This window comes from Natrix helvetica, assembly GCF_964273705.1.
Source record: "Natrix helvetica genome assembly, chromosome: Z".
Lineage (NCBI taxonomy): Eukaryota > Metazoa > Chordata > Lepidosauria > Squamata > Natricidae > Natrix > Natrix helvetica.
In genome coordinates, this window is record NC_138554.1 from 23219023 (window position 1) to 23290806 (window position 71784).

Sequence of the window (71784 nt, forward strand, 5' to 3'; positions counted from 1 at the left end):
TTTATCCTTTAAGGGAAAAAAAGCTAGATAGTTTTTGGGACGATGGCTCATTTGTGGACTAATAGTTTATAACCGTGATGGCAAACTTATGGCACATGTGCCAGAAGTGGCACACAGAGCCCTCTCTGTGGGCACGCGCACCGTCGCCAACTGCTCTTCTGGTTTTTGGTGCACATGTCATGCGCGCTGGCCAGTTGGTCTTCATGGGCGCCAGAGCACAGCAAAATGGCCTGAAAAACAGCCAAAAAACCCAGGCCGTTTTGAGGGCATTTTCAGGCTGTTTTCTGGCCATTTTAGGCTATTTCGGGGCTTTTTTGGACCATTTTTCAGCCATTTCAAAAATGGCTCAAAACATTGGCCTGAAAATGCCCCCAAAACAGCCTGAAAACAGCCTGAAAAATGGCTTGAAAACTGCCCCAAAACAGACATGTGCGAGACGACTAGCTGGCCTTCAGGTTTCCTGCACTTTGGTGTGCATGCGTGCACTCGTACATATGCATGCACATGCGTTCCGCTTTGGGCACTTGGTGCCGAAAAGGTTTGCCATCGTGAGTCTATAACAATATGAAGACTTTCAGTTTCCCCATTTCTATTCAAGAGTTTAAGATTTTAGGAAAGGGTATTTTCTCAACAAAACAATTCAGAGCAGTATTTCTCAATGTTGGCAACTTTAAAATGTCTGGACTTCTATTTCCAGGATTCCCCAGCAAGCATGCCAACTGCAGAATTTAGGGTGTTGAAATGCAGATAGCTACTTAAACTGTTAAGGTCGAGAAACCTTAATGGTTCAGCCATTAGTTTCACATTCTGCCTTTCCTGTAAACAGTCAAGTCAACTCACGTACTGTAGGAAAGTCACCACAAAAATTGGATATCTTCATATCCATTCAGGGATGGTAGCTGTCCTTTAGAATCACCTATCCCTGGTGGAGGGTAATCTGGGACCCTGGGTCACCCAAGGTCTACTTCCAACATTACTGAATGTCTTCAACTTACAACCACAACTGGGACCAGATCCCCATTCTAAGCAAAGCAATTGTCAGGTGAATTGTGCCGAATTTTATAACCTTTTTTTCGCCATGGCTGTTAAGCAAATCACTGCCGTTGTTATGTGAATCATGCTGTTAAGTGACTCTGGATTCCCCCATCGACTTTGCTTGTTGGAAGCCAGCTGGGACAATCATAAATGATTATTATATGACTCCAGCAGCTGTTATAAGTATAAGTATAATCTTTTTTCGCCATTGTACTTAAATACAACTGATGCAAAATTATAACAGAAATGAAAAAAGAAAGAAAAAGAAAAAAAAACTAGAGTGTGCATGGAGTGATTGTGGCTGTATTTAAAAGTCTGACAGCCCAAGGACAGAAATTATTTTTAAACCTATTGTTCGGCTGGCTATACTTTGATGTCTTCTGCCCGATGGTAGAAGTGCAAAGAGACACTGACCAGGGTGTGAATCATCTCTGAGTATCTTCCTTACTCTGCTAAAGCAGAGAGACCTGGCGATGTCATCCAGTGGTGTCAGAGGGCAACCAATGGTTTCTTGTGCCGAATTGATCACTCTCTGTCGTGCCTTTCTGTCCGCAACTGTTAAACCAGCATACCATACTGTAATGCAATATGTGAGGACACTTTCTATGGTGGACCGATAGAAAGAGGTCATCAGCCGTTGTTCCACCTGATTTTTTCGTAGGACTCTAAGGAAATGAAGTCTCTGTTGGGCCTTTCCAATCACCAGAGACATTGTTGTTTTTCCAGGTGAGATCTTGACTAATAAGCACTCCCAATGTTATAAAAACATGCCAGTTTCCGAGACCCAAATTCTGATCACATGACTGTGGGGGCGCTTGCTGCGACAGTCTTAATACGCACAAGGACCAGTCATAAGTCATATTTTCAATGCTGTTGTGATTTTGAATGGTCGCTAAACAAAGTGATTGTACATTGAAAACTACCCATGCACATGATCCTACACTCAAATGCAATGAAATTAGTTAAGAAAATGAGATAGATTACTGAATGACATTATAGGTAGTCTTCGACTTACGATTACAATTGAGTCCAAAATTTCTGTTGCTAAGCGAGATGGTTGCTAAGAGAATTTTCCCCCACCTTACGATCTTTCTTGCCACAGTGGTTAGCTGAACCACTGCAGTTGTTAAGTGAATCTGGCTTCCCCCATTGATTCTGCTTGTCAGAAGGTCGCAACAGGGGATCGCATGACACCGGGACATGGCAACCGTCATAAATATAAGCCAGTTGCCAAGCATCTGGTCTCTTTTGATCACATGACCACAGGGATGCCGAAATAGTCACAATTCACTTTTTAAATTGCTGTTGTACCCTCGAATGGTCACTCAATGAACTGCTCTAAGTCGGGGACTTACTTGCTCAAGCAATAGCCAAGAAGTACTTTGGAGAAGTTACACTTGCTGTCCATTTGGCAGTCATGCATTTGGAGGGAAGATGCGCCTTTTCCTATGTGGTTTTGAATTTGCAGAAATATCTACTGACATTCTGCATCCACAAAAAGAAGCTTGCTTAGAAAACCCAACCTGGCATAGAAATCCTGTATCAGATTTCCTTTGCCCCTCGGCATCCCCCAGAGTTAAGATGGAAGTGCAGGGATAGCCCCTCCCATCTTGTTAAAATGAGAGGTCAAGCCTCCAGCCTGGTTTTTTTCTCCCTCCCCCCCCCCCCACCTTCACCCTTGCTTGCTTTGAGGTTTGTCCCATTAATTACAATTCTCCGCAGGCTACATTATTTGCTCACAAGGGAGGGCGATGCCTCCAATTTCCTTTGGCCACCAGGCTCCCAACAGGTGCTCTGCAATTTCAGACAAGCCCTGGACTTCCTGGATCGGTGCGTTGCATGGTCTGCGGAGTGCCTGGTTACAGGGACAAAGGAACGAGTAGCTGAAGGAGTTTCCCCTAACATGCCAAACTTTAATAGGGGAGGATAGAGAAGCTGAGAGACCCAAACCTTCCAATCCAGCCTCTGGATTCATCCCTTTGCCTCTCGTTTGAAACAACAGGTGAGCAGGTGAAACGAAAGAGGATCCATACCCGGAACTCTTAAGGAGGAAGGTATGTTTGCAAAAGGACAAGTGGAGTTGTAAGCCCTGCAGCGCAGAGGGGAAGAGCAGGTCTCCCACAAGCTTCCTCTTGAGCCAAAGAAAGGACTTCAAAGGTAGGGATTCGGAGTCAGGAAGGGTTTTCCGAGATGCTGCTAGGCTCCCTGAACTGGGGGAGATGAAACAGGCAGCATTGAGCAGGGCTTGCGAAGATGAATAAGAAGCAGGCAGCAGAGATGGTGAGAAGCTGACCTTCCTACTTGTCTCCCCCCCACCCCCGCCACATTTGATAAGGGAGATGCAAATGGTACATGGGGGAGGGGGAGATGATGTCTGGAGGGCACACAGTTGTGGGTAAAATGTGGCTAATTGTAAAGGTGATGGTGCCCAGGTGGAATTTATACAACTGGCTTCCAACTAGCAACTTTACAAACAACAGATGGGGCTGTAACTTCTGGTTTTATCTGGCCATCTTAATTGAGGTTTGTATGGATCAATAGTCACAATTTTTCATTCCTCCACTTTCACCGAAAGAGCTTTTGCACATTTAAGAGGAAGAAAGCATTCTCTGGAGAGCAAGTAAGATTTCTCCATTGTACCCCCCCCCCCTTTTTTTTACTCTCCTTTATTACACTCCTTTATTATTTTTATAAATAACCCAAGGCAGCAAACATACTTAATATTTCTTCTTCCTGCTCTTTTCCTCACAATAACAACAACCCTGGAAGGTTGGTTGGGGGGAGAGAGAGAGAGAGAGAGAGAGAGAGAGAGAGAGAGAGAGAGAGAGAGAGAGAGAGAGAGAGAGAGAGGTAGTCCTTGTCTTACAATAGTTCATTTAGTGACTGTTCAAAGTTACAACTGCACTTTAAAAAGTGATTTAGGATTATTTTTCATACTTATGTTGGTTGCAGCATCCCCATAGTCACATGACCAAAATTCAAATGCTTGGTAACTGACTCATATTTACAATGGTTGTGGTGTCCCGAAGTTATGTCATCTCCTTTTTGCGAACTTCTGAGAAGCAAAGTCAGTAGGAAAACTAGATTCACCTAACAATCAGGTTACTAACTTAACAACTGCAATAATTCTCCTAACAATTGTGGTAAGAAAGGTTGTAAAATGGGGCAAACTCAATGTTTCACATAGCAATATAAATTTTGGGCTCAATTGTGGTGGTAAGTCAAGGACTACCTGTAGCCCAAAGGCACCCAGACATTATTCATGCCTAAAGCAGGATTAGATTTTACTGTCTCCTAGGTTTTTAGTCTGATGAGTTAACCACTAGGCCAAACTGGCTTTTTAAAGGCACAGGACATTTTAAAGGAATGGGGTGTAAGGGTATTCCTGGAAAAGCATGAGTGAAATGGGGAGAAAGGTAGGCTTATAAATAAAACACTTCCTAATTCCCATAGTGTGTTCCTGGTCTTCTAGGAGAAATAGGGGCCATGACTTCTATCACCAAATCTTTCTCACTAGAGTTTCACAAAGCCTTCAAATCCACAGTCACAATAAAAGGTGAGCTAAGAACAAACAAACTAGGCCAAAATCTTACCTATGCCTGACTTGCTGCATTTACAGAAGAACTGAACAAAAAATGACCATTTCTCAAGATAATCACAACCTTGAAAAATAATATGTAATATTTGGCTCTCCAGATATTGAATTTCACTTCCCATTGTCTCCAGCCAGCATGGGCAGAGAAGATAATGAGAACTGTACTCTAGCAATATCTGGGGTGCCACAGTTGGTCCATCCCTCTTGCAAAGTACTATTTCGTGCGCTCCCCTTAAGAATACACCAAAATGAAAAAATCTTATTGAACTATTTTCTCTTCCTGAACACCACAGGAGCTGTGACCAGAAGAACGGATGCTTTTTCAAGCAAATGTATTTGCAGCTGTGCGAGACTATCCTTCCACAAACTGGTGATTTTTGCTTGCAGAGGTTTTTTTCCCCTTCTACTTCTATATAAATGAAGAGATGTAACATGTCCCCCAACCATTAGACTGGGACTGTATACTAATGGGACAGAGCATTGAACTAGCTTTCCTGAAACCATCTTAACATCCAAACGACAAGAGAATTAAAAGATAGTTGAAGAAGAAATTTTGATACACGAGAATCCAGATGTTACAGGTGTGAACCCTAACCCCTTGTTGCTAATCAGTTAAAAGAAGGAAAGATTGTGGAATGTGGATTAACCTGTCAAGACAAATATATAACAAATTCCCATAATCTGAAATTAGAACATTGTTTTGCTGGCTGATTGAAAAGCGGGATTTTTATGTCTGTCATTCACTGGCCCTTCTCTGAAGTTTTTGTGGCTTTTATTGGCTGGAAACTATGAGAATTTCTGAGTTTCACATGACTCAAGAAAGCAAGTTTGCTTTAGCTAAGAACTGAACATTGTTTATTTGCTTCAGGAAAGAAAACACGATAAATCTAGATATATTTCTCAATTGTTCATTCAACCACATAGTATAACAAATATCCCAGCAATTAATGAGTGTAGATTATTATTTTTTTGTTTGGTTGCAGGTAATTTCTGACTCTTTTCTAGCCCCATAGAAGATGCTTTTACAGAATCAATATTTGGGTCCAGAAAAAAATGTGCTTGTTTTTTAAATGTTTTTTTATGTATTTTCATGAATGTAAATGAGCAGCTATTTATTGCAAGCGTGGAAACATCTGAAAAGAAAAAACAGGGACTTCTTCTCAGGATAACCTATTAGGAGGAATGTTTGGACTTTATGGAAATATATGAAAGGGTTTTTTTTTTTTACATATGCACAAACACAGGCTGTTTTCAGATATTGTGGAATGGATGGGATAGAAGATCTAGTTAAAAAACAGAAAAATGTCCTCATGATGTCCATGTATGTCTAAGCAAAGCAAGATATTCTGATGTTCTGTTGTAGAATTCCATTGTGAAAACCTAACAAATTTCTGCTCTCAGGTGTCCTTCTCCTGACTCTTTAGATCCATTTTCTTATTTCCAAATTCTACGTTTTCTTATTTGCATGTTGTTCCTTTCAATCTAGGCTTCTGCCCCACGTGCCCGCCTCTTTCATTTTCTCTGCTTCTGCTCATCCAGAATCCAAACATCCTTCTTTCTCTGCGTAACTCAACCAGCTCTCTCAGTGGTGAAATTCAATTTTTTTTTCAATATCGGTTCTGTGGGCGTGGTTTGGTGGGTGTGGCCAGGGAAGGATACTACAAAATCCCCATTCCCTCCCCACTCTGAGACCAGCCAGAGGTGGTATTTGCCATTCTCCAAACTATTCAAATTTTCTGCTACCGGTTCTCCAGAACCTGTCAGAACCTGCTGCATTTCACCCCTGAGCTCTTTTAATATCATCATCTCATACGAAGCCTTTAGAGGTGAGGTGTCTAGAAGGAGATCAGTAACTTGAGGTTTGTGTAGCCAAATCCAGGGTTTAAACGAATTCCTCGATCACAGCCATCAACAAGAAGGAAGAGAAGTTGCAACAAAAGGGATTATAGGCATTATTGTTTAGAAAGTGCCACAGCTAAATTAACATATAAGTAGATATTGTGGTTTTGTCTTTCCCTTCTCCTAATATTTGTCTTTATTACAGTATTTATTTCATGTTTTAAAGCACTTGCTTCCACCATATTAGGCAATGATTGTTAGGAACACACCCTGATACCTTTATAGATATGTTCTAAGTCTCTATTAAAATAAGGGTTTAAGTTGTTAATTCTCTCTACTCTGGTACTGGAACTGAGATTTGAGATTAAAAGAGTACATTGTTTGATCCTGATGGGATAAAATAGGCCCCAAGGTCCCCTACCATCTACAATTTCTTATTTCCTATTTTGTTCCTTCTACTTTAGTTTTTCACCAAAAAAAGCCTGTTAAGATGGGGAGAAACAGCCATTACTAATGCTGTGATTAGTCCTTACCAGACTAGTCTGTATCCTTCTTTTCTTCTGGTCAGATGGCCAACTATCATCCTTTGAATCAAGGTGGAGGATTAAAGGATAGAACTATAATATAATCAAGGATATTGTTACTACTGTAAAGGAATATTAACAGGCACTTGGGGAACCAGTTTCCCTCTCGGGAGTTTAGAAAAATATTGGGAACAAGGAGTTATATTAAAGGAAATGTTTACGTTAATTTTCTAAGATTTGAAGGCTGGACCAGGAAGCGTTGCTCCTATCCAGCATCACAAACGTTGGCAGTAAGGACTGGGACTTGCTAAAATAGCAGAGGTATCTATAGACACTTTAGAATTGCATTGTTCTGTTGTCAAAGGCCATGGCTGGATCCCAGATCCACTGCCTGGAGAGCGAAGAGCCATACATTAAAGTAACTGAATCAAATCCTGAATTTTATTATTGTGAACGTCAGCGGTTGGCCCTTGAAGCTCTACTTGCCAATGGTGAGGAAGCCTTCAATCAGTGCCTCTCCCGTGAAAAGCTGCGCCCCTTTCTGTCGGAGGGTGAACTGCAGGAATTAAAGGCTGCAGCAACAGCAGAAGAATTTCAGGCTCCCCCTTCAGGCGGAGCAGGGACTTACAGCTTTGGAGCAAAGGGATCTAGTCTCAGCTACTGGCCTCAGCGTTCAGATGATCCACCCCCAGAACTGGAGCTAGGGTGGCCAGACAATGGGGCTTGGAAAGGAATTACCCGAGCGGAGGTCTATACCCACCCACCAGGAGAAGGAGCGCCACATATTAAGGAATTGGTACGCAGCTGTATCCAACAAGCCCACAAGGTATGAAGGAAAGGTAGCATTGGACATTTTCCTCCTTGAGATGGAAAAAAAAAGTGAGAAAAAATGTGGAGAGTTTTAGCAAAGCTATTCTGCAGAAAATAGCATATTCCCAAAACAGGCATTTTCATATTATTGTCACACAAAAATCTTTATCTAATTGTTTTCCCTTCCAAAAAGGCAATGCATTGTCAATTTCCATGTGCATCGTAAGCCAGCATATCGGTGAAATAATAGTTTAAAAGCATAAATATGTTTCTGTTTGAAGATACTCGGGTACATCATGTTTGATAGTATACCATGATAGTACATCACGCCTGCCAATTCCACTTTTGTAAAGCATAAATATTAGTGTGTTTTAATGTACTGGTCTGATAAGTGATGTGACTTCCGATTCATTAAAACTACATTTAATACATTAGTCTAGCTAGCAAAAGATATAACCATAATATACAGATAGTCCTTGAATTATGACTGTAATTTGAGCCTGCCTATAGCACTTATCACCTTACCCAGGAAAGTCAATTACAAAAATATCTATGGAGATTCTCAGTCATCCAGGTCATGGCTGTCCCAAATGTGCTTTTTCAAAAGGCAACTGGATTTTCTTGTTTTTCCTGGAAGATGTTTCATTTCTCATCCAAGAAGCTTCTTCCATTCCGAAGCTTCTTGGATGAGAAGCGAAACGCCTCCCAGGAAAAACAAAGAAAGTCCAGTTGCCTTTTGAAAAAGCACTTTTGGGTCAATTAGAATATTAGAATAGCCAAAACCCAAAGATGTCTGAGCCCACACAATAATATATAAATCAAGTAAAGTGTGTGCACCATGGGTGTTGGCAAAGAGGACGTATCAAAACAAATCAAAATGTTTGAATAAAAAATATTGACTTTTTAAAAACCTCCTCTATCAATATCCTGATATGCATACTCTTGCTTCATATAATTCTGCAAGCTGGATTTGGCACACTTTACTATTATTTTAAGGAGATTTAATTTGGAAAGCAAGGTTGCAAACTTTTTGCTGGTCTCACAAGCAAACTGTTTCTTTTCTAGGTGATTGCTATAGTCATGGACATTTTCACAGATCCTGATATTCTCTTAGATCTGTACGATGCAGCAATCAGGCGGCGGGTACCTGTTTATCTTGTGCTCAACCAGCAGCATCTTCGCTCCTTCCTCTCCATGGCTGAGAAAACATGCCTTAATGTCCGTCACACAGAGGTGAATAGGGGAAGGCTTCCGTTTCCAAGCAGCACCCATTGGAGAGCAGAATCTCAGCATGGAATGAGTTCAATTAATTATCATATGGTTTGCTTTTAAATGCCCTCTCCCCCAATACACGTACATTAATGTTGGCATTAACTGAACGTAGGATCAAGATTTTGTCAATCGGCGTCTTTAGAATTAGTTTTACTCAGCAAATAGTTTGAAACATTGAGGGTTCTCTGGTCAAAATAGATAGTGGGGTTGAGAATGGGATTTATATCATCTTCATCAAAATCATAGCTGTAACTTCCTTTAATTTTAAATGCAAAGTGCTTCTCATTGGATTTGCAAAGCTTGTTAATTGTATTTGTTTAATGTTGGTTAGATAATATATCATGCAGGGGTTAAAAATCTCCAAAATATTGGGTGAGACTCTGATTACAAATCCTGACTTGGCTACAAAATTGACTAGATATCCTTTGTGAAATCTACTTTATCATGTTATAGTGCTAATAAAACAATGAAGGTATCACAGCTAGATTGTTAAATCTGCCTACACAATGAGATCTAGTATGAAGGGCTTACTAGGGGTCTCACATTAGAAAGAATGATATATTTTGTTTTACTAGTCATAAGCCAGAGTCCTTGAGAATGGAGTGGCATATGAGCCATATAAATAAAGTCTTGAGTATCTTGAAGAAAGGTGGACATGCAAATAGAATAAAATAAGTATGATTAGCATATTTTAATTTTACATATGTGGTGCATGCCATTGGGGTACCTTCTTGTATCTCAGCCAATAAAAAATATAGTTGATTTCTTTTAAAGGTACAAATTTTTAAAGGTAAAATAATTCAAGATTATTGAGTTAAAATGCTCTCCTTTTGGGTATGTGAGCCAATATTTTTCAATGATTGCATTGAACTAATTTGATATCCCTTGAAATGTGGTTTGGGGTACAAAAAAAAGCCTGAAAAATCTTTAATTGTGGCCTTTGAACAGTGCTTTTGATACTGAATCGATCAGTTGGAGCAGCTTTTCAAAAGATGCTGTTTTCTAGATGAGCAGGATTGGTCAGTGATGTTTCTTCTAGATCAATGTTTGTAGGTCATTGGTTAGAAATCTTATCAATGGACTTGCTGGTGTTGAAAGAAATGTTCATCTGGGTTCAATTCCAAGTGGGAAGAAAGACATTGGAAACATGGAGACTGCTTGGAAAGATGGTTTAACAGTGGACAGGACCACATGGTTTGAGATCCTGGGCCAAGAAAAAGCACATGGGTGGGAGAGAGAGAGAGATTTATGCCCTCTCTTGGGCCACGCCCTTACAGCTTCCTCATCCTGTGTAAGAAATGTATTCTGATTGGTTGTCAGAATCCCATGGGGCCATGCAGGGGTAACCTTGAAGAGTCCCAAGCTTGGTTGAATCTTGCTGGGTGATGTAATCTCCCCAGGTGCCATGTGGTGAATTCTGTTGCTAGATGGGTAGAGGGCTAATCCTACCCTTTGTTGGATCTTGGGTGAAGGCATTTGCTTATGAATAGATCTAGCTATCTCCTTATATCTTAAGTGTGACATCTGCTGTGGGCTATTGAGGAGGGTGGGGGCTATTAAGAGTGAGTCTGCTTCCTGCCTAAAAAACATGTTTCTCCATTTCTCATCCAGGGAAATATAATATTCTGCCTTTTTAATATTTCCTAAAATATTTCATTCTTCTAGGAGAGAGGTGGGTGCTAACTTCCTACACTTGTTTTTCAATCCTGGAGGTCCCTATATCTGGAAATTAGCATTGTTAAAAAAATAATATTCTGGACAAATAGGAGTAACTGATTATCTAAGTGCAGTGTATATATTATACTGATTTATATATAGGCTTTTTTGTTACTGTACTCTTGCATAGAACCTGCGAGTCAGAATTCTTCATGGCTGTTCATTCCAAAGCAGAAGCCAGAAACAAATTACAGGAACCCTGAAGGAGAAATTTCTGCTGGTTGATGGAGAAATTGCAATCACCGGCAGCTATAGGTAAGACCCTTGCTTTTCTGTGCAATAAATGAAGTTGTTGTGGATCCTGGATCCAGAAAGTGGCAAAATCATGAATACTTTATAGCTGCAAGGTCTGCAAACTGCCTCTCTGGGGATGTCAGCTTTTGATCAAGAGCAGTCCTGTGCCCTTAAGAGTATTTGAAATCAGCTAGTGAAGCTTTTCTCTGCATGAATCCGATCACTCATTAAGCTCTGCGTAATATTCTCCTCTCTTGGGAAGGTATGTGACTCTCAATTAACAGGCAGAAGCTTAATTTGGTAACTTTCCAAAGTTTCTCAGAAACCAAAGTAAGTTTACTGCTTCACCGCAAAGCAAATTGTAGGGGATTAATTACAGGACACTAGAATTGCAAATGGAGATATTTACAGCTCGAAACAGAGGCTGGTTGTAGGAATTGATGAAGAATGATGTGTGATAGAAGGAAATGATAATTCGAAAGGACTTCTGCTCTCATGTTCATGTTGCATGGTTACGTTTTCCAAAAGAAGATTCCTTGCAGTGGTGGGATTAAATTTTTTTACTACCGGTTCTGTAGGCATGGCTTTCTGGGTGTGGCGTGGCTTGGTGGATGTGGCAGGGGAAAGATGCTGCAAAATCCCCATGCCCTCCCCTTTCCTGGGGGAAGGTTACTGCAAAATCCCCATTCCCTCCCCACCCCACTAACCTGCTTTCCAGCTCTGTTCTTCTGTTCAGGGCAACAAAAGATCAGCTGGGAGGCAGCAGGGGCAGGGCCAGCCTATTTGCCGGTTCTCCGGACTACTCAAAATTTCCACTACCGGTTCTCCAGAACCTGTCAGAACTGGCTGAATACCACCTCTGATTCCTTGGGTTGGTTGATCCATGCAGATAACTCTGGGAATTTACTTGGATCAAATTGCTTACAGGCTTGGATAAGCATGAGATGATTATAAATTCCTCTGCCTGCCATGAAGATGGTTATGGCCATGAAACCAAAGGGGACCTTGATGCTCTTCGTGGTACGGAAAGATAAACTGTGATGTAATGGAAAATAACACAAGACACTTGGGGAAGAACACATATTGTTAGTCAAAGACATAGCTAACCACCCTCTTCAATCTTCATCACTTCTGCTTTGGTTATGGTCTCCTCATCCTAACTCCTAGGATCAACCCAGTGAAGGGACTGTGTCTGGGGATAGATAATGTCAGAACGATGCACCAAGGGTTATTAGAGTAGATTTCTGGAGTCATGGGAGTTAGAATTCAGCCACATCTGAAGATGCAGAGAGATTCATCTGCCTTCTCTAAAAGTATTGGCTCAAAAGAAAGGACACCAGTTTTCCATTCTCAGTGGAAACATATATAATTGGATTTGTGTACATTCCCCATGTATAGATATGCTTATATAACTTTCTGTATGTTATTTCTTCTCTCCGTGATTTTGAGATGTTAAGTTTTTGGAGACAGGGAGATAGCAATGAGAGTACCACAGAAATATTTTGATACACCCAGGGTTCATTAATGGGTTAGAAATCACATAAAGAAATAGACCAGCCAGATGACAATCTTAGCATGTTTTTCTTTACCCAATGGCTGAGCTCCATCCTGCTTCAGGAACGAGATGAGCAAGTGTAGCTCTCCTTATCTTTTTAAGGCAAGGCAAATTCAGCCAGCATCAGATAGATATTAATGGACAGGTCCTTTTGCAGAAGTTAGGTGCCCATTTTTTCCTACAGGCCAAGCCAAAACTCATATAAAGCAATGCTCTGTGACTAGAGAAAGTGTGCCCACAGTAGCTACAAGTGGCCAATAGTAGATCCCAGCTCCAACTGTGTCAGCCACCGCATCATTGATAAAATATCCTAAATTGTGTCCATGGTAAAAATTAAGGAGAGGAAAACTATTATTTTGAAACCAGAAGGACCTTTAGGTCTCTCAACTGAGTTCTGGGGAAAAGACCAGGGCAATATCAGAGCATCTTTGTACCCTGATTAGGGGCTGCTCAATGACGTTGCAGAGGGTTGTGGAACATCAAGATATGTAATCAAGTATTAGTTATGGAGGGAAAATAATAAACACTATAAATGCTAAACAGCTCTAGGATGCTTGAATGAAGGTTTAAAACTTGACCCCTGTCAGTCTGTAGGGAGAAACAACCATCAGGACTCCGCATTCCAAAGATACAACAGAAGCTACGGGTGAAAGGAGAAGGTGCAGGATAATTCACAAAATTTAAGATTTGAGATAACGTGATTATCATGAGTCCATTAATGGCCACCTCCCTCCTAGTGACTTTAAGCATCTTCATAATATCACTCAGCCCTCACTGAAGTGATTTAAAAAAATCATTACCATTATTCTGGCCCAACAGTTGAGTGTTTCTATAGACCTAGATTTTTCAACCTTGGCAATTTCAAGACGTGTAGACTTCGGTTTCTAAAATTAAGGTTATCAGGGTTAAAAAAAATCACTAATACAGTTGCTTGCTAGTGGAAAAGGGACTTGTAACAAATAACAATACATTCAAAAATGGGCAAGCAGGCTCAAGCTACCTCTTCATTCACATTTCCAATGTTTTTTTTTCCCTATAAGAATTGCCCAGCTGGGTCAGTTCTACCCAAGGGGGGTGGTTTGATTTGACTTTTGGTTTTGCCTCTCCCACTGAGCATGTCTTGTCCTGGATCCTCTGAAACCTTGAATTAGGTATGAACTGTTGTGTGTGCACGCACACATACCCAGAGGAGTGATTGTCTCTCATTCTGTTTCCATGCTGGAAGCTCTGCTACTGATCCGTCTGTTCTCCATAACTACTCACAGTGAAGTCTGCCAAGTTGAGTGACAGATTATTTTGTCACTTTCCCAAAAGGCAGAATCTCTCTGCCTTTAATGAGATGCACAATGGGTTAGAAATACAGGAAGTTATGCTTTTGACAGCATGGCATTCAAGAAAATGCTGCCTGCCTTCCATTGCAGCCTGCCTTACACACATTAGGTGCCTCCAGGTATGCCCCCTCCAAAAAAGCGGGGAGGGAATGAGAACCCATATGTGAACTTAAAGCTCTGCTGTTTTAATCGGAAAACCTCCCTCATTGGGGAGTCATACAAGTCCTGGTGGAAGAAAAGTTTAACTGGTTTTGATGCAACTGATGAGGTCTTTCCTGGTTCGCTTTTCAGTTGTCTGCAGCAGAAATTAAATGGTTGATGAGTGATGCGAGATCAAATCTGGATTGGTCACCACAACCAGAGATTTATGCTTCTGAGTTTTCAGACTCTTGCTGAAGCCCATCTTCAGGGAACTTTTCTCTATCGGAATAGGTGCTCTTGAGTCGTGTTTATGTGGTGCCTTCCTATTGGCTGATGGGTGTGTTGATGGCTGGCAATTAACTGCCATTTCCTTGTGCTGCCAAGCCCTTGGATCCTAAGTGCTTGATAAGCTGGTGGTAAATCAGCACACCTTTCAACTGACAAGGGGCCCAATTCCCAGGCTTCAAAGACAGCTTTCCCTAGCTATCTTTTTGTACCTCCATAGCCAAATATCTTAGTAGCTGCGGAATTAAATGAGTGTCCTTATTCATTGCAATGCGAGGCTACCAATGAGTTCGGGTATCCTCGTCTGACCGCTCACTTGTGTTCTTCCAATCTGGTGCTGGAGTCTGATCCAAATTCGAGCATTGTTATCCTAGAACACGTATAGTATATTTGCCTTCATTAGTGGTTGATGGGTGAATATGGGCAGCAGAACTGGAGAGAACTCTGTGCTAAATGGATCATGATCTATTGAAATCACAAGATTAGTCCAAGTAACCCTGTGGTCAGTCGTTTCTTCAGTTTCGGGAAACCCAGTTTCACTTCCCAATTTCCCATCCACATTCTTCCTCTTGAGATCCCAAATACTACCATTTCTAAGAATTCAGGAATTGTTCACTCTCCTTTTCATCCTCCATCCACCAGGAAACTTCATCCAATCTTTTGCCTATGAGAATACTAGTATACCTTGTGCTGTTCCTTCTTTATATGATATCACGTAATTTGACATCACTCCTCTGTGACATCACTGGGTGATCTTATACTCCAAATACTAGCTTTTGGCACCTATTGTGATGTCATTGCTTAAGCAGTTATCAGATTCTAGGAGGCTGTTGCCAGAGATTCATTCTACTTTTTCAGCGGGTTAGAGTAGCAAGGCTAAAGACTGTGAAAGAGTGAAAGGAGCGGAAAGCCAAAAGCTGGGATCTGTAGCTTTACATAAAAAGTCAACCTCAAGAAAGACCAGTTGACATTAAGTGTCTGGAAAGTTCTTGTATATCAGCCAAAAAATTTCTTATGTGTCTGGTGGATTTTATAAATCATTACTAGAGGTTAGCCAAGGAGTGAAGTGGAAACTTACCTGAATTTCTGGAACCAGAGAGTGCATAAGTCTAGTTTTCTCCTTAAAAACAAAAACAAATACTACTCTTTGAGAAGTACAGATCAAGGCATCCTGGTTTATTTCTAAAGCCAAATACCTTCTGTTGATTAGATGCCATTATATGCTGGGCAGACTTCCTAGATATAAGCAACTGAGATTCAGAATATTAGAGATGAGTTACTGCAGTCTCCTGTTGAAGCCATAAGAAGAGAAGTTTTAAAAAGCAGAAACCTAATACCATCAACTGAATATTTTTCCTTTGGACATTGGGATTGAAAGCTGGAAAAGTTGATTTATTTCTGAAGTCTCTGAAGCCACAACCTTTAGCAAGCTGGTGAGGACGGCAGCATTGCAAAAAGGAAATAAGCTGGCACTTTTCGGTACCACTCTTAAGCGATAAAGGGTCCACCCTGCAAAAGCCCCATCTCCCCTGAGTTGCAATGAAGTGTTCTTTGCCATTTAGCCTGGTGTGCGTCTTGGTTTGCTTGCTGCCTTCCACTGTCTCCAAGGATTGCTTATTTTGTGAAATTACTTCCTCAACAACATGTCCTGGCCTCAGGATGAGCTGCGCTGAAGATGAAGACTGCTTTGTGGGCGAAGGGGTTGCCTTGGGGATTTCAGATGTCCAGAATAAGGGGTGCACCCGCTCCATTAATTGTGGAAAAGAGCAACCTGTTGCCTACATGGGTGTCACCTACAGCCTGGTCACCAACTGTTGTAAGGGGAATATGTGCAATGGGGCTCAGTCTCTGAGAGGCCCTTCCCTTTTCCTTCAGTTTGCCTTCATCGGCCTCCTGAGGGGGTTCCTCTGATTTAAAAAAAAGTTTCAAGCAATAAAATAATCAGGATATTTTTGGAATGTTAAATCTTTGCATCTGTGATGTGAAAAATGTCTATATCCTGGCACTGGACGAAGGATGAAGGTACTCCTCAACTTACAATGTTAACAGAGCCTGTCCATTACAATAGTTAAGTCATGATGGTTGTAAAGCGGGTCTTCATGTGATCGACCCGATTTTGCCACTTTTTTTAAGGCAATCATTAAGTGAATCAACATGATTATTAAGTGAATCCGCGGTCTTTAAGCAAATTCCACGGTCGTTAAGCAAACTCATTGTTTACTACGGGATGTTTTGGCTGAAAACTGGAAGTAAATGCTGACTTTTGCCCAAAACATCATAAATTGTGGCATACTGCCGTAAATGTGGGCTGCCTGCTAATTGCCCAAAAGGCTGTCACATGACTAGCTGCCATCGAAACTCCAGAACTGAGTCGTAAATACCATTTGGGGGGAGAGGGGATGTTGTACCTCTGAATGGTGTGCAAACAATCAGTCATAAATCAAGGACTACCTGTAATTCCATTTGTATCACAGCTTTTTTACACAGTTGTAGTTTTAAATAGCAATGCTATGATCAGATGATGAACAAGCAGGAGCAGGAGGCGGAGGAGAAAGGAAAAGCTGTGGATCTCTACCCAAAGGTTTCTTGCTCTTCACTCCTAACTTGGCCTCTAAACAGCAAGTGGCAAATCCACTGATAAAGGTTGGGTTAGGAGTTTGGAATGAAGCTGTCATTCCCCAGTCACGAGACTGCATTTTGGACACTTAGCAATCAGCCCTCATTTACGGCCATTTGCAGTGTCCCACAGAACCAATGGTTCTATTGTCTACATCTATGTGTGTTGAAATATATACTTATAGGCCTCCAAACACTAGAGCACCTCTTGATGAACCATCCAACACTGAAGCTTTCAGGAATAACAGAGTTGGAAGAGAGCTTGGAGTTCTTCTAGTCCTGTCATGGCGAACCTATGGCACTCGTGCCACAGGCAGCATGCGAAGCCATATTTGCCCACAGCTTCAGCGTGCATGCACGCACTGGCCAACTGATTTTCAGCCTTCCAGAGAGCTGTGGGAGCCCATTTTCACCAGTCCACTGGGCAAACCGGACGTTCAGGAACAAACTTCCTATGGGGTCATTTTTCACCCTCCTAAGTTTTAGGAAAGCCTCCGGAGCCTGGGGAGGTCCAATGGGTCAACCAGAAGTTCAGGAACAACCTTGGCCTGTTGGGCCTGTTTTTTGCCTTCCCCAAGCTCTGGAGGCTTTCCTGAAGCCTGGGGAGGGCAACCCCCTCCCCATGAAGAGTGGGGGGTCATGTGTGCATTCGCAGGGGGGGGGGTCATGCAAGTATGTGCAGGGGATGGGCATGAATGCAGGCGTGATAGCACGCGGGCGCACAATTTTGGTACACCTTTAGGAAAAGGTGACCATAGAATCATAGGGTCGAAAGGGATCTTGAAGGTCTTCTAGTAGTCCAACCCTACATGAGCATGTAAAAGAGTGATCTCCTACTTCCTCAATTCAGAATGTGGTTCTATGCGATTTATCAGGGAAGGGTTTTTATTTTATTTTTTAAAGAAGACTGAAATTATTTAATCATGATGACAGTCCATTAAACGGGCATTTTAATTTTATTAGGATTATCCACAGAAAGGAAGATAAATGTCACCATTTCAACTTCCTTGTGGATGGGAGGCAAATAGAATTTATCCATATATAGACCCGTACAATATCAGAGACATGGTTCTATAGAGGGTTTCCCAGAGTTGTACAATAGTCTTCAACAAGCTCCCCCACGATTACTTCACCCAATCTCCTTGGCTGCACAAATCAGCCACGTTAGACTGGTCTGGAAAGCCATGAATCACCTTCTGATCTGTAAACACTTTTGAAACTTAGTCAATTAATTTTCAACTCGGGTCTTGCCCCAGAGGATATGTTTGCAAAATGTCACGGTGTTTCCTCTGGAGCTACAGAGAGGTCAGTTCTCACTGCTGGCGAAATGCCCTTCATCCCTTCTCCTGGCACCCTGCTGCTGTTCTCCCTATCTAAAGAGAGGAGTCAGTGGCTCTGCCGCATACCCCATTCATTGGCATTTTGGTTTCTTTTTTCCGATGCTGATGAAATGAACATGGCAAAATTGAGAAGAAGGGTGGGGAAAGGGGGAAAAGGCTTGTTGCCATTTTGTAAGCCCTTTACTTTTTTGTTCCTCACCTAAAGACCGAAAGTGCAGACTACTTGCACCATAAAACATAGAACTAATTTGATCTAGTGCCGTGATGGCAAATCTTTGGCACATGAGCTGTCGGCCCAGCTCAGCTCCAGCGTGCATGCAGCCGTGCCTCCTGCCGGCCAGCTGATTTTCACATGCGCGGGGGGTGCATGTGGGAGATGCACACGCATGTGTGTGTGGGGGAGTCACATGCACATGCGGGGGGTCCCCCCATGGCCCGTTTTTGCTCCCAGGAGGCTGTAGGGAAGCCCACTAAGCCCCAAATGTGGTGCAGGGGGGTTATGCACGGATCCGTGAGATGTTACACGTGCATTCATAGGGGGCAGGGCACATAGGGTTGTTGCGTGCGCATTGTATTATGGGTATTAATGTGCATATGCGCTATCGCGCATGTGCGCTTTTGGCATATGACAACAAAAAGGTTAGCCCTCACTGGTCTAGTGGTTAAGCCTTCAGGCTAGGAACCAGGAGACTGTGAGTTCGAGTTCTGTTTTAGGCATGAAAAGTGGCTGGGTGAATTTAGGCTAGTTACTCTATCTCAGCCCAGTTGTGAGGAAAATAGGAGGAAGGCATATTAGATATATTCGCCACCTTGAGTTATTTATGAAAATAATAAAGGAATATAAGTAAAACAGTCTGGGAACTATTAGGGAGAAGCTGTTTTCACCCTCTTTCTCCACACAACTATCTAAACTAAAATTCCTCTAAAATTCTGGCAATCCAGATTTTTTTAACACAGCCCGGCAGAAAAACATTATATAATATGGTTGAGACACCACCAGTGAGAATCTTTGTGGGGAGCCAAAACACTTTAAAATGATACTGTATAACTGTGGAAATATCAAAGTTCTCCAAAAAGATCTAATCAGGAAGTCAAAACCATTCTCTTTCTAGAAGAAATTTGGTTCTGAATTACAAAGCTTGGGTAGTGAATGTGTAATTAGCCATGCTTTCACTTGGAATTCTCCAAATACGATTGTTGCTTCCTCTGAAATAAACCTTATTTTATAGCTGCACATTCAGCTCATTATTTCCCGTTATTGCTGAAACAGGAATTTCTCACTAAATCTTTGCTCTGTGAATGTAGGCCTTTGTAGTGCTAAAGTTCTTTCCTGCCTATGATTTAGACTTTCACAATGTGAATAAAATATTATGGTGGTTTTTAAACTGCAAGCAAGAGATGCCAAAGGCTTTTTTTGTTTTTTGTTTCTTCTTACAGCTTGGTTAAAGAGGGAACGTTATGGCAATAGGGCTTAGACATGGGAAATCTGTACGAAAACTGGCAAAACGGGATTGCTATCTGTCTATTACATCTTGAGAAATTTCCTTTAAAAAAACAACACTTCCTCTAACTAAACGTATCTGTGTCAAAAGAAATGCTCAACAGAACAGAAATGAAATACTCAGAATAGGTTATATTTAGCCTGGAGAGCTGAAGATTAAACAACAGCAGGGGCCACGTAGACTGTTTTCAAGTATCTGAAGGATTACCCCAGAAAATGAAACAAGTAGCCACGTTCACATCACACTTATCAAGTCAAAGACCTAAGATGTCAACAGGGGTGTCTGCAGAGAGGGTCAACAGAAGTCAAGGTGGTGCTTTGCTTGTATAGGATGGGATTTTGCTTGTCATTATTTTTTTAAAAACATCTTTTCTGCAGATACCCTTGAATTTCATGCAAACATAGTAGCCCGTTTGTTTCTGAGTTAAGACTGAGAGCAATCCCCTCTAAAATATGCAAGATTAGTTGCTGAGTGACTCATCTCTTTTCCCCCCCTTTGTAATCTCAACGTAGAAGAAATTAGCCCTGTCTTTGAGCCTCTGGCAGAGAGAGACGGCTAAAGTGACCCCATAAAATGAAGATTTTCCAGTTTTGGCAGCTCAGTTTTGTTTTGTTTTGGGTTTTGTTTTTTTTTAGGGTAAAACAGACTCTTTGCTCTTTTATCCCTATTGATTCTTTTTCTGTCTGGCCAGTACAATATATCTGTGTGAATGTTGTCCTTGTTTCCTCTCTTTTCCTAAAATGTTTGAGGGGAAAGTGCGGTCAGCTGGAAACATCATTGTGATATTGGCCAAGATGGCCGCTCCTGATCTCACCAGATCCACACTTGGTGCAGTGGTGGGTTGCTGCCGTGCACGGACAGTTGGGTCCTGACCAATACAGCCGTACCGGTAGTGGGCTGGAGCAGCTGAAAGTGTACCGGTACAGTGGCTCATTTGGCCCACCTGCCTGTCCACACTCTATAGCTGTATTTATGCCAAAAGGCACAATGTGCACACGTGCACAGCATGTAGAGCCGGTGCATGCCCCAATAAGCAGCTGGGTGTTGCAGGGTTGGTGGGTTGCGCATGCATGCGCAGCATAAATCAGGTGCATACACAGACAGACCGCGATCAGCGTACTGGTAGCGATGGTAAGAGCAACCCACCACTGATTTGGTGATTGGTTCATCTGGCACTACAATTTTTTTTACTACTGGTTCTGTGGGTGTGGCTTGGTGGGCGTGGCAGGGGAAAGATACTGTAAAATCTCCATTCTCACCCCAATCAGCTGGCACTTAGGAGGCAGAAAGTAGATGGGGGCGGGGCCAGTCAGAGGTGGTATTTACCGGTTTTCCGAACTACTCAAAATTTCCACTACTGGTTCTCCAGAACTGGTCAGAACCTGCTGAATACCACCTCTGATCACTGGGTCAAAATGCCAAAGTGCACCGAGTAAAGCCACAGTGCATTTTTTATAGTTGTGGAGATCAGGATTAAGAGTGTAAGAATACAAGGAGTGCCTCACTGGATTGGACCCTTTGCCATCCAGTCCAGCGGTCGGTTCTCACAGCGGCCTATCAATGGCACAAAGAAGCCCACTAGCCTCTCAGCAGATGGCTTTCATGGCTAATCTCCATTGATCCTCGATGATTAAGGCTATTACTTATAAGCAATAAATAGAAGTCAACATTGGGAGAAATTGTTTTAATGGTGAGAACTGGTTGATAGTGATACTGCCTTCTTTATGAGGTAGTAAATGCTTCTCTGATGGAGTAGGTGTTATGGTTTGGCCACATGTGGCTTAATAATATGACTATCGAAACGTCTTGTGGATTTTGTCTTGCGCGAGGTGGAACAAGCTTATCTCTAAGTCTAAAACTCATCCGATTCTACGAATTGAATCTGACTTAATCCGCCCTACAATTCAGCAGACCCAACTGCTTTCTATTAATATTTCAAACAGAAGATCCCGATTGGGATGTGCATCAGTAAACGTTATATACTAAACTTGATTAACTAGGCCAGTTAAAGATTTTGAGTTGCATTTGCATTGTTGTTATCCTGAGTTAATTTTTTTTAATTCCTTTGGCTTGTAGATAAAGCCAGATGGTCTGACTCGTTTGTAATTCAGTTTGTGGTTACTGGACAGGGCAAACCAAGAAATGGATAAAAGCATCCTTTTTCTATATAACTTAATGGATGCATTCATACAATACACTTGGGGCTTCCCTTGAGATGCACCCGAAGGCTACAGCTGGTCCAGAATGCAGCCGCGCGGACAATAATGGGGAGTACTAGGTACTCCCATGTAACACCGCTCCTGCGCGAGCTGCACTGGCTGCCTGTGGCTTTTCGGGTGTGTTTCAAGGTGTTGATTGTCATCTTTAAAGCGCTCCATGGCTCAGGACCTAGTTATCTGCGGGATCGCATCCTACCCCACAGATCCCTGCGGCCAATCCGCTCTCACAGAGAGGGACTCCTCCAGGTACCATCCGCTAAGCAATGCGGGCGGGCGGTGCCCAGGAGTAGGGCCTTCTCTGTGATGGGCCCAACCCTCTGGAACGACCTCCCCCCCCGATATTAGAACTACTGTTGATCTCCGCTCCTTCCGTAAGAAACTTAAGACAATAGTTAGTTTGGTTATTGTACGGACTGTATGTGTAAGTTGGTTTGTCTGGGTTTTATGTTTTGCCTTGTTGTCCTATTGTATATTTATTGTCTGTACACCGCCCCGAGTCCCTTCGGGGAGAGGGGGCGGTTTATAAATTAAATAAACTCAAACTCAAACTAAACACTTAAGCTTAAGTAGAGAACCTTGATTGTAAACAGATTAACAGTAAAATGATAGGTCTATATCAGTATGTTTGCTTGACCTATCCCTCTCAGTGAATACAAGATGAACTTTGCCAGATCCTGTTTCCCACAGTGGCAGATCTGATGCTTTGTGAATATTTCCCAGCATGAATAACCCTTTCAGATTGTTGTCTCCAAGCAACTGGGGTTGAAAGGTTTATTTATTTATAGTTTATTTATTAGAAGTATTTTTATACTCTTGCTTATTGCAAAGAACCTTGAAGTGGTTTATAAGTCTGTCAAATCTTAGGATCTAAAAATCAAAATTAAAGGCATTCCATCAAAAATTGCTAAGGGCCAGAAGATGCCAACTTTAAAAAGCGAGTGTTTAAAAGATGCCTGAAGCACATTAGTGTTATGTTAGATGTATTCCGGAGGGAAGGCCATGCCCAAGGACAGGTATACTGCCAGAGACCATGGTGACTTCGTTTAATTGTGCTGAATTTGTAAGATTATATTAAAAAGCCATCTAGAGTAGGAATGCGCTAACTTCAATTTGTCAGATCTTTGTTCTATATTACTGGAATTCAATGAATGGTCGACCAGAGCCAGATGAAAAAAAGGGTGAGTAAATTCATAGGAATTTACTTTCAATTTTAAAATTGAGGTGAGCATAAAGCCCTTGAAGACAAAACCCCATAGATCTTAATCGAAAATAGTGCAGCATTACCACAAATGATGGCATACATCCTACAAATGAACTAAGTCTTGCATACACGAAATTTCTTTGTCTAGTCTTGAATCTACTGCTTAGTCATTCCACTAAATGTTCTGATGTGACTAGAGAAAAATAATCGGCTTATGAGGTACCATGCATAATTTGATAAATTTTCTGTCGTGCCCTCTTAATCATATTTTTTTCGTGCATGCCTTTTCCATCTCTATATTTATCTATTATCTCTTTGGACAGCAGTGATTTTGATAGGGCAAAACCAATCTAGATGCAGTTGTAAGTCCTCAACTTACAACCATTTGTTTAGCAATTGTTTGGAGATACAATGGCACTAAAAATATGGTCCTTGCATTTACACCCACCACAGTCATATGTACAAAATCTGAGCACTTGGTAACCAACATATATTTAAGACAATTGCAGTATCTCAGAGTCATGTGACTGCCATTTGCAATCCCTTCCCAGCCAGCTTCCAACAAGCAAAGTTAACAGGGGAAGCCGGATTCTTAATGACTGCATTATTCACTTAACAACTGCAGTGAATCACTTAACCCTGGCAAAAAAGATCATAAATTGGACCTGACTCACTTAACAACCATCTTGCTTAGCCGTGGAAATTCAGGTTCCATGGCAGTAAGTCGAGGACAACCTGTACACTGGTTAAAGAGACAAGTCTTAGGGAGGGACACCCTATTGAGATGGTCCATCCTAAGTAACTAATGGCTTTGATTGGGCTTCAGAGAGAGTTTGGGGATATTTCTTCTGGATATGGTAGGCCACTGTTTCTCAACCTTAGCCACTTTAAGATGTGTGGACTTCAACTCCCAGAATTCCCCAGCCAGCCATGCTGGATTGAAGTCCACACATCTTAAAGCAGTCAAGGTTGAGAAACCTATGGTAGGCAATTTGACTAAGGTGTGGACTGTGGACAAGGGCCTTGGATTACATTACTCTTTTTCTGAAGAATTTTAGATGAAAAAACAGCAGAAGAAATGCTGTTGGAGAAAGACAAAGAGCAAATCCAACCAAGCACATGTAAGAACCCAAACTCAACCCTGACTCGGCCATGTGGCTGTGGGTACTTGGTTCTTCTTGTGCCAGTGATTTCTATCCTTTCAGAGATGGTGTGTAGTTTGTGGTCCTTCTGAACTCACAGTCCCTGCTCCATGAACACCTAGCACCTGTAGTAAAGACAACCTTTGGAAAAATTCATCTGGTGCCCTAACTATGCTCCTTCCTGGATTGGAAATCTCCTCTCACAGTCTTTCATGCTTTGGCCCCTTGACACGTAGACAACTGCATAATTGTGGTTACATTTGAAGATTTCTTGGAAGCTAAGCTGGGCTAAAATGCAGCAATCTCGGCAGTTATGAGTAATTGTTTTGTTACTCATAAGTCCATTACACCTCTTTTATGTGAGCTGTACTGATTACCAGTGAGTGCAATCTAAGGTGCTAATTATCCCCTATAGAGTCCTTCATTTCAAAGGGAATGCCTATTGAGGGACTGTCTATCTCCTGTCATGTCTGCCTGTCCTATAACAGAGGGTCCTCAAACCCCACCCCCCAGGCTGTAGCCCTTTGGGAACCTGGCCACTGAAGCTGCAGATGATTGCATGAAGCTTCATTTGCACCTGCGCAGGATTTAGATTGCATGTGCAAACCAACTCTCCCTCCCCCCTCCCCCTGCATTGCCGCTGAAACCACTGAGGTCACTGCTGCTGGTCCATGTGACCAAAAAGGTTGGGGACTCCTGCTATAATGTCTAACTGTAATGTTAAAAGAGAAAGACTTGGAGGACTGAGTTCAAGAGATGCTGCCAAGGGAATGCTCAGATAAAAGACAGCATAGCCCGCAGGTGACTAATAGGTAAGGCAAGAGGCTGTGAAAAGACCCTAGTTTCCCAGGCTGTAAGGGAGACAGAAGAAGAATTGTATTTTAAGACTTACAAAATTGTGTTAATATAATTTTACAATAAAGTAGAATCCACTCATCTGGTTGTGATTTCTATCTGGCTTATCCTGCAAGGATAAATCTTGCAAGTCTGAGAGTACAATTCTTGCCCCGTCCCAATCTCCTTTACAACTTGAGAAACTAGGGAGGGTCTCTTCGAGTCTCTTGCCTTGCCCATTGCAAGTAGTCCTCAACTTAACAACCACAATTGAGCCCAGAACTTCAGTTGCTAACAAGACAGCTGTTAAGTGAGTTGTGCCATATTTCAGACCTTTTTTTGTCACAGTTGAACTGTACTTGCTAAGTGAATCATGTGGTTGTTAAGTGAATTTGGTTCCCACCCTCATGACTTTGCTTGTCAGAAGCAGGCTGGGAAGGTTGCAAGTGGTGATCACATGATTCTGGGACAGTGCAACTGTCATAAATACATGCCTATTGCCAAACCCCAAATGTTGATCATGTGACTGTAGGGGTGCTGCAATGTTTGTAAGTGCAAGGATTGGTCATAAGTCATTTATTTCAGTGTTATTTTAACTTCAAACAGTCACTAAACAAATGGCTATAAGTCAAGGACTATCTGTACACAGATGAACAAAAAGGCTTCAGTCAAAGTTCTTCCCATTTTTGTGTGGCTCACAGTTAAAGAGAAGGCAGGACTTTGATTGCATCTTCATGGCTGCCATCTTGACTTTTTTTGACCATCCTGCACAAACATCTTCCAAAAATGGCCTTCCTGGGCAATGACTGAGAACCATTCATGGCAAATAAAATTAAGCTATTCTTTTATTTCCACAAGAAAGTTCAGAAACTGAAGTCACTAGGATGCGTATGGTTAAAATTATCTTTTCCCCCCCAACAGCTTCACCTGGACTGATGCTCGCTTGAACCGCCACTTGGTCACTCGCCTTACGGGAGAAGTGACTGAAGCCTTTGACCAGGAATTTCGCACTTTGTATGCGGCTTCCTGCCCCCTGCCAGCCCTGGAGACGCCCCCTCACCTCCCGCTTGCTTCTGTGACACCGCTACCTAGCACCAATGAGCCAGTTGTGACTCCATATGTCAGTGTGTTGGATGGGGTGCAGCTATCCCACCGAATTGCAGAGCGACGCTCAGTGGCCCCCCAACCTGTGGCCAAGAGCCAGGCAGGTGAGTGGGAACTTGTGTTAGCTTCACCGGCTACTGCTGAAGACCCCATGTTACCTGCCTGTCCTCCCAAAGCATCTCTCCGAAATCAACTTGCAGCATGGCGGGGTGTGGACCATTCTAGAGGGGGTCAAAAGAGACCTCCTGATGGACCCAGTGCTCTTAGCGATATCTACAGGAACGTCCAACGAAACCGACTCTCCGCTACCAAGACAACCGGGGCCCGCCCTAGTAAGTCCTTATGGGACCTCAGCTGTTTAAGCCAACTGTCTGGATCGAGCACAACAGGCTGGGGACGAAACGGTATAGACTCCGCTGAGGAAGCTAAAGTAAGTAGTGCCGATTATTTCACCCTAAGGCTATAAATACGTTCACCAAATACTCTAGCCTGCAATGAGGCAACTGCATTCAACTCTGTGCTCTCTATCAACCCAGCATGGCTGGCTGGGGAATTCTGGGAATTGAAGTCCACACATCTTAAAGGCCACGGTTATAGAAACACTGTGGTAGGCAATTTGACTAAAGCCTTGGTCTTTGCCCAAAACAGGTCTGTGACAAGAGCCTTGGCTTAGTTTCTTGTTCTGCAGAAATACATCTTCCAAAAATGGGATTCCTGGGCAAGGCAATGACTGAGAAGCATTCTTGATAAATAAAATTAAGCTATTCTTGCATTTCCACAAGAAAGTTCAGAAACTGGAGTGGCAAATATGTCCACCAAATACTCAAGCCTGCAACGAGGAAACTGCATTCAACCCTATGTCCTCTCTCAACCAAGCTTGTATGTCTCTCAACCTCAGCAACTTTAAGATGGGTGGGCTTCAACTCCTATAATTCTGGGAATTGAAGTCCACCCATTTTACAGTTGCCACGGTTGCCAAATATTGCTGTACTCAGCTTAAACCAGTATTTCTCAGACTTGGCAATGAAGACACGTGTACCTCAATTCTGGAAACGGAAGTCCACAGGTCTTAAAATTGCCAAATTTGATTAACGTTGGTTTAACTGTAGTCAGTTCAGTGGTTGGTCCAAACCAGAAACTTGGGTAGCATAAACATTTAGACTAAGTGTTATGTAAAGGAATGGTGGCTTGACAGCTTGGCAGCTCCCCCTGAGTAGTATATGTGAAGATTTCAGCAGGAGTGAAATGAATACAATCCCGTTTCTTTCCACCTCTTCAGAGTACAAAGTGCCACCAGCTTCTCTTTTTATTCTTCCCCTCTTGGGTGAAATCAGTGTGAGCCATTTATGCTGTCATTGTTTTTGACTTGGCAGAAGTGAAAAAAGATGACAACTTGTCTTCCAACTGCTTTAGCAAGGTTTGCGAGGTGGAAATGGGGTCAGGGGACAATTTGGTTTAGTTACCATGCTGCTTCCTAAAGGTGCTTTTCAAAAGGCAACTGGACTTTTGGGGATTTTTCCTTGAAAACCTTTCTTCTCACCCAAATATCTTCTTTAGTTCTGAGAATTTGGAAACTTTTTGGATGAGAAGTGAAATCTTTTCAAGAAAAAAACCAAAAAAGTCTAGTTGCTTTTCAAAAAGCACCTTTGAGACAACCATGATCGTCCAGATCGTGGACACTGGACTTTGGGACCTTTGAGTAACTAAACCAAATTGTCCCCTGGCCCCATTTCCACTTTGCAATCTTCAGTAAAGCAGTTGGAAGACATGTCATTATTTTCACTTATGCCAATTCAAAAACAATGACAGCATAAATGGTTCACCCTGATTTCACCCAAGAGGGAAAGAATAAAGAGAGAAGCGGGTGGCACTTTGCACTCTGAAAAAGTGGAAAGAAATGGGATTGTCTTCATTTCACCCCTGCTGGCTATACTTGTACCACTCAGGGGGAGCTTCCAAGCTATCAAGCTACCATTCCATACATTTATAATGTGCAAACCTATCCATTGCAAACTGGAAATCATGGCATTAGCATGTTATGTACATGCTGAATTATGATGTATAACTATAGATAAGTGAATATAGCTACTGTCTTACCTTTCTGTTCACAAGCCAATCTGGTGAAATGGGGGGAGGGGGCAAATAATGGGAATGGTTTGATCAATCCTGGGTTGCAATCCTAGAATAGAATCCTAGGTTGCATTAACAGAGGGATAGAATGAAGATCACGTGAAATATAAAGCTTTTATAAAGCCTTAGTAAGACCACACTTGGAATACTGCATCCAGTTTTGGTCACATTATTACAAAGATGTTGAGACTCTGGAAAGAGTGCAGAGTAAGAGCAACTCAGATGTTATAGGGCAGCGATGGTGAACCTTTTTTGGCTCGGGTGCCACAAGTGGGGGGAGCACAGGGGGGGTCGTGTGCGGGCGTGCCGCACCCATAATGCAATGCGTGACCCCCCCAGTGTGCATGCGCGCACAACAGGCACTCCCCCCCATTTTTACATGCTTTTTTTTCGCCCTCCCCAGGCTCCAGAGGCTTTATAGGAGCCTGGGGAGGGTGAAAAGAGCCTCCCCCCTCCCCCCCCCCCCGAGACCCTCTGGTGGCTTCAGGTATCATCCGGAGGCTTCCCTGACGTCTTCGGAACGCTTAAAGCAACCCTCCGAGCAAACCAGAAGTCCCTCCGAGCAAACCGGACGGTCCCTGAAGCCTCCGGAGGGCCTCCAGGGGGGCGGGGGAGGCTCTTTTCACCCTCCTCAGGCTCCTATAAAGCCTCTGGAGGGCGAAAAATGGCTTTTAAAAACGGTGAACTCAGCTGACAGGGCAGCACCTCGCGTGCCCTGAAAAAATGGCTCCGCGTGCCACCTGTGGCACGCATGCCATAGGTTCGCCATCACTGTTATAGGGCCTGGAGGCTAAAACATATGAAAAACGGTTGCAGGAATTGGGTATGTCTAGTCCAGTGAAAAGGACTAGAGATGACATGATAGCAGTTTTCCAATGTCTAAGAAGAAGGTGGAGCCAGGTATCAACCTATTCTCCAAAGCACCTGAGGGCACGTCAAGAAGCAATGGATGGAAAGCAATCAAGGAGAGATGCAACCTAGGACTAAGGAGAAATTTCCTGTCAGTGAGAACAATTAACCAGTGGAACAGCCTGCCTCCAGATGTTGTGGATGCTCCATCACTGGAGGTTTTTAAAAGAGATTGGACAGCCATTTGTCCAGAGTAGTATAGGGACTCCAAGGTCCCTTCCAATTCTGTTATTCTGGTGAGAGAGGTGACACAGATCCATGTTCTTCAAGTTACGTGGCAAATGTGATTGCTGTGTCATTATGTTGTTCATAAAATGATGCATGAATCAGTTTCTAGAGAAAAATATGGCTTATGCCTCCCTCCCCCACTCTTCCTTCCATAAAGCACATTTGATTTTCCGCTTATTCCCCTCTCCTTCGCAGCTTAAACTCTCAACTCCCCAGGAATCCAAATATCTCTTGTAATTTAGGTTTCCATAGGAACCAATAATTTCAGTACTGCCTAATCCTGGTTTGTTCAGAAGGTCAAATGGAAGACCCTGAAAAGAGCAGTAATTATGTTTTCTGGTTTTGCTTTCCCATGAATTATGGATGTGTATAGAAGAAAAAGCTTGTAAAGTCCATCTGTGGTCCAACATTTGGTGCTTCTTGAGGCATTCCTGCTGCTGCAAAAACCAAATTTGGGGATGTTGTGTTGTCAGGAGTTTTGATTATTGTGAAAACCAAATTATCACTCCCCAAATCCCTCCCAAAACTTCCACACATATTAGGACCATATTTCCCCATTTTAATTACATGAATTAAAGGTATCAAATATGATTGGTGAATTTTAAATTTTATTGTTACCTTAAAACACACAGAAAGAAAGCAACTGGGATATTGATTTATCAGTGGCTATGTTTGCATCATATGCTAAGCCATGATCTCCTTAACCATCTTTTAATGAACTGGCTGGGTGTAGACCGCTTGATCGTGTCACGTGACATATCATGGCATATCACAATGTTTTTTGCCTTTGCGGAGCTGGGCCTGCCGACCTGCGTGTGAGGGATCCGGCCTGCGGGCCACCAGTATGACAGGCTTGCACAGTACCTGAGTCAACCACATTGTAGCCTTATATGTTTTGTGAACCAGGCCAACCTGAGATATTTTCATGCAGCTAGACCACACCTACAAACTACCTCCCCCTCCCCACTTACGTTCCTACCGCCTGATCAAGCTGTTAATTATTTAAAATTGGCAAATAGTTAGGTATTCTGATTTCAGAACCACAGAATTTGCCCTCTTTCCTGTAAGCACAGGGCTCAAATGAGGATAAATATTTAGCATCAATGGATGATGTTCACGTATTCAAAATCCTATATCTTCATATAGTATTATGTTGTTGTAACTGAATATTATCCCTCTATAGAGTGATATTTCTCAAACAATGAATAGTTTTTGGTTTTTGAATTGTATTCTAAAAGAGAAGAGGAGGAGAGGAGAGATAATTTTGGAACACTAGATCTTTGCCTTGGTTGGAGTTTTGGGAAATTTTTAACAGGCCTTACAGATTGAAAAAGTTTGAAATGCTCTGATCTAGGATGCCTGGAGAGACAAAATCGGAGAAATACCTTTTCCAGCTACTAGCCAAACTATAATACCGCAGGGATGACAAACAGTGCCTTGAACAGCTAGCCAATGTATAATAAAGTTGTGTTAATAATAAAGGTTAGCCCACTCTACACTTCAGCTCTATAGGTCATTACTAACATTATCTTCTTTTGTGATTATTTGAAGGGCAGAACAATTACCTCATGGGCAGGCTTGGGGAATGTTACACATAGAAAACAGAGTTGCTTTATTATGCTCAAGCTTTTCTTAAGCTAGGCAGAATGCAGAAATTGGAATGGAACAACTTGCCATGGTGATTTGCCACAGCCATCTCACCACAGCCCTCTTGAGGTAGAACAATTCACTGTGGGACAATGCCACACGGGAAAACTCAATGCAATAAATATTATCCCCCACTGTTTCTTTGACATTATTTCCACTGGGGGAAAAAATGGAAAGAATGTCAAAGAAACATTGGCAGATAACATTTATCACATTATTTTGCATTGAACTATCCAGGGCAAGTTGGCTATGGCAAGATGGTCGTGGCAGGTTGGCCACAGTGAAAAGAGTGTGGCGAGATGGCCGTGGCAAGTTGGCTGTAGCGAGTTGTCCTACCTAGACCCTCTAGAAATGGGGATTTCATTTACCATAATTCCTCAGCCATCATAGCCACAAAAAGAACTCTGGGAATTGAAGTCCACATATTAGGCCCAAGGTTGTGGGGATATTGTCTGGTATGTCCTTTATATAGAACCCTATCTGGGCTCATGTATTGTCTTGCAACAAGATGGCATGGCTAGCTGGGGGATTCTGGGAGTTGAAGTCCACCCATCTTAAAGTTGCTGAAGTTGAAGAACTTTGCTTTAGTAACTACCACAAAGAGCCCAATATTGGTCTTCAAACTCCACACTGAGTGCCTCTGTTAATTAGGATGCCCTAATTGTTCCAGCAACCACTCTGAGGGCTCAATTCTAAGAAGTGCCTACAGAAAAAAAGGATATATGAATAATATTTCCTTTCTCCAGCCGCCACCTTCAACCAATAGATATAGACAGCATGGCACCTTTGGTCAATATTGATCAAGACTACACCCAGAACGAACCAGGAAAACCAGAGTATGACAAAACCTAGAGTTGCCACTTCTCCCTGTATTTTGAAGGTTCTGTGGTAGGCAGTATTCAACAGGTGTTTTTTTTCCCTTCGTGCCACAATGCAGCAGGTAAGGAGTGAAGATGGGGAAGACAAGATCTCTGTTCCCTCAAGCTGATCTGTAACCCCACCTGATCTGTAAAAGCAAGTTGCTAAGTTTTTGCATATGTTCAGATGCTGTCCTCTCAGCTACTAGCAACGTTTGATGACGATGCTTTGCAGGAGCTGTAGTCAGCCAGCTGCTGAGAATTTATTAGAATAACAAATCTATTATTGATAACCTATTAGAATAATGAATAGATAACCATTAGAATCGAAGAATTGATCATTATGTTTTTATCGGCAATAGTTAGGGAGAAAACACAGAAGCATCCATGCTATTTTTGATTGGCCAGGCTTCTGACAATAATAAGAATTTGAATGTTTGTCTAAATTTGGTTCATATTTGGTTCATACTTGTTTAATGAAGGTAGCCAGTAAGTTAGTGTGATAAGCAGACCCAGGCACCTACAGATAATCCTGGACTTACAACCATTCATTTAGTGACTGTTTAAAGTTACAATGACACTGAAAAAAGTGACTTACAACTGGTCCTCGCACTTATGACCATTGCTGCATCCACATGATCACATGCTCAAAATTTGGACACTTGGCAACTAGCATGTATTTAAGACAGTTGCCACATCCTAGAGTCACATGGTCACTATTTGGAACTTTCCTAGTTGGCTTCTGACAAGCAAAGGCAATGGGGGAATCCGGATTCACTTAACAACCACATGATTCACTTAACTACTGCAGTGATGCACTTAACAACCATGGCAAAAAAAAGGTCATAAAATCAGGTGCAACTCATTTAATAACCACTTTCCTTAGAAATGGAAATTCTGGTCCCAATTGTGCTCATAAGTTGAGGATTACCTGCACATCACTTCAGCACAATTTAGGCAATCATACAATAGTGTGTTATGAAAACCCAAAGCGAAGCCTATGAACCAGGGATGAAATTCAGCAGGTTCTGACAGGTTCTGGAGAACCGATAGCGGAAATTTTGAGTAGTTCGAAGAACCGGCAAATGGCATCTCTGGCTGGCCCCAGAGTAGGGAGGGAATGGAGATTTTGCAGTATCCTTCCCTGCCACGCCCACCAAACCATGCCCAAAGAACCGGTAGTACAAAATTTGAATTTCACCACTGCTATGGACTACTGTTCTTTAGCCTTGGCAACTTTAAGATCTGTAGACTTCAATTCCCAGAATCCCCCTGGCTGGGAAATTCTGGGGGTTGTAGTCCACACATCTTAAAATTGCCACGGTTGAGAAACACTGCTATAGATATACACCCAATCGTTGGTTTCAAGTCTGATTATGTTGTTTTCCGCTTTTTCACAGAAATGGGGCTATCAAGCTACACCAGCAAAGGAACTGATGAAACATCGAGGATCTGGCCACGTCCCAGAAGAACCGAGAATGCCTTTTTACATGGCCCATGGCCGCATGATTCCATCCCCTAGTTACATACCCCTAGGAAGACTACAAGGACAGCTCTACCATAAGCCTCCCAATATGGGTCTACCCAGGACTTTGGGACATCTGCCAAGGCCCCAGTATGGGCATCAGCCACGGTTTTGAACTATCGTTGAAGTTCTGAGTCAAGGGGTGGGGGTGGGGAAGAGAGATCTGAGGTTAACCCAGATGCAGCTGGAAGCATTAGAGACAGAAATGATTACTTCACTGCAAGGAAGAATGAAAGCTGATTACAGGCTGGAACTCCTCACACGTTCTGCTATAGACTTCTTTTCTTTTTAATCTATTGACCTTTCCCATGGTACCATTGCAAAATTAGGCCCTGAACTTGCTTCCTGTTTATACAGTGACAAATGTTTGTGTATCCAATCAAGCAAGCTGAACAATTTTTTTAATGGGGTGGGATGAATTATAAACCAGCATGTATCTCAGAAGCATTATCACAAGCTGTTCAACCATTTTGGGGTGAAGCTGCTGAAACACCCAGAATCAATATTAAGCGACTGTCCACCTTTCCCCTGGTACATGTTGATAAAAATGGAAGTTGCCTATGCATTCCTGGGTTTGGAATTAAAAGGAGGAAGTTGCTCTATCTATCTTAGATTGCATTTTAGACTCCCTTCTCCTATCAAAGTATGGGACTGAATTGAAGGCAGGCAGAAAGTAGAATGAGATTTTAAAGGGATCAGAGTCAGTATATTAAACTTCTCTGGTTTCTGAGAAGATGCATTCGGAGAGGAGAAGTGTTGGAGTGAGTGTTTATAAATCTCTGGAAACAAATGGAGAAAAGAAAAAAAAACAGTGATTCTGGGAAGCCAGTAAATAGAAGAAAAACACATCTTCCATACATATTTCATGGAAGATGGAAGAGAAAGACTACCTAGTCCTCTTGCAATCCGCTTTAAAGTCCATCAATGAACACTACATTATAGAGCATGGGTGTCAAACTCGCAGCTCACGAGCCAGTTCTGTCATACGCTGGCCACACCCATCTCCGGTTTAGCGAAGAGGGGGGAGAGTTGTGATACATCATGTGATTACATGACAACGCCAGTTTGACACCCCTGTTGTAGAGTAAATATTGGGAGCAAAGGAGTGTTCCCAGAGTATGGTCAACAAAGTCAAGATGGCAGCACAACACAACATGGGCAGAGCTTTGATTACATATTTGAGTCCACCATCTTGACTCTTTGACTATACATTGCAGATCCCCCTGGAGCAAATCTTTCAGGTTCCCTGAAACTCTTTGGACCTGCTCCCAAATCCAATCCTTGAGCATCTCAGAGAAATGAATTCCATGATATCATAATTTTCCATCTTCTCTTGATGTGTTTGCAGGGGAAACTTAATTGTACCACAATCCAATGTTTTATTGGAGTGACATGACCTTCCATTTCAAAACCTCAGTTGATGTTAGCGTCTTAAATTCTAGCCAAAAAAAAATGCTAAGGAAAAACAATAGGATAACTACAGAGATAGCTCTGGGAAGCATCAGACTGAGATACCTGAATACATTTAGCTGTATGTAGAGAAGAGATGGTTGTGACTGAGGAGGAATGTGATAATGTCTGAAGAAGCTCACAATCTGTTCTCTGCCTCTTCAAAGTGTGGGATGTGTAACCGATAGCCTTCAGTTACAAGAAGGCAAATTCCAATTTAATTGCCAGGAAAACACCCTAACAGGAAGTGAAATACAACAATGAACCCATATTCAAGGAGAATCTTGATAATCGCTTGTCATGGATGTTTTAATGTTGGATTTTTGCCCTGAGCAAAGAGTTGTTGTTTGGTTGTTCTTAATGGACTCTCTATAATCCTGAGTTGAATTATAAATCTAGTGATAACAAGATTCAATTTGTTTTTCTCATCCCTGCTTTGCACAACAATGGATCACTTGAATTCAAATGTATGTTCATCATTTTGCAACATTTGACTGGCCCTAATGAAAGGTTTGTCTTAGTTATGATATTTTAGATGCTTTTCTTTATGGATCAATAAAACTTACTTTGCTATTTTGTTCATTGTCTCAATGAAGATGGAAAATAAATTCACACATATTTGAATCCAACTAAAAAGAGAATGTGGGAGAAAAAGAACTAGGTAATTAAACTGGAAGTTCATACAAACCTATTTTACATTCTGTTCAGAAATCTCCAGTATTCCTGATTGACTAGTGTTTTAAAATAACTGGAAAATATGCAATAGAGATTCTGAGTGCAAAGAAAGAGAAGATGTGATTGTATCACATAGCAATTTTAGGAAATAGATTTTGCTTACTAAGACCCATCTCAAGAGTCTGTAATCCTTGCAGAGAAAGTCCAACGAAGAGGCCCTTTTCTTGTTGATATTTCTGTAACACAGCCCCAAAGTTCAAGCTACTTTTCTTTTTGCTTAAACCCTGTCTGCCAAGTGCAAAATTATAGAGAATATATTTCTCTAACTGCCTGTATCTTATACACATATTTTAAACAGATAGAATCAACCATCTTTTAGATGAAGGACTAGGCTCTGTGCGCATGCTCAGGTCAGGAGTTATTTTGAATACAAGAATTATGCTTGTAGTGTTTTACACACACTTTCACTTTAGCAGCCTAGAATGGAATGGAAATTAGACCACTTGGCCATCTACTGAAGATCACTGGGTAATCTCACATTACATTCTAATTTGCCTTCTATTGGTCCCTGGAAGAAAAGCTGCAATAAATGTAAATGCTTTGCTTTCCATAGGTTTTAAGGCTGGAGACATCAATATGCTTATGGAGATTGCCCTTGGCACCACCAGTTACTCTGTCTCACCTGCACATATCCATTGATTGATTGATTTACCAATGTACATAAATCATGAAAAAGGACGCCATGTAATGCAAAAGAAAATATCATTTTTACTACTTTTCTAAGAACCCTGTAGGTGAACCATATGCCAGGTGCCCCTTCTTAAGCAGCACAAAAGAAATGCTAATATTATACATGTTTGAATAATTCATGATATCTCCTATGCCTCATTCTAATCAAATAGACATTTAGCCTGCTCCGGTCTGAGGAACTAATTTCCGAAGCTCCTTTTAATACAATCTCATTAGCTATTAACACCAAGCATCAGAGTGTTAGGTTAACATGCATTTTTTTAAAGGCCTTAGAAAAATAGGGATATTGTGCCCTCTATAGGCTGGATTCCATTTTTAGGAGTAACTTCACCTTGAGATTAAATCTGAAATTTGAGTGCGATTCTGTTCCCACTTTTTATGATGAACACTTTCCGGGATCTTGCAATGGCAGAGTTTCTTTCTGGATGCTAGGACGAGATAATCAGTACAAAAATCTGCCGCCAGCTACAAAAGAGGCAAGGGGAAAAAATAATTAGATATTCAAAGGCTCCATAGTAGGAATCCTGTTTTCCTGCTTCACTAGATCTGGTTGGATGATTCATCCATTTAATGAAGAACTGTCAGGAGTTCTCCAGCCTAAGACTCTTTACATCATATCCTGTGACCAGAAGTTTATTATAAAGAAAGGCCGTGTTCCTTTCTTTGCCATGGTGGTGCCTTTGCCATGAAGTGGAACACCACTACCTAAAATTGGAGAGTTTGTCCCACAAATCTGGAAGGGGACAGATTGGCAAAGGCTAACCGAAAGCTATTAAAATGACTTGAACCTACTGGGATCAAATCATTTAAACTGACTTCAACACCTAATTGGAATGTTATCTGAACATCTAACCGGGATCCCATTTGAGATGGGAATACCAATCTCAAATGAGACATAAAAGCCTTGAATAAAAAGGCCAAAGGTCCCAGCTAAATATAGAGAGACTCACCTGGATCCAGCTGTACAAGGCATCGGAGAGGCCTATTTTGCTGGAATTTGAGGATGATCCCAGGCAACCCTTGTAGGAACTGAAGGCTGTCCTTGTAACCTTGCTCCAGGCATAGCCTAGACAGATTGATCTTATGTCTATTCCACAACATGGTCTCTAGCTTGGTCAATCGCAGACCCAACGGGAATGGGCTCAGAATACTTCTCAGCATTGAAATGACATTTACACCACCTAGACATAAAAGAGTGACATTGACAAGGGTGGAAAACAGCTTTAAAGACTGCTTGAAATAGGTCTCTCTGCCTTTCGTCACCAAGTCAATGTCTGTGTTGAAGATAAATTTCTGATTAATATTTGGAAGTGCTTTCACATGTTACGGCACCATTACCACATCCAACCTGAAGGACCAGAGTTTTGGGTACAGCCCATGTGCACTTATGGCAAGCAATCTATGTTTGGTGCCTGGCATTTCCATATAAAACACATAAGGCAGATGTCTTTGTCTCAATCGCTTTTCATCTGGTTCCTCTTGGCAATTGAGACTCAACAGACTTCACCCATGAAGGTAGGTGGACCATGACCAATGCCTTTAATCTTATCTTTATTCATTGCACTGTGTATTTTCTAAGGAAAGTTAGACACTGCCTCACCAGCTATTTTTCTAATTCAATTGTTAGCAGAAGTTGCTTTCTCCAGCTGACAAAACTGTGGGCTGCTGCTGAAAACTCTTCCTGGTATACAAACCTGTTGAAATGGATCTCTATATTTATAGGATGTCTCACTTTCCTTCCTGGAACTCAAGCTAGCACGCATTAAATTCCCTCCTCCAGTATTTCCCATTACAACTTGCTGGGCTGAGAATTAGCTGGTGGCTCAGCAAGATTCCAAGGCTGAAGCTGAACTGGAATTGAACTGAGTCTCACCAGTCCTAGCTCAACATTTGTTCTAGCTTGGGGACAAAGTGGACTGTGTTGCTCTAGATCAGTGTTTCTCAACCTTGGCAACTTGAAGGTGTAGGGACTTCAACTCCCAGAATTCCCCTGGAGAGAATTCCATGGAGAGACAATTCTGGCAGTTGAAATCCATATGTCTTTTAAGCTGCCAAAGTTGAGAAACACAGTCCAGGATTCTACAGAAGCAATTCTATTTTTTTCAGGGCTTCCCAAAAATAATGTTCCTGCAAAGAAAACTAGAAGATCAGAAAGTTATACTGGCAATCAGATTTTTTTCTCTTCTAACTTGAAAGAATGTCCATAACTTGTGTCAAAAAGTTAAGATGGAAGCCACAAGTCAGGGAGGCTAGCAGAATGCCCTTTTGGTTTTTTTCTAAAATGTATGTATGCATGTATGCGTGTATGCATTTTCTATATGTAGCCCTTTCTTTTGATTATGTATTTTAGCAAAAAAAAATGTTTAAAATGTGTCAAAAGATTTTTACATTAGTTTTTTTTTCCCCAGCAAGAAATATTTTACAAATGACCTTACTGAACTTACATCATTGGAAAAGCAGTGAAATCAAATGTTTTATTTAAACACATTGTTCCATTTGGGAAAGAAGTGAATACAGCACATGTAGTCGCTGAGACTTAATATGTTCAAATGTTTACAATTTTTTGAAGTTTATGTCTACCCTCTGGGATTTCTGGACAAAGGAAATGGATTTTCTGTATCTTACTTCTCACCAAAAGATTTAATATTCAGCATTGGAAAGACAAATATTTGGTTCAAATTATTCACTGATCTGCAGAATTAATATAGATTAGCTATAAGATGACTGTAGCAAATTATGGCTTTTCTGTATTGATATGTCTATAAACATAAGCTTTGTACATGTTTGTTTCTTTACCTTTTCCCCCTTTTTCTTTTAAGTTTTTATTCCTTCAATTTATATGCCGCCCATCTCACTGATAAAGCGACTTTGGGCAGCTTAATTTTGTCCCTTTTTATTTTACTTAATTTTTTTTCAGTGAAAAAGATGGTGGTCATAACGATCAAACATCGAGGCTGCCATCTTAATCTTTTTGATCACATGTCAGAATCCCTGTGAAGGGATTTTTTTTTCTATTTTCTTTCATTTGTTTGTTTGTTTTATTTCTGCAGCTACCCATTTCAACCAACTGAGCAGCTTACAATTCTGAAATTTAACAATCAAAGTAAGACTACAAAACAATAAAAATATGACCAGTATCCTTTTGACCTTTAGGCCTTTTGTCACCTAATCCATACAAATCTAATCTTGAACACCCCAGTTTCTTTGTTCTAACCCTTCTCCCATCTTGGTGCAACATACATAAATCCTTGAAGCTCTGAGACATGATCATTCCTCTTTCCTTGGTTTCTTGACACAACTTACCGATACATTTTCTGGCTAAGGAGGGGTTTCTTAGCCATTCATAGGCAGGATTCAGCTCATCAGAGGTAAAATCAAAGGGATCATATACTCTGCAGCTGGGAGCCTCCTTGGGTTGATGTATGGGGAGTGGCTCTGCTGTGGGGCAGCTGTGTCTGGAAGTAGAAGGCATATCTACAGGGATCAAGTACAGAAATCAAGATTAATGAGAAGGATTGCGCTTTACAGGCATATTCCCAAACGCCTTAGAATTTTGCTCTGCAAATTCCATGCTCCCAAGCTGCCAATTTACAGTCCCATTTTCAACTACCACAAATATTCTACATTGTCCAAAATGGCGTCTGTGGGCAACAGTGCGCCCACCAGTGCCCTCCTCAGCATTTGCCAGCCTCCCTGCCCCACTTAAATGAAAAGAAAAAGAAAAAGAAAAACCACAGGCACTTACCTGAATTCAAAGGTTTTCAAGATTAAAGCAGGAGTGGTCCACCTTGGCAACATCAAGAGCTGTGGATTTCAACTCCCAGAAACCCATGGCTGGCTGGGGAATTCTGGGAGTTGAAGTCCACAAGTCTTAAAGTCACCAAGGTTGGACACACCTGGATTAAAGTATATCTGAATCTTAAAACGTTGTTTTGGGGACTAATGGACAGGTAACTAGAAGAAAATTGTGGAAGTTTATTTTTGTAGATGATGAATGGGATTATTATATGCTCAGAAATGGAAAAAATTGATACAATTCCTCCACAATAAAGCAATGATTGTTGAACATGATGGAACATGCAAATATGCCTAACTTAATTTTTTTAATCAGAGAAAAAAAAATACATTATCTAGGTTTATGGCTGCCTGGAAACTCCTTATATATATATTTTTGCACGAAATGAGGAAAGAATGCATTTATTAGTGGTTCTGATGATTAAAAAAACATTGAATGTAAACAAGTTAGTTTTTGTAATCTCAGAGTAAGGTAACTTTATAATCTACTTATATTTGCTGAAAGGGAAATTGGAAGCTTCTTCTATTCCTTTTTCTTCTTTCTTTCTACATTTTTTTCTTCTTTCTTTCCCTGCTTCCTTTACTCTTTATTGGTTTGTGTTAGATTTTATGTTCTTAGTAAAACTTTTAATATTTAAAAATTTAAAAAAGCATCTTTTTATTAACAAATAATGACAAGCTGGCATTCTTCAAAGCAGGATGCTAGTTTCTCACTTTTTGTTTAACTCCCAAGAATGCTCCTGAGCCAGTGGTGGGTTCCAGATCCCGGTGCAACCAGTACGGTGCAATGGGGCTGGGCATCCATCACATGCACGCACGCAGAGAGTGCATGCGTACTTACCGCCCACGACGCTCCAGCTGCTCAGCGGAGCATTGCGCAGGCGCCGTACACTCTGTGTGAGTGCACGTAAGTCCCAATCAGCTCAAATACAGATAAGGAGGGCGGGTGGGTAGGTGGGCGGGCAGGCCGTCCGGTGCACTGTACCGGAATGGTACCTGGTACTCCCAGCAGGCACTGGTACTCCCATACCGGGGCGTACCAATCTTATCCCACCACTATCCTGAGCCCTGGAGATATTTGTTGAAAATAAAAATGCCAAGTAATTAACATTTGTATGCTGTTTGGAATTTGTTCCCACCTATTGAGGGGAGTGGGAGTGCAAGGAAACAAGAGGGGTGAGGTGGAGGCAGGCAGGAAATACCATGCCCATCTCGCTTTTAATAAAATGGTTATTTGAGAATTGGTAGCCCTTTTAGGAATGGGTAAAACTCTTTCATCAGTACCATTCATCTCCCTATCATCTTCAGCATATTCCCTGATTCCCTCATGGGTCTCTCGTGGTCCCCCTGACTCACCAGAACTCACCATCCACCTCTAATAAACATTTGCAGTTACATCTTTTGCTCCAACCTTGATCGCTCCAACTCTGTTTTTCAGAAAACCTAGATATCCTAGTTAATGTCCTCTCCTACATGTGCCTCCTCTCTTCCTCGGAGTAAACAAAACTATTGACTGCTCACTCTGGTGTGCAAAGTACTAGGTTGTACTACCTCCCCCCCCCAACCTCTCAGCTCAGCAATTCCCAAAACGAAAGTTGAGTTGAATGTTTGATTTTATCCCAAAAACCTAATTTGCCCAACTTAATCCCCTAGTCTTCCCACAGCATGGCTCTGTGACTACAAATGCAACACCTGAAATTAAACTATGTGCGGCTAACATTAGATTTTTATCCTGCCTTTATTACTTTACACGCTTATATGGTTATGAACATACATCTTATTCCTTCCTCCTGTAGGAAGTTATCACCTAGCCCTCTCCCAGAAAAATGAAATATCCTAGGAAATATTGATAAGGCAGAATATTATATTTTCCTGGATGTGAAAAAGGGAGAAACACATTTTAAACACAGTAAATTCCTGCAGCTTCCCCGCTTTGTCAATGGGCCATTAAGAAGGCCAAGCTAGTCCACTTTACATAATAAAGAGTTCTCCCCTTCAGCTCCAGGGGGATGGGATTAAGGCATGATAATATTGGCCCTTTAGCCAACTCGCCACATGGCATCTGAGAACTCACCAAACCTGGATTCAAAACGCAGCCTAGAGAGTTTCCCCTGCATGGCCCCATGGGAGTCTGACAACCAATTAGAAGACAAGCTCAAGATCAAAGGCCAGAGAGGGCATAAAATCAGGGACTCCGCATCTCAGTGCTCCCTTCTCTTCTTCTCCACCAACATTGAAGCATGTGATCACCTTTTCTGTTCAGGGCTCAAGCCATGTGGTCCTGTCCACCATTAAACCATCTTTCCAAGCAGCCTCCATGTCTCGTCTTTTTCCCCACTTGGAGCCGAACCCAGAAGGACATTTCTTTCAACACTCCTCTGCCCATTTACCCCACAACAACACCCTTATGAGGTAGCCCAAATGATGGCAACTGGCCCAACGGCCCAGCCAGCTTTCCTGCTTAAGGTGGGATTAGAATTCACTGGTACCCTGGTTTCTAGGCCACCATCTTAACCACTAAACCAGTGGTTCCCAACCGTTTTTGCCCATGCCCCAAGCATCTCTAAAATCATAGTGCCCCCACCCTCCCGGTGACATATAATTCTTACTTTACTCAAAAAGTGAACTCTATTCATGGAGAGAAAGCTTAAAAGACCATTAACTTGGTTTAAACAAGGTTCAAATTGCCCCCTTAAAAATCAAATTGCCCCCCTGTGGGGTGTGGGCCCCACGTTGGGAAGCACTGAACTAAACCAAATTGGCTAATGCAAACTAATGCATGTACTAGCAGACAAGAGTTTTTGCTTTCCATCTGCTCACTAGAGCCGATTCTTTTCTTTTTCAAACTAAGTTTTCCATGATACTCTCTCCTCACCGATGCTGGAATAGCTGCATTTACTACTCTCTGGTGATAGAGAAGTCTCACTCTCCATGGAGCAAACCAACAAATTTGTCCGGGGTCTCTTGAAAACAGGCTGGCTTTTCCCCCAGGTTTCTGCTGGGCGCTTGCCAGGCGGCCTTCTTTGGCTGGAGAAAATCATCACTTTCAAGTGTGACCTCTGCATGGTGTGGCTGTATGAAGCCCAGTCCTAGGCGACTCCTTCCTTCCACACTGCCCCACCTCCTACTATCTGCACCCCCAATTTCCTTTCCAGGAAATGCAGGGACCTTAAGTAGTTTACCCGGGAGGGGTAAAGCCACACACAATTCTCTGTGGGAGCTAATTTCAGACCCCAAAAGAAACAAAGTCTACCAAAGTTAAGCTACAGGAAGTAAAAGAAAAAAGAAGAAGAGGGGAAATGGCTCCTGATTGCCCTCTTATAAATTAACATGCATGCAGGTGTGGTGTATGGGTAGAGCTTAAAATAAAGCAAATGATTTCTCCATTGGGTTTTTTTCTCTTAATGTTTACATTCCCACCCCTGCCTCATTTGGTAGCATGGTTCTATATTGCAATGGGGTTTGTTTGAGTTCAATTTAATGCAGGCTATGAAGATAGCCATTGATGTTAGTCAACTGTGTTTTAAGAAATAAACCATGGGTTGTTGAACAAACCGTAAAACAGCCACAAGGAATCGTTTAAAAGCCCCCTTCGCCCCAGGATATATTATGCCAAAGCCCAACAAATCTCTTTCTGATTTCATATTCCATGGAACCAGGAAATTATGACTTGTTCAACAAACTATAGTTAAAGAAAATCATTATTTGTTCTAGTATGAATCCCATTCACAAAACCTATTTGCATGAGAAATATAATGCTCAAAAGATTGTTTTGCCTTATCTTGGATTCCAGAGATTTGGGTCTATATTCTCTTCATAAAAACTTGAATTCCTACTACATGTTTCCTACCAACTGCCCATCCTCTGTTATCTTGATCCTCAACCCCAGTTTAGGAATTAGGGGTAAATGCTAAGTAGGTTTACTGAGTGCTGGAATGCTGCTGTTTTCTCTTTCTCATAAAATGCGGATTACAAAGGAAGAGATACAGATCTTTTCAGGCAATGTTTATTAAAAAGTAGAATCACTTTTTATTAGGTTTATATACATCTTTCATTCAGTAGCTCACGGTGATATCCAGTCCTATTTTTTCCCACACAACAACAGTCTAGTGAGGTAGGCTGGGCCAGGAGAGGCTATCTGTGAATTTCCATACTTAAGGGTGAATTTGAATGTGGCTCTCCCAGTGTTTCTTAACCTTGGCAACTTGTGGACTTCAACTCCCAGAATTCCCCAATCAGCATCGTGACTGGAGAATTCTGGGAATTGAAGTCCACACATCTTTAAATTGTCAAGGTTGAGTAATACTGCCTTAACTCCTACATGCTAATCGTGATGTTAAAGTTGGATATAAGCACTATGTCAAAATGTGTGAGAGAAGGAGTTGTAACCTACATAATGTAAAGGTAAAGGTAAAGGCTCCCCTTGCTCATATGTGCTAGTCATTCCTGACTCTAGGGGGCGGTGCTTATCTCCATTTTCAAGCCGAAGAGCCAGCGCTGTCCAAAGACCTCTCCGAAGACGTATGGCTGGCATGACTAAACACCGAAGGCGGATGGAACGCTGTTACTTTCCCCCAAAAGGTGGTTCCTATTTTTCCAGTTGCATTTTTACATGCTTTCGCGCTGCTAGGTTGGCAGAATCTGGGACAAGTAACGGGAGCTTACTCCGTTGCATGAAACTAGGGATTTGATCCACCGAACTGCTGACCTTTCTGATTGACAAGTTCAGCGTCTTAGCCACTGAGCCACCTACATTTACCACATCAAATGGTTTACCTACATTTACCACATCAGAGGTTTATGGATGTGTGTCATCAAGGGGAGGACGTATTTTGGATGCGGATTACTTCTTGGAAGGAAAAACCATCACCAGTTGCCAGATGGGAAAGAAGCAGGGTGGATATAGGCAGATTTTACAGTATCTGATTTAGTTATCTGCAATTTGCATGACGCAGTCATGAGTCTAAGCGCTCCATCCTTGTGACTGTCACTTGGGCTATTTCCTATACAGGTTTAGTATTCTTCAGAAAGAACACTAGATCTGGGCTCTGAGGTAACCCAGCCAAAAGATTGCAGAAGAACCCCAAAACAGGACCCACAGAAGAAAGCCTGCTACTGCTTCTTTCCATGACCTTCCTGATCTATCAACTTTCTCTAGGAATTTCTAGGCTTCTGATTATGCTTCATTGAGGCTGATGCTATTATGTTAGACTCACCATCCTGGGCCCAATGTTTGGGAAGCCAGGCTCTGCCTGTCACAAGCCAGGACAAAGGGTGAGTGATGGAGGAGTAACACCTCCTTAAAAAAAAACCTTGGCCCAGCTGGCCCAGCTGGTAGCACCTCGTAATGGCACTTTTCCAGGGTTACAGGAGAGTCAGCAGCTTTGAAGGCGGAAGAGGGCTTTACACCCCAACAGCAGATAAAGCAGCAGAACCATCTTCCAGGAGAAGGGAAACTCTGATTACAAATCTACACTGCCTTGTGGCTATATCCACTACTGCTTCTTTCCCATCTGGCAACTGGTGATGGTTTTTCCTTCCAAGAAGTAATCCGCATCCAAAATACGTCCTCCCCTTGATGACACAGTCAACCTCCAGGCAAAATCCGGAGCCGGAGTCTCGGAAGCAGTTCATGACTGTGTACAACCACCTTCTGGTAACTCCTGCGACGCAGCTGGAACCAATCGTATCAGCTCTGCCATTCCATTGGACTATTTCAGCAACGTGGAGAGGGGGGATCTCCTGTTTGGGTAACAGTCTATCCTCCATATTAATCTACCCAGGCCTCGTCCCCTGGAGAGGACACTCCAGCTTTACCTCTTTCCAGAGCAGGCACCATAGTCTTGTGAGACTGATTGATGGCAATGCATGCTATTATGTTGCCCAGTTTGCTAGACTTTCTCCTCCATGGTCCAATCTACTTCCTTCCATGGTCTTTCTCTGCAGTCACATCATTTTGAGGACTTATTGAGAATGACAGGAAGTGAATCTTGGTATATACTGGTAGCATAGGTGGGTAACTATGGCAACTTTGCAGCCTGTGGACTTCAACTCCCAGCATTCCTGAGCTTGCATGGTTGCCCAAGAATTCTGGGAGTTGAAGTCCACAAGCTGTACAGTTGCCATGGTTGCCCATATGGATAGTGGAGTGCCTAGTGAACAACACACCCATCCATCACTGCTCAAAATGTAATAAAATATCCCCAGCAGAGGGAACATGGGCACTCCAAAGTAGGTGAAAACAACTTCAAGCACCTGAAACAGAGTTCTTTCAGGTTTTTTTATTTCCAGACTTGGCAACTTTAAGATGTGTAGATGCTATAGAGCTGTGCAAGGCTGAGGTGGGAAGACTTTATCTTAGATCCAGCCATCCAAATTACTCAATTTTTCTCTCTTCCACCTCCCCCATTTCTAACTTCCAACTTTTTATTTCTACAAAATATTCCTAATCATCTCCAAAGGGAGGAAGGGGGTCTTGAGATCAAGCATTGCTTGGGATTTTGCAGACAGCCAGTAATTTATTTACTCTGTATTACTATTATTCTTCTCTTCCTTCCCATTACCTATCTCTTCCCACTTATGACTATAACCATGTTGCTTGAATCTTTAAATTTTATATTGTTTTATTTGTTTCCTAGTATGATTTGATTGCTTATTAGTAACCTATGACTATCATGAAGTATTGTATCTTATGATTCTTGATGAATGTTTTAATTTTTTATTTTTCTTTATCTACAATGAGAGCATATACACCAAAGACAAATTCCTTGTGTATCCAACTACACTTGGCCAATAAAGTATTCCATTCTATTCTATTCTCATTTCTCATTTGTAATTTGTATTTCAGGATGAATTCTTAGATACAATTGGTTATATGCAAAGCTCAGTGTAAGCAGTCCTTCACTTACGACTGATTGCTTAGAGCAGCGGTTCTCAAATAGTGGGGCGCGCCCCCCCAGAGGCTCCGTAAAGGAGGGCGCGAAGGCTCCCTTTCCATCTGGGTGCAACAGCGTGGGCGGCGTGGGCGAGGCATAATATATCCCGCCTGGAAGTGGCAGCACTTCGGACTGTGGATTTTCATTGGCGCTGCGGGCTGGAGCTGTGCATGAAGCCTGCTCGGGCGGGGGTGGGAGGGAGGGAAGCATGGCTGTCCCAGGCTTCCCTCCCTTCCCCCCCCCCCCAGCCCAAGCAGACTTTTTGCACAGCTCCAGCCCGCGGCTCTGATGAGTCTCTGAGCAGTCCCCAGCGCTGCCACTTCAAGCCGGGATATATTCTGCCATGCCCTCGGCGGCGTCTTTATGCAGGTAGCTCGCCTCCCCGCCAGCCCGTCTGGAAGCGGAAGAGCAACAGCCGCTGTTGGGGAAGGGACAAAGGGGCGGCGGTCGCCCGATCTTGCCACCGCCACCCCTTCGCCCCTGGTAACGGCGACTGTTGTGCTGCTGCTTCCAGCTGGGATGCTGGAGGAGCTGCTGGCAGGGAGGGAGAGAAGAAGGGGAGGAGGGAGTAAGGATAGACAAGCAAGAGGGAAAGAGGAAAGAAGGCAAGCAGGCAGGAAGGAGGCAGAAGGAAGGAGGGAAGAATGGAACTGGAAGGGAGGCAGGGAAGGAGGGAGGGAGAAAGGAAGGATAGGAGGATAGGGAAAGAGGAAAGAAGGCAGGCAGGCAGAAGGGAGGGAGGTGCAAGGAAGGAAGGAAGCATAGATAAGCAGGAGGGAAAGAAGGCAGGCAGGCAGGGGGAAAGAGGAAGGAGGGAACTGGAAGGGAGGCAGGAAGGAAGGGAAGGAGGAAGGGAGGGTGGAAGGAAGGATAGACAAGCAAGAGGGAAAGAGGAAAGAAAGCATGTGACTACGGTGGGAGACGAGGAAAGACCGGTGTGCTATGTTATGCAGAGGTCTACTTATAACAATTTTATAGACAAATTATACTATTTACAGTCGCGCGGGGGGGGGCGCGAAATGTTTTCTTCTTCCTAGGGGGGGGCATGACAGAAAATAATTGAGAAGCACTGGCTTAGAGAATGTTTGAAGTTACAACAGACCCCAAAAAAGTACTTAGGACCTGGATTCAAAGTTCGGACACAGCCACTCCCTTCTTCACCATCACAGGATCACATTTTGAGTGGTCAGCAACCCAGTGACATGACCTTGATATGTATGCTGGAAACCAGCATTTATTTTTAGTTTCTGGCAAAAAAGAATGTTTTTTTGTGAACAATGGTTTTGTTTAACAACTATGGCTTTTGCCTAATGACCACTCCCGAAAAGGTAATCAAATCAAGCATGGTCACACGATGATTTTAGGAGGAGGAGCTTCCTACGAATGGCGGTCGTCCTCTGAGCTCCAGGAACACCATGGAGCTCCCGACCGGGTAGGGACTGCTGCCGGCCCCCATACCATCGAAGGGGGTCGAGAGTTGGACAGCCCGACCACCCAGGCATGTTTCAGGCTGATATTAGCCCGACAGGGTGGTCGGTGAAGAGCGGAGAGGAAAGAGGCTCGGAGGGCTGTAAACAGCAAGGAGAGAGCAATGGCGATGGCGTGGTGCGATTGCGCAGACGGCGCTGGCGCCGAAAACGCCGAAAGGAGAAGCCGAAAAGCCAGAAATGCCAGAAGAGGAGTAAGGAAGAGGGGGTGAGAGGCTCCGGAGGCCCCCAGAGACCTAGAGACATCAAAGGGCTTAAGGGGGAGCAACGGGATGCAACAGGACATTGGAATAATCAGCTGATAGGTGAGAAGGGCTGGGAAGCAGCCAGAGGCAGAGACAGTCGGAGGATCAAAGGGAGATGCCTGCGGCGGCAGACAAAGGGAGGGAGCCGCAGCCAGGGACTCCTGGGTTATTTTATCATTCCTGGCTGCTCCCATACCCCTCCAGGCCCCCCCCATCCATCGGGGGGGGGGCTGTATCCACCTGGAAACAGCTAAGCTGAACTTTCATCTACCCTCCACTATTTTTGCTACCTTTGCCTTCCCCCTACCACCTGGGATATTTAATCATTTCTTGCCCTCCCCCCCCTGCCTCCAAGTACCAAGTACCACCTGGACACTGGAATATCCCCTACCCTCCATTGAGACTCTTCTATTTATTAACTTTCTACCCTCCATTCCACCGAGACTCTATTAATTACTAACTTTGCATCATCTGCACCCCTACCCTACTGGGACTATTACAACGTTTTAATTTATTCGAGGTCTGATCTGCTCCGCCTGCGGGAGGCCCCTCTTTCGCAGGTATGGCCCTTGGCTCTCTCAGGGGCCAGCCTTGATGACGGGTTTGTGAACCCCGAGAGGTGGAAGAAGAGGAAGCTGAGGGGCTTTTTAGCTAAATGTTTTATATTGTTTTTAGGGGGTTCTGGGAAGGGAGGGGGGGATAACCAGGCCAGGAGGGAAGCCAGTGCCAGACGAACAGGTGAGTCCAGGAGGGAAGTGAGTGGAGTGGGGGGGGAGAGGGAACAAGTTATTCCAATAGAGGGTTGTTTGATTACAACGGTCGCGGGGAGGGGGGGATGCGAGGACAAAAGAAGATTACAAGGTCGGTTGAGAGACCGTGGCTGTTGGCTACGCCCGGTCGTTTGTACCAACCCCCGCAACCTAGGTGGCCAGGAACTACAGAGCCCGGGCCTACGGCTGATGCTTTGCAATGCAAGGTCCGTAACCAACAAGGCCCCCCTCATTAATGAGCTGATCTCTGAGGGGGAGCTGGACCTTGCAGGGATAACGGAGACCTGGTTGGGCCACGAGGGTGGTTTACCCCTCGTGGAAATGTGCCCACCAGGTTTCCGCGCATTCCATCAGCCTCGGGCCCTGGGTAAGGGTGGTGGGGTGGCGGTAGTTATACGGGAAGGTCTAGAGCCGAGGGAGTTCACTGTTCCTCAGATATCCGGGTGTGAGTCCCTTGGTGTGAAATGGGGCCCAGGGAGGCAGTTGGGTTTGCTGATTGTATACTTGGCTCCTCGCTATACATCAGCGGCCCTGCCCGAGCTCCTCGAGCTGATCTCGGAGACGGCGGTTGAGATCCCCAGGCTTGTGGTTATGGGGGATTTCAACCTGCCGTCGACGGGAGCAGCGTCTGAGGTGGCTCGGGAGTTCATGGCTTCCATGACAGCCATGGGCCTGACCCAGTTAATTCAGGGCCCCACACACGAAGGTGGCCACACATTGGACCTTGTTTTTGTATCTGAGCAGTGGACGAGTGATCTGGGTATAGGGGACTTTGTTGTTACACCCCTGTCATGGTCGGATCACTCATGTCTCCGGCTGGACTTCCCTGGCGCTACCCCCCACCGCGAGGAGGCGGGACCAGATGGTCCAAGCTGGTACCGCCCCAAGCACCTGATGGAGCCGGAGAGGTTCCAGATGGAGCTTGGGCCATTACCTGTAGCCCTGACCCGCGCTCGGTCGGAGGACCTAGTCGACGCCTGGAATAGGGCGACGGCGGGGGCCTTGGACCGGGTTGCGCCTCTGCGACCTCTCCTACGGCAACAACCCACCCGGGCTCCCTGGTATACCGAGGAGCTTAGGGTGATGAAGCGCCATAGGAGACGTCTAGAGAGCAGGTGGAGGTCCTCACGCTCCGAATCTGACCGAACACAGGTAAGAGCCTATTTACGGACCTACCTTGTGGCATTGAGAGCGGCCAAACGTAGACATTGTGCCGCTCTCATTGCGTCTGCGGATAACCGCCCTGCCGCCCTGTTTAGGGTGACCCGCTCCCTCTTGTCACAGAGGACGCAAGGGGCACCCTTGCAGGGCAGAGCAGAGGAGTTTGGGGAATATCTGCAGGATAAAGTCGCTCAGATCCGGAGCGGATGGGCCCCCCTCAGTGGACCGGACGGGCCGCCAACAGCGAGTCTTGTGAGACCATCCTGGGAGGAGTTTGATTCTGTTGCCCCCGAGGATTTGGATAGGTTGCGTGGACGGCTGCGACCCACCACATGTTTAATGGACCCGTGTCCCTCCTGGTTGGTACTGGCATTTTGGGAGGTGACCCGAGGCTGGCTTCTGGGCCTGGTGAATGCCTCATTGGATGAGGGATCCTTACCAGCCGCCTTGAAGGAGGCGGTGGTGAGACCCTTACTTAAGAGGCCTGCACTCGACCCAATGGAGCTAGCTAACTATCGTCCAGTCTCCAACCTTCCGTTTTTAGCGAAGGTTGTCGAGAATGTGGTGGCGCAGCAGTTTCCACAACACCTTGATGAATCCGAGTATCTAGACTCACGCCAGTCCGGCTTCCGACCCGGGCACAGCACAGAGACAGCCTTGGTCGCGTTGGTCGATGATCTCTGGAGGGCCAGAGATAGAGGTTGTTCCTCTATCCTGGTCCTATTAGACCTCTCGGCGGCTTTTGATACCATCGACCATGGTATCCTATTGCGCCGGTTGGAGGGGATAGGAGTCGGAGGTACCGTTTTGCGGTGGTTCGGCTCCTACCTCTCCGACCGGAGGCAATGTGTGTTGACAGGGGGACAGAGGTCGACCCCGAGGCCACTCACTTGTGGAGTGCCACAGGGGTCGGTCCTCTCGCCTCTCCTGTTCAACACATATGTGAAGCCGCTGGGTGAGATCATCCGTGGTTTTGGGGTTGAGTATCACCTCTACGCTGATGATACTCAGCTGTATATTTCAACCCCAAACCACCCCAACGAGGCTGTTGAAGTGATGTCCCGGTGCTTGGAAGCCGTCGGGGTCTGGATGGGGGACAACAGACTTAAACTCAACCCCTCCAAGACCGAGTGGCTGTGGCTACCGGCACCTCGGTTCAGCCAGCTGATTCCATCGCTGGCCATAGGGGGCGAACAATTGCCCCCTGTGGAACGGGCGCGCAATTTGGGCGTCCTCCTTGATGCCCGGCTGTCAATGGATGACCATGTGGCAGCCGTGGCGAGGGGGGCGTTCCACCAAGTTCGCCTGGTGCGCCAATTGCGCCCCCTACTGGACCGGGATGCCTTACGCACGGTCACTCATGCGCTGGTGACGTCCCGCCTGGATTACTGCAACGCTCTCTACATGGGGCTGCCCTTGGGACGCGCCCGGAGACTGCAGTTGGTTCAGAACGCAGCCGCGCGGGCTGTGATGGGGAGTACGAGGTACTCCCACGTAACACCTCTCCTGCGCGAGCTGCACTGGCTACCTGTGGTTTTTCGGGTGCGTTTCAAGGTGCTGATTACCATCTTTAAAGCGCTCCATGGCACGGGACCTAGTTACTTGCGGGATCGCATCCTCCCACATACATCCCTGCGGCCAATTCGCTCACACAGGGAGGGACTTCTCCTGGTGCCGTCCACTAGGCAATGCCAACGGGCGACACCAAGGAGTAGGGCCTTCTCTGTGATGGGCCCAACCCTCTGGAATGACCTCCCCCCCGACATTAGAACCACTTCTGACCTCCGCTCCTTCCGGCAAAAATTGAAGACTCACCTGTTCGGATTAGCAGGCCTGGCATAATTACAACTGTCCCTCCTGGCAAATATATTATTATCTGGTTATCTTAGGGTTTTTTAATCTGTTGTGTCTGTTTTAGGGATTTTAAAAAAATTATATTTATTTAGCTTTGTACAGTTCTTTTAATTGCATTTTAACCTCCTCCAAACTGTACATATTTAATTTTTTTTATTGTATTTTTGTGATATTCTCTATGGACTGTACACCGCCCCGAGTCCCTTCTGGGAGAGGGGGCGGTCTAGAAGCACAAATAAATTGAAAATTGAAATTGAATTGACACACTTAATGACTGGTACAACTTACGACCATAATTTTCGGCTCAATTCCAGTCGTAAGTCAAAAACTATCTGTAGTTTCTTTTGTCCAAATTATTTTTACAGCACATTATGGCAAAACCAAATAATATATGTCCAATATGAAACATGGGTTTATAAGACTTAGATTGTTTTGTTTACCCCAGATTGTACCATGAGGAAAGCAAGCAATCCCTATATCTCTAGAGTGGCAACCAATCACTATTAGGTACGTGCATTTATGAAAAGTCTAGAGAATGTGTATCGTGGCAAGGATGTTCTTTAGGGATGAGTATAGAGAGGAGAGAGGGACGTGGTGGCTCAGTGACTAAGATGCTGAGCTTGTTGATCAGAAAGGTCAACAATTCAGCGGTTCGAATCCCTAGTGCCGCGTAACAGAGTGAGCTCCCGTTACTTGTCCCAGCTTCTGTCAACCTAGCTGTTCGAAAGCATGTAAAAATGCAAGTAGAAAAATAGGGACCACCTTTGGTGGGAAGATAACAGTGTTCTGTGCATCTTCAGCATTTAGTCATGCCCGCCACATGACCATTGAGACATCTTTGGAAAGCACTGGCTCTTTGGCTTAGAAACAAGATCAGCACCGCCCCCTATAGTCGAGAATGACTAGCATATATGTGCAAGGGGAACCCTTATGGGAAGCCGGCGAGGGCCATACGAGAGCCACGAGGGGGTGGAGCGAGGCCCAAGGCGCCGGAGGCCGCTGGAGACCGCTGGAGGCCGCTGGAAGACCAGCGGGAAGATTTGAGGCCGGCCGGAACGGAGATGGGCCATGGAGATGAGAGGCTGAGGATGAGGGTCTACGCCCAGTGGCATAGCGTGGGTTGTCAGCACCCGGGGCAAGGCAAGTAATTTGCGCCCCCTAAGATGTTGCGCCCAGTGCGGCCGGCCCTCCCTGCACCCCCCACGCTACGCCACTGCCAGGCAGCACTATTGGCTGGCTGGGGATGACGGGTTTGGAAGTCCCCTGGAGACTCCAACCCAGTCTCAGACCAGCTGCCACGCACCCTCTTTCCGCACCCCCGATGCGACCCTGCTCGCTGCGGTAGCCTTGACCCTGTGCACATACGGGTCGGCCATGCATTCAGACGAGACCCCGGATGCGTGTCTGGGGAGTGTTGCGTGCAGATACATCCCAGATATGCCCTTGGAGTCTCGTCTGAACGCCGTGCGGGCGCAGGGTCAATAACGGTCGGCTAAGTGGACTCCAAGAGGGCTGCAGGCCGGGTGATGAGCTTTCAGCCACTGACGTCCTTGGTTGCTTTGCACCTGCAAAGGGAGCGGAGGTGTGTGAAATTTTAAAACTGCCGGTGCCTTTTGTATTTGGCTGAAATGAGAGGCTTCCCTCCAATGGGGAATGTTATGCAGTTATTAAAGTTTCTGCTGATAAAGAAGGTAACAAGCAGAATATTTCCTTTAACTATAAAAATATTTCCTGCTTTCTCGTGGTCATAAAAACGTATTTCACTCACACCAAAGGCTAAAAAAGGTATATAAAACTTGCTGATGTGCCAGTCTGTTGTCAACTGTCCTAGAAACAAGCTTTGAACAATTTTAGACCTGAATAAAATAGGGAACTTCTTTCCAAGCAACTGTTTTTTTGTGTTTTCTTTCCTTGGAACCCAGGAAATTCTCCCAACAGAATGTGAGAGGTCCATGCAGCTTTTAGCACCCCCCTCCCCCATGCCTTCCCTCTTGGTCTCCCAGCCTTCTTTTGACCATCAGGAGCAAGAAGCATTTTTATATTTCCTAGGGGGCTATATTTCCTCCCCACCCCCCATAAATGGAAATCCACCTTCATGGCCACATTTGGAGGTGGGGGAAGAGAAGGAGGAATGGCAAAGCTTAGCCAGAGGTAAATGAGGGATCTGTAACTTCTCTTCCAATATTTGTGTTTGTTAAATGCAGTAAGTCAAGAACAGAACTGTACCTGCACAGATCAATTAATATTGGGGCTATAATTTCAGGTGCAGCAACCCTACTTTTAGAATTTCTTCACTTCCTAAAGTGAGTAAGAGGCTTCTTGGCATGGAGTTGGATCCAGGCGAGGGGGGAGGTCCCTGCTTTTGAGGAAAGAAGGAATAGACCGACTGCCTTGTGGGGCCGGGAGGCTGGTGAGCCCCCTCCCTCCAATTGCACCGGGCAAGGGCTGCCCAGGTGCCCATCGCCCCTGTTCGGAGAAGAGCGTCAGTGGCCAGGAACGAAGCAAGCCCTCCTGGCTGGCAGGCGGGGCCGGGCAGGGGCGACCCAGCAGGCTTTCTTGGCCCGCCCCTTCCAGCTGGCCTGTGCGGAAGCGGGAGGCGGCGGAGGGAAGAGCATGGCGGAGCAAGAGCCCGGGCTGGGGTGTGTAGTCCGCGCTCAACTGCCGGGCACCGGTACTGCATCCAGGCAGGAGCTGCTCCCCCAGCCCACCCCGACACACATACACCGGCTGCTTCCCCCCCCCTGCGCCCCCAAGCCGCAGAAACAGCCTTCTCACCAGCTCTCCTTCCAGCTGGGAAGATGCCGGAGCGTCAAGGAGTTCGAGAAGCTGAACCGGATCGGAGAAGGGACCTATGGCATCGTCAGAGCTGCGAGTGCGAGCGCGCACCCCCCCCCAAATGTTGCGCCCGGTGCGGCCGGCCCCCCTGCACCCCCCACGCTACGCCACTGTCTATGCCTGAGCTTTTCTGAGCTTTTCTGACTTCTTTACCCTGCCCTTCGCTGTCAATCTGCCCCCCCCCCCGCTTACTCACTTACTCTAACTGGGATCTCTGCCCTATCGCCTTTTACGAACTGCTTTCTAGCTCCTATCTACAGACCGCGGACTGGTTTACCATCCTTTCCATCCGGGATGTGGACTATGGATATCCGTTTTTCCTCTTTCATATGGAACCCTGACTTTTAACTTGCTAACTTATGCCAGCACTACAACACCCTGTTACGATCTTAGCCCTGTTGCAGCTAGAAGATCGCTATTTATTTGAGGTCAGACCTGTTACAGCTGCGAGAGTCCCCCCTCTCGCAGGTATGGCCCCCTTCCCTATCCAGGGCCCACCTTGATGATGGGTTCATTAACCCAGAGAGGTGGAGGAAGCGAGGAATCAGGGGGTTTTCAATTAAATGTTTTTTAAATGTTTTAGGGTGGGGGGGAGGGTTATACAGGCCAGGAGTGTGGTTAGAGCCAGGCGAACAGGTGTGGTCAGGAGGGAAGTGAGCGGAGTGGGGGGGAGGGAAAATAACGTTCCAATAGAGGGCTTTGTTATACCAACGGTCGTAGGGAGGGGTGGGTGCGAGGACAGATGAAGAACTTGTAGTCGGTTGGGAGACCGTGGTCGTTGGACGCGCCCGGTCATTTGTACCAACCCCCGCTTTCTAGGTGGCCAGGATCTACAGAGCCAGGGCCTGAGGCTGATGTTGTGTAATGCGAGGTCCGTCGTCAACAAGGCCCCCTTCATTAACGATCTGATTTTAGAGGGGGTGCCAGACCTCGCAGGAATAACGGAGACCTGGTTGGGCCACGAGGGAGGTTTACCCCTCGTGGAAATGTGCCCACCGGGCTACCGAGTGTTCCACCAGCCACGGGCCCAGGGTAGGGGTGGTGGGGTAGTGGTAATTATACGGGAGAATCTGGAACCGAGAGAGTTCACTGTGCCGCAGATATCCGGGTGTGAGTCTCTAGGCGTGAGATGGGGCCCAGGGAGGCAGCTGGGCCTGCTGATTGTATACTTGGCTCCTCGCTATACATCAGCGGCCCTGCCTGAACTCCTCGAGCGGATCGCAGAAATGGCGGTTGAGACCCCCAAACTTCTAGTTATGGGGGATTTCAACCTGCCATTGATGGGAGAAGCATCCGAGGTGGTTCGGGAGTTCATGGCTTCCATGACAGCCATGGGCCTGACTCAATTAATTCAGGGCCCCACGCACGAGGGAGGCCACATACTGGCCACACACTGGATCTTGTTTTTGTCTCCGAACAGTGGATGAGGGATCTAGGAGTAGGGGATCTAGTCATTACGCCCCTGTCATGGTCAGATCACTCACTTCTCCGGCTCGATTTCCCAGGCGCTACCCCCCTCCATGGGGAGGCGGAACCAGATTGTCCTAGATGGTTCCGCCCCAGGTGCCTGATGGAACCGGATAGGTTCCAGACGGAGCTTGGGCCACTTCCTGTAGACCTGACCCGCTCCCGGATGGAGGACCTGGTAGCCGCATGGAATAGTGCGGCCGCCGGGGCCTTAGACCGGGTTGCACCTCTGCGGCCTCTCCGGTGGCAACGAACCGCCCTGGCTCCTTGGTTTAACGAGGAGCTAAGGGCGATGAAACGCCACAAGAGACGCCTAGAGAGCAGATGGAGATCCTCCCGTTCCGAATTTGACCGAACACAGGTAAGAACCTACTTAAGGACCTACCTTGTGGCATTAAGAGTGGCCAAACGTCGACATTGCGCCACTCTTATTGCGTCCGCAGAGAACCACCCTGCCGCCCTGTTTCTGGTGACCCACTCCCTCTTGTCACAGAGGCCGCGGGAAGCCCCTCTGCGGGGCAGGGCAGAGGAATTTGGGGAATACCTGCAGGATAAAATAGCTCAAATCCGGAGGGAATGGGTCCCCCTCAGTGTTCCAGAGGGGACGTCCAAGGCGAGTCTTGAGAGACCATTCTGGGAGGAGTTTGACTCTGTTGCCACCGAGGATTTGGACAGGCTGCGTGGGCGACTGCAAGCCACCACATGTTTATTGGACCCGTGTCCCTCCTGGCTTGTACTGGCATCCTGGGAGGTCACACGAGGCTGGCTACTGGGACTAGTGAACATTTCATTGAGTGAGGGGTTCCTGCCAGCCGTCTTGAAAGAGGCGGTTGTGAGGCCCTTGCTCAAGAAGCCTTCGCTGGACCCAACTGAGCTAGCTAATTATCGTCCTGTCTCCAACCTTCCCTTTTTAACGAAGGTTGTAGAGAGTGTGGTGGCTCAACAGTTCCCACGTCACCTGGAGGAATCTGATTATCTAGACCCGCGCCAGTCCGGCTTCCGACCCGGGCACAGCACAGAGACGGCCTTGTTCACGTTGGTGGATGATCTCTGGAGGGCCAGAGATAGGGGTTGTTCCTCTATCCTGGTCCTATTAGATCTCTCAGCGGCTTTTGATACCATCAACCATGGTATCCTATTGCGCCGGCTGGAGGGGTTGGGGGTAGGGGGCACCGTGTTGCGGTGGTTCTGCTCCTACCTCTCTGACCGGACGCAATGTGTGTTGGCAGGGGAGCAGAGGTCGACCCTGAGGCCACTCACTTGTGGGGTGCCGCAGGGGTCGGTCCTCTTGCCCCTCCTGTTCAACACATATATGAAGCCGCTGGGTGAGATCATCCGTGGTTTTGGGGTGGGATACCATCTGTACACTGACGATATGCAGCTGTACATCTCCACCCCGAACCACCCCAACGAGGCCGTTGAAATGATGTCCCGGTGTTTGGAAGCCGTACAGGTCTGGATGGGAGACAACAGACTCAGACTCAACCCCTCCAAGACAGAGTGGCTGTGGTTACCGGCCCCCCGGTTCAACCAGTGTATTCCATCGCTGGCCATCGGGGGCGAGCAGCTGGCCCCCGTGGAGCGGGCGCGCAATTTGGGCATCCTCCTAGACGCCCGGCTGTCTATGGATGACCATGTGGCAGCCGTGGTGAGGGGGGCGTTCCACCAGGTTCACCTGGTGCGCCAATTGCGCCCCCTATTGGACCGGGATGCCCTTCGCACAGTCACTCACGCGCTGGTGACGTCCCGTCTGGACTACTGCAATGCTCTCTACATGGGGCTCCCCTTGAGATGCGCCCGGAGACTACAGCTGGTCCAGAATGCGGCCGCGCGGGCAATTATGGGGAGAACGAGGTTCACCCATGTAACACCTCTCCTGCGCGAGCTGCACTGGCTCCCTGTGGTCTACCGGGTGCGTTTCAAGGTGTTAATCACCATCTTTAAAGCGCTCCATGGCACAGGACCTAGTTATTTGCGGGATCGTATCCTGCCCCATACATCCCTGTGACCAATCCGCTCTCACAGAGAGGGACTCATCCGGGTGCCGTCCACTAGGCAGTGCCAGAGGGCGGCGCCCAGGAGTAGGGTCTTCTCTGTGATGGGCCCAGCCCTCTGCAACGACCTCCCTCCAGATATTAGGACAACGACTGATCTCCGCTCCTTCCACACGAAACTCAAGACCCACCTGTTCCAACTAGCCGGCCTGGCTTAATTAGAACTCTCTAACCTCCCTGGCAATTTTAAACTGTAAATTTAAATCTTTTGGGTATTTTAACTGTTTTAATTGTTGTAATTTTACTGTTATTTATCTTAACTTTGTGGCTTTTATTTCTATTTGAATTGTTAAATGTTGATGTATTTACCTCCTCCATGCCACACGCCTATATATTTGATTGTACGTCGCCCCGAGTCCCTTCGCGGAGAGGGCGCGACTGATAAATCGAATAAATAAATAATAAAATATTACCTTATAGAGAGGAAAGTACAACCAAAAAGGAAAAAAAAAACACTATAAACAGGAAGAACAGGAAGATTTATTTTTAAGTTGTACAAAAATGTAAGTTATTCCAAAGACGATTCCTTTATTTGTAGATTAAAATCTGTCTAGATTTCTAATTATAGATTTAGGAGGGCCTAAAACATTTGTTTTCCATCTCTTATATTCAGAATCGTTCCTTTTCTTATTAAAGTAAGATCCATCACACCTGCCCCCACCAAGTGTGTTACACTGCAATCGTCACTATCTCCAGTGGCTTCTGGGGATTGTAATATTCCATGTTTAAAGAACACCAAGTCAGATAGGAGTATTCTTATTCAGAAGCCACAATGAAAGAATTCAGGGGATTTTTCTCTGTTTTAGATAATAAACAAAATTGTAGAGACACAGTTTGATATTTACATTTATATACAATGCATAAACCTAACATGTTCCAAGAAAATAATCTCATTTCTCACAAAAAAATTAGCAATATCAAAAATTAATCCCAACCCCAATAAGATCCATCAGCTATTAACTGATGCAACATGAACTTTTAACCCTTCGTCTTAAATTTTTTGCTGCCTCAACTCATCAGGGTTGACTTCCCATCTTATTGATGTTCTTCACCACATCCCTGTCTTTGTACAGCTTCATAAAAGGATGCATGAATTATATTTAGGTGAATCTTCAACTTTATCACACCATTTCCAGAATCAGATTATTCCTTCATTCTTTCCAGCATTTTCTTCTGGACTTAAGGCAGAAGCGTTAGATGATCCAATACTGCTATATATTTGGGTCCTGGAAGACAGCAGTAACTCCTCTTCTTGGTTTATATCATGAAATACAGAGAGGACCATGCTTGAAGAACTTGGAATAGGATAACTCGGGCTAAGTATTTTTCTGTCTGGCGTATCATTACAATTTGGGGAGACAAAATCTTGACTAGGTGAGGGTCCTGTTATGCTTTCTGTGAATTCCTCAATAGAAACTGTTGAAGAAACTGAACCAAACGTTTCTAAATTCTGCTTGGATGAGCCTTCCTTAGATGAACAATCTAGAATAGTATAAGTATTAAAACGGATCCGTTTAGGACAAGGATACTCAACTGGAATTTTTCCATGCTTTGACAGATAGCTTGGCAACATCTCCCTCTGAACATTTGACTCTGAGAATCTGAGGACTAGATTTTTGCAAAGGGAGGTTTCAGAGTTAAAAACTTCATCAGAAAGAAATTCTAGAGTAGAAAGACCAAGGTGATCAGGAGGAAGGAGAGCCGTCATATTACTACTTGGTGAGAGGGGAGCCAAACAAGATATCTCTCCTCCATGTTGATCCTTTGAAACCTGGTGAGTTGACAGCAAGGCAGGGCCCTTGATGAAGGTCTTACAGCGACCTTGAATGGGTGTGTTAGAAATCTCTTCTTTCTTCAAAGGAAGGTTGGTAGGGGTCAAAATCTCTTTTCCAAGAACAGATGGTGGAAGCCCTTGATTGAGGATAAACAAAGTTTCATTACTTGTCTGACATTTCAGGACATACAGGTAGTCCTCAAGTTTATTAAGTGACCTTCAAAGTCAAAACAGCATTGAAAAAAAGTGACATGACCATTTTTCACACTTGTGGCAGCATCCCCATGATCAAAATTCAGATGCTTGGCAACTGGGTTCATATTTATGACGGTTGCAGTGTCCTAGGGTCGTGTGATCAGCTTTTGAGGCCTTCTGACCAGCAAAATCAATGGGAAATCCAGATTCCCTTAAGAACTACGTTACTTACTTAACAAATGCAATGATTCACTTAACAGTGACAGGAAAAATCGTAAAATGGAGCAAGGTCACTTAACAAACGTTTCATTTAGCAACATAAATTTTGTAAACATACACTTGAGTGTTGGATTACAGCTTCTAGCATTGCTAGATAGACAGATTGGGTAGGGATGATGAGGGTTGTAGACTAACACATGGGTCTACAACAGTAGTGGGATTCAATTTTTTTTTACTACCAGTTCTGTGGCCGTGGCTTGGTGGGCATGGCAGGGGAAGGTTACTGCAAAATCCCCATTCCCTCCCAATCATCTGGGATTCGGGAGGCAGAGAATAGATGGGGGCGGGGCCAGTCAGAGGTGGTATTTACCGGTTTTCCAAACTACTCAAAATTTCTGCTACCGGTTCTCCAGAACTGGTCGGAACCTGCTGAATACCCCTTCTGGTCTACAAGCACTGAATGCCCAAAAGTTATTCTTTCTTTCTGTTGATGCTTCCTAAATTGACTGAAATAAAGCTCATATCAATATTCAAAGGGCCAGTTTGGGCTAGTGGTTAAGGCATGATGCTAGAAAGCGTGAGACCATGAGTTTTAGTTCCGCCTTACAGTCAATTGGATGACTTTGGATCAGTCCCCCTTTATCAGCCTAACTCACTTCACAGGGTTGAAGTTGTGGGGAAAACACAAGGAGGAACTATGTTGGATAAGTTCGCTGCCTTGAGTTATTTGTAAAAATAATAAATGCAGGATAAATTTAAATGATTAAAAAATAAACAGGGGTGAACAGCCCTCTGGTTTTATTCTCTGAAGCCCTCAAAGGTTAACATTTGGTGGTTAACCATGAAAAGCTGACAGAAGAATTCATGGTTTAAGGAAGCAAGAATTGGAGTGGAAAATGTAAAAAGTGGGGCTTCAGAAGTTGTCCATCCTTGAAACAAAGGATGCAACCTACCACCATGTCCATGCTTGTTAGGCGTGGCTCGTTTCATGGGTAAGTCTGGAGATCCTAGAGATGGATTGTGATGCTTCCGGACCTTCTCCCGCTTTTCTTCTTGGCCACCCTTAAGTCTTATGTGACCTCCTGAAGAACTACCTGTGTTGCGAAGCCTGCTGGTGGAGCAAGGAATTCGACAAGCAGAGAAACAGGCCGTAGCAGAGAGTGTTGGCCTGGGTTGTTCCTCGAAAAAAGGGGTTGATGAACAGATTGGAATAGGAGTTGTTATTACATTCTGAGGTGACTTTTTAGGTCTCAGCTGGGAAGAAGTATTGTTGGAGCTGTGAGCTGCTTTCCAGGGTTGTGGGACACCTACAGAGAATAGAAGGCATATATTTCATTAAGGCAAAGAATAGTGTTAAAAAAGACCAGATGTGCAACATATTTAGCCAAAAAGTCCTGTCCATCAACATGCATTTTCCAGCACCTTATGCCTGTAGTGCCCAGTATTTTAAACTAACTTTGTGATTTACTCCATCATCTAGACAGGTGTTTCTCAGACTTAGGAGCTGGAAGGTAGGTGAACTTCAACTCCCAGAATTCCCTAGCCAGCATGGCTGACTGGGGAATTCTGGGAGTTGAAGTCCATCCATCTTCCAGTTGTCAAGGTTGAGAAACACTGATCTGGGCTTTTGGCTTTGCACAAAGCAGCCCTTGCCAGCAATGATATATGTTGGTTACGAGACCTGGTTTCTAGCTGGCTACTCGGATTTGGAAGGCAGTGGTTAAAGGGCCGACTGCAATGGGAGATGCAACCTGTTAATTAGGCTTTAACCTAAAATGGGTTAATACAGCCAGACTCTTCTCTTTTGGGCAGTTTTTAGATGGAAAGTTCATCAAGGGGAATGAATTTGGAAATAAGCTGAGATCAAGTTTATTCGTTGACAAAGTGAAGGCAAAATCAGGAAATCTAGTTCAAAGCACATTAGGCAGGGGCACTTTAGATCATGAGTGGAGAAGAAACAAGGAATTTACCTGTTCCCTCCCCATCTGTGATCTGTATCCCCCTTCTCCCTACCCTATTTCCCAGCAGATCTGGAGGGTTACTAAAATATAAAAGTTCCCTCAAGTTAAATTATATCAGTTCTTGACGACTACCTCCAATTTTCCAGCAGGAGGAGCTCTCAGACTATACAGTAAGGCATTAATTCAACCCACACGCTTGAAAAATAATACCAACTTTTTGCCTTACCACCAGTAGCAATATTACAGGTATTTATCATATTTATGTCCTGACACATTACAAGGCAGCTTGCAACAAATTAAAAATAGCATGTATTTTAAAAAATGAAACTTCAGCGGAAAATCTAATTTAAGAAGACAGGAGCTCATTTAAGGGGGAAAAATGGCCAATTCAGTGCCAGATGAAACATCGCCTGTCTCTCTAATCCACCTTTCTCATACTGCAGCTAGTTAGAAAGATAAAGTGGGAGGGAAGGAGAAAGGTGTTTAAAGTCATATTGAGTTTCGCTCTACAGCTAAATGCACAGAAGAGCAATTCTGGACTCAGCTAACGTCTGAAGTGGAAGAATGCAAGAGAAACGAGCAACAGCACAGTGTAAGAGGTAGAGTGACAAAATCTGCATTGCAACTTTGCAGTGTAAACTCAGCCTCATGTATACTAACTAGCAGGTGACCTCGTGGCACAAAGATGAAAAGGCATATTTTCCACTGCAAAGGCACAGTTGATTGTTTTGACATCATAAGGTGGAACAGACACTCAATGGCAAGAAAGGAAGAGCAATAAGTCTCTGGAAAATTCATGTAGGAACAGGCTGCCTTCTAAATAGGGTAAAGATAATCCAAAACAATTAAGGCTTTTTAAGCCAATAAGATTGCCATGGCTTCACACTTTCTATTATATCTTGGTTTCTTTAATTATCATTGCTTTGAATATCACAGTTGAATTGCTTTATGTTAGATCTGGGCAACGAGAGACAGACTGCGGACACAAAGTGATTTAACAGCTCTTTATTAGTAGTAGTAGTGATCCAGCTTGTTCTGTAGTCGGAGGGTTCCCCTTTTATAGGGATTGGGCACGCCCCTCGACCAATCACAGGGATACCTGTTTCCCGCTGTAGGAGCGGACCAGAGGGAAGACTTATCCCGATATATGTTAATATCTAACACCCCTCCCCTCCTAGATGGGACGTTGCGGTAGGTAACATAATCTTTTAGGTAGGTGGGTGTTTGTCTTGCTCGGGAGGAACGTCGTAGTTCGGGTTGGTTTGAAGTGGTTGCAGGACTGGGTGCGGGTTGGTTCGAAGTAGTTGCAGGATCGGGTGCTTTTCCTATTTCCCGTTCTGGAGGTCTTGTGTCTTCGTTGCTCGGGCGTTCAGGAGTTTGTTCGGCTGCGTTGTCTGGGGGTTGCTCTGCTACGTGCGTGTTGTCTTGTTCCACGCTTAGCTCGCCGGTGTCGTTGTTTCCTATGATGGGGTTTTCTTGTGGCTGACTTTCTGTAGACAGGAAACTTTCGTCTTCATTGCGAAGGTTGGAGTGTGCTAGGCGACCCCGAAGTTGATCGATGTGCCTTTTCCAGTTCCGCCCATCTTCTAGTTCCAGCAGATACGATCGTGGACCTGTGATGCCAATGACCTTTGCCGGCATCCATAATGTACCCCCTGCGTAGTTGTGGGCGTAAACTAAATCCCCTACTCTGAAAGACCGGATTTTGCTTGTAGAGTCTGGGGGAGCCGTGGCAGAGTAATTCGGGTGGAGTCGGTCTAGGTGAGATCGTAGGCGGCGGCCCATGAGCAGTTCAGCGGGGCTCCTACCCGTCGTTGCGCTCGGGGTAATGTGTTGAATGAGGAGGTAATGGTCAATGCGTGTTTGCCAATCACCTGGACCCATCCTAGCGAGGGCCTCTTTTGCGAATCGCACCATTCTCTCTGCCTGACCGTTGGATGCTGGATGGAATGGCGCGACGAGGGCATGCCGGATTCCCAACCCTGCTAAAAATGTTTCAAACTGCATGGCCGTGAATTGGGGCCCGTTATCGGATACTAGGAGATCTGGCAGACCATGGGTGGCGAAAAGTCGCCGTAGAACCTTTATGACCGCCTCTGCCGTGGTTGAAGTCATTAGGACTACATCTAGCCATTTTGAGTATGCATCCACAACTATAAGGAAAGTCTGACCTTGGAATGGCCCTGCAAAGTCGATGTGTATTCGCGACCAGGGTGCTTTGGGTTTCTCCCATTCTGTGGCGGGCGCTTCCGGGGGTGCTGGTCTCGATTCCTGGCAGGGGTCGCAAATGGCCACCCACTCCTCTATTTCTTTGTCCATGTTTGGCCACCACACGTAACTTCTTGCTAACGCTTTCATTCTAACAATCCCCGGATGACCCATATGTAAAGCATCTAATACATTTTTACGTAAAGCATATGGAATAACAACTCGATCCCCCCACAACAAACATCCCTGTAGCACTGAGAGCTCGTCCCGTTTTGACCAAAACACTTTGAATTCCGGGCCCACATTTCCCTTTGGCCACCCTCTCCAAACCCAAGTTTGAACTTGTTTTATTAAATTGTCTTTAGAGGAGAACCTTGCAACATCGTAAGAAGAAACCGGTCCCGAATCCAAACAGTCAATGAGCAATACCGGTACTTCTGGAGTGGGGTCTGGCAGAATGTCAGGTAATGGGCAACGGCTGAGTGCGTCTGCGTGTCCAAGAGTGGAGCCCGGTCGATGAATCAATTTGTATGAATACGCAGCCAGGAAAACAGTCCACCTGGTCATGCGAGGAGAAAGGGAGACCGGAGTGGGGCGGTTTCCCGCCAGGAGTCCCAACAGCGGTTTGTGATCTGTGATCAGTTCAAAATCGCGGCCGTAGAGGTATTCGTGGAAACGCTTTACTCCCGCTACGGCAGCCAGCGCTTCCCTGTCCATTTGGCTGTAATTCCTCTCGGCCGATGAAAGAGTTCTGGAGTAGAAGGCGATGGGTGCTTCTTTTCCATCGGGCATCCTGTGGCTGAGGACTGCTCCAACTCCGAAAGGTGATGCGTCGCAGGTCAATACCAGCGGTAGGGTCTGGCTGTATTGAACAAGCAGTGAGTCAGTGGTGAGCAGGCGCTTTACCTTGGCGAAAGCTGCAGCTTCGGATCGTCCCCATTTCCATGGTGCGTTCCTCTGGAGTAGACGGTGTAGTGGCTCAGCAACGGTCGCTTTCTGCCTCAGAAAAACGCTGTAGAAGTTAAGTAATCCGAGGAAGGCCTGCAACTCGGTCTGATTTCGTGGTGTGGGGGCATCCTGGATCGCCTTAATTTTCTTTGAAGTGGGGTGTATTCCCTGACCATCGATTCTATAACCCAGGAATTCTACGCTAGGCACGTTAATTTGGCATTTTTCTTTTTTAAGGCGGAGGCCCTTTTCTCTGATTCTGGCCAAAACAGATCTGACTCTTTTGTTTAATTGCTCCTCATTTGCAGCGGACACCAAGATGTCGTCAAAATAGGGGACGACTCCTGGTATCCCTTGCAAAAGTCATTCCATGACGCTCTGGAACAATCCTGGGGCAATGCTTACGCCAAATTGTAGCCGGTTGCATTTGAATGCTCCTCTATGCGTCACTATAGTTTGGGCCTCCGCTGTGGCGCTATCCACTGGCAGTTGCTGGTAAGCTTGTGCCATGTCTAACTTTGCAAATACCTTTCCTGGCCCCAACGAGTGCAATAAGTGCTGTACTACAGGCACAGGATATGCGCTCTGTTGTAGCGCGACATTAATTGTGCATTTATAGTCCGCGCAGATGCGGACTGATCCGTCTGGTTTGACTGGGGTCACGATGGGCGTTTCCCAGCGCGCGTGATCTACCGGCTCAAGGATTCCTTGCTCCACTAACTTATCTATTTGTTTATCTATTTTTGGGCGGAGTGCAAAAGGCACTCGTCTCGGTTTAAGTCGGATTGGCGCCACTTTGGGGTCTAAATTGAATGATATTGGTTTACCCACATACTTACCAAGACCGGGGCTGAACACGTCCTCGAACTCCTTAAAAATCTGTTCAGCGCTGCTGTTTCTCACGGCGTTGATTCCGGTGACTTCTAACCCCAGGGCTTCAAACCAATCAAGCCCCAGAAGGTTCTGCAATGGCGCGCTGGCGATGGTCACGGGCAGCTGGGCTTTGATGTCCTTGAAACGGATGTGGAATGTGCCTTGGCCCACGATGGGGACTTGGTTCCCCTGGTAGTCTCGTAGCAGGACGTCTGGAGCGTGTAGCTGGCTCTTTCTGAGGCTAGGGATAGCCTGTTTCATGGATGCCCATGAAATGATCGTCAGGGTCGATCCTGTGTCAACTTCTAGTTCGCAGGGTGAGCCCTCCAAGAGGACTGTGACTCTCAGCCTTTTTGGCCGCTTAGGGCGGACCTGATGTATTGTGGTGAGATACGTTCGCAACTCCTCTCTCTGGGTCAACTCTATCTCATCATCAACATCCTGAAAATACTCTCGTTGAGCGTCTTGATAGAACGCTCTTTCAGCTCTTTGTGTGTATTCTCTCTGGGGATACGCTCGCTCGCTTCCTTGTGAGTAATCTCTCTGGGAATACGCTCGTTCAGCTCTTTGGAAATTTTCTCTCTGGGTAAACACTTGTGGATTTCTCTCTGGGTGCCCTTTTTGATTTCGCCAAGCCCCTGGTTTGGGCTTCTGTTGGCGGTACATGGGTGGCTGCCGTGAGGCAGGGACTCCGCTCCGGCACACTCGTGCGATGTGCCCAAGTTTGTTGCAGTGCGAACAAACAACGTTCCTGAACCTGCAAGTAGACCTGGGGTGATTTCCCCCGCAGCTTGCGCAGGGCGGCAAATGGGATCCGGGTCTCCCTCCAGGCCTCAAGTGACTGCTCTGCATTAGGTGACTGTCCTCGAACTCGGGATTCTCGTAGTCGGGGCTTGTGTCCTCGTAGTGAACTCTGGTTTGTCTCGGTACTGGCTGGTTTACGCTGGCCCCTCGTTGTATGGTCACCGATGATTTCTCCGCTGATTCTGACGCTCTTGCTTCTTTAACGCTGTCTGTAGGGTTAAATTCGGGTTTGCCAACAGCTTCTTTTGCAACGAAATGTCTCTTATCCCACAGATGAGCTGCTCTAAGATGTGCTCTTCCAAATCCCTGTATTCGCAGTGAGCTGCTGCTTTTCGTAGGGCTGCAACATATTGATTGATGGATTCTCCCGCCTTCTGGGTCCTCATGTTGAATTCCTTGCGGCAGACATGGCGGGAAGGTTTTGGCGCGTAATGAGTTTGCAGAGTTTGTTGCAACGTCGTCCACGATACTGCCTGTATTGGAGTAGGCGCAGTGAGGTCTCTGGCCGTATTGAAGACTTCCTTTCCGCAGTAGCCGAGGAAGATGTTTTTCTTCCTCGCATCGGTGATCCCCGTGTATTCGTTCGCTTCGAGGAAGCACTCGAAACGAATCATGAAAGCTTCCCATTCGTCGTTTGCTGGGTCGAAAGGAGCGGGGGGAGCATGCATCGCCATCTTCTTAGTTTGAATTTGCCGCACTGCGGTGATCTGAGATGGCCGCCGGAATTACTGCCGAATTCCTGGGCTGGATCAAATCCGGAGATTCTGGAGGTAGCGTTCTTCGTCCTATCTGTCTCTCAATCCCATCCTCGTCGCCAATGTTAGATCTGGGCAACGAGAGACAGACTGCGGACACGAAGTGACTTAACAGCTCTTTATTAGTAGTAGTAGTGATCCAGCTTGTTCTGTAGTCGGAGGGTTCCCCTTTTATAGGGATTGGGCACGCCCCTCGACCAATCACAGGGATACCTGTTTCCCGCTGTAGGAGCGGACCAGAGGGAAGACTTATCCCGATATATGTTAATATCTAACACTTTACACAAGAGGCTAAGCTATGAACCTTAGTGGCGGTATTTGTGCAGAATGCCAAAGCAGGAGATATTGGGAGCTGTGGTTGCACAGTGGTTAGAAGGCAGTATTGCAGGCTAAACTCTGCTGACTGCCAACAATTTGACCCTGACTGGCTCAAGGTTGATTCAGCCTTCCACCCTTCTCTGGTTGGTAAATTGAGGACCCAGATTGTTGGGGGCAATATGCCGACATTGTAAACTGCTCAGAGTGTGTTGTAAAGAGCTATGGAGCTGTCTAAATGCTATTGTTATAATGGTTGAAGATGATATATGAATCCCATTTGTGAATTGGAGCTTATAACCGAAAAAAAAGCCCATGAAACTGTTTATTAATTTTATAAAGATAGTCCTTACTTTATGACCAAAATTGAGCCCAAAATTTCTATTGCTGAGCAAGACAATTGTTAACTGGGTTTTGCCCCATTTTACAACCTCTCTTGCCACAGTTAAGTTAGTGTTACGTACGTACGTCAGAAATCAGTTTTCATGCTCACCGCGGATTGGCTAGAATCCACATACGTTTTCATGCTCACCCTGGATTGGCTAGAATCTACATACGTTTTCATGCTCACCCTGGATTGGCTAGAATCTACATACGTTTTCTTGCTCACCCTGGATTGGCTAGAATCTACATACGTTTTCATGCTCGCCGTGGATTGGCTGTCCCAACTGCAGGGAATTTAAACTGCTGTCATTGGCTGGCTGGTCTGCCTAGAGCTCTTTAAAGGGCGAGCTCCAGCAGCCCCGTCGGCAGAGCGCAGTCACATTTTGCTGGAAATAAAAAGTGCTGAAATCACTGGCGATCTCACCTGCTGCATTCGCACCGATCTAACAGTTAGTAACATGGTTGTTAAGTGGATCTGACTTCTACATTGACTTTGCTTGACAAAAGATTGCAAAACGGGATCACATGACCCCAAGACACCGCAACTGCCATAAACAGTTGTGACCATGTGACTGCAGGGATACTAAACATTCCTAAGTGTGAAACACAGTCATAAGTCATTTTTCAGGATCATTTTAATTTCAAACAATGGACACTAAACAAATGGTTGGAAGACAAATGCTACCTATATGCTGCCCATCTCACTGTTGAAACTATTCCGGGTGGCTTACAAAATGATAAAAAGGGAATATAAAAAAAAGAAAAAAATTAACATGGATGAAATAGAAACTAAAAAAAAAAAAAACCCAGGAAAATGGGCTACACAAGATGGAAATTTATCTTTATTGTCACCTGGTACAAGCCCACAGGTAACTTTTATCTTCCACTCATTGGGAGATTTTGAGTCAAAACTGTATTCTGTTTTGATGAAAGAAATGTCCTTCTGGGTTCGGCTCCAAGTTGGGAAAAAGACACTGGAGACACGGAGGCTGCTTGGAAAGATGGTTTTAATGGTGGACAGGACTGCATGGCTTGAGTCCTGAACAGAAAAGGTGATCACATGCTTCAATGTTGGTGGAGAAGAAGAGAAGGGCTGATGGAGGGGCTTGCTAGGCTTTTTATAACCTGTTCAGTCCCACCTCTCTGTTTCCTGTTCCTGTGTAAGAAATGTATTCTGATTGGTTGTCAGACTCACATGGGCCCATGCAGGGGCAACTCTCTAGGCTGAGTCCAGGTTTGGTTGAATTCTCAGAGTTCTCAGATGCCATGTGGTCAGTTGGGTAAAGGGCCAATATTATCATGCCTTCATTCCCATCCCCCTGGAGCTGAAGGGGAGAACTCTTTATTATGTAAAGGGACTGCCTTGGCCACCTTAATGGCCCATTGACAAAGCGGGTGGAGGCAGGAAGCTACAGGGAGCTATTCTCAATTTAAAACATGTTTCTTCCTTTTCACATCCAGGGAAATATAATATTCTGCCTTATCAATATTTCCTAGGATATTTCATTTTTCTGGGAGAGGGCTGGGTGGTAACTTCCTACACCATTAAAACTTTTTAAAGAGAAAACATGCTCCCTGGAACCACTGGGGAAATTCAGGGTGGTTTGTTTAATCAGGGGTCCAAAATTAGATCTGTGGTCCCTGCTGCCTAGATGGGGAATTCAATAGGAACTTTGCTGGGGCACTGGTAGGGCTGTGGATCCTGCAGCCAAATCCAGACCCCCTCCCCCCACTTGAAAAACAGCAGAGTTGGAGTACTCCAGTGTTTCCCAACGTTGTCAACTTTCTGGACTTCAAGTCCCTGAATTCCCTATCCAGCTATGTGAGTTGGAGGTTTCTGGGGATTGAAGTCCACACATCTTAAAGTTGCCAAAATTGAAAAACACTGGAGTATTCTCTTTGCTGCCATCTTGTGGTCATTCAGGTTCCAGTATCCCTGGATTGGGTCAAAACTATCTTTTGCAGTCATGAAGTCGATGGGAGCTCTTACCTAATTTAATTAAAGGACATCAGATGGGAAGAGGAGGGTGTTCACTAGCTTTATCTATTTTACACTAAGAATTGTTCAAGATATTGGGTGAACAGCATCCTCAGAAATCAGTACTTAAGCTCCTTAGCATACCACGTTGAATCATTAAAAAAGCCAACCATGCTTTTAGCCTACAGTAATATACCAGGCAAACTTGGTCATGTGGTTAATTTATGGTCCCATGTATTAAAAGTGGTTAATCAAATACACCAAACTTAAATTAGTAAAAATAATATGCAGTCTGAAAGCTT

General features: G+C 44.7%; 2 protein-coding genes across 3 annotated transcripts; one reads left to right on the forward strand and one right to left on the reverse strand.

The window, feature by feature from the left end:
• Window positions 1-6590: 6590 nt before the first annotated feature.
• On the forward strand, window positions 6591-34202 carry FAM83E (family with sequence similarity 83 member E). Its single transcript, XM_081971151.1, has 5 exons — window positions 6591-7819; window positions 8869-9036; window positions 10922-11046; window positions 26113-26725; window positions 33467-34202. Exons 1-5 carry the CDS (start codon window positions 7361-7363, stop codon window positions 33704-33706), a joined length of 1605 nt encoding a protein of 534 aa, XP_081827277.1. The 5' UTR covers window positions 6591-7360; the 3' UTR covers window positions 33707-34202.
• Window positions 34203-36460: 2258 nt separating this feature from the next.
• LOC309401856 (uncharacterized protein) lies at window positions 36461-43534 on the reverse strand. Of its 2 annotated transcripts, none has more exons than XM_081971153.1 (4): window positions 43187-43534; window positions 39769-39939; window positions 37416-37646; window positions 36461-36930 (listed from the first exon to the last, which is right to left on the reverse strand). In XM_081971153.1, the coding sequence occupies exons 1-4, from the start codon at window positions 43323-43325 to the stop codon at window positions 36908-36910; spliced, it is 564 nt and encodes a 187-aa protein (XP_081827279.1). In that variant the 5' UTR covers window positions 43326-43534; the 3' UTR covers window positions 36461-36907. The 2 variants fall into 2 exon arrangements, with proteins under 2 accessions (XP_081827279.1, XP_081827278.1); XM_081971152.1 differs by having other exon boundaries at window positions 43136-43533.
• Between the last annotated feature and the right edge of the window lie 28250 nt (window positions 43535-71784).

Coding starts and splice junctions, on each gene's coding strand:
- FAM83E (XM_081971151.1), top strand. CDS start 7,361: ATGGCTGGATCCCAGATCCACTGCCTGGAGAGCGAAGAGCCATACATT. Junction 9,037..10,921: donor TTAATGTCCGTCACACAGAG/GTGAATAGGGGA, acceptor ACTCTTGCATAG/AACCTGCGAGTCAGAATTCT. Junction 26,726..33,466: donor ACTCCGCTGAGGAAGCTAAA/GTAAGTAGTGCC, acceptor GCTTTTTCACAG/AAATGGGGCTATCAAGCTAC.
- LOC309401856 (XM_081971152.1), bottom strand. CDS start 43,325: ATGCAGAGGTCACACTTGAAAGTGATGATTTTCTCCAGCCAAAGAAGG. Junction 39,940..43,135: donor ATGCAGCTATTCCAGCATCG/GTGAGGAGAGAG, acceptor TGATCCCTGTAG/ATATGCCTTCTACTTCCAGA. Junction 37,647..39,768: donor CTTAGCCAGAAAATGTATCG/GTAAGTTGTGTC, acceptor TTTTATGTCTAG/GTGGTGTAAATGTCATTTCA.